Genomic DNA, 72,089 nt, shown 5'->3' with positions numbered 1-72,089 from the left:
GGGGGGGGGGGGGTGAGATGTAAATACAACAGCATTGAATCAGCAGGGGGGGGGGGGGGGGTTGAGATGTAAGTACAACAGCATTGAATCAGCAGGGGGGGGGGTTGAGATGTAAATACAACAGCATTGAATCAGCAGGGGGGGGGGGGGGGGGGGGGGTTGAGATGTAAATATAACAGCAGGATGTGGGGGGGGGGGGTGAGATGTAAATATAACAGCAGGATGTGGGGGGGGGGGGTTGAGATGTAAATATAACAGTAGAATGTGGGGGGGGGGGGTTGAGATGTAAATATAACAGCAGGAAATGCGGGGGGGGGGGGCTTGAGATGTAAATATAACAGCAGGATGTGGGGGGGGTTGAGATGTAAATATAACAGCAGGATGGGGGGGGGGGGTTGAGATGTAAATATAACAGCAGGATGTGGGGGGGGGGGGGTTGAGATGTAAATATAACAGCAGGATATGGGGGGGGGTTGAGATGTAAATATAACAGCAGGATGTGGGGGGGGGGTTGAGATGTAAATATAACAGCAGGATATGGGGGGGGTTGAGATGTAAATATAACAGCAGGGTGGGGGGGGGGTTGAGATGTAAATATAACAGCAGGATGTGGGGGGGGGGTTGAGATGTAAATATAACAGCAGGATATGGGGGGGGGGGTTGAGATGTAAATATAACAGCAGGATGTGGGGGGGGTTGAGATGTAAATATAACAGCAGAATATGGGGGGGGTTGAGATGTAAATATAACAGCAGGATGTGGGGGGGGGGTTGAGATGTAAATATAACAGCAGGATGTGGGGGGGGGGGTTGAGATGTAAATATAACAGCAGGATGTGGGGGGGGTTGAGATGTAAATATAACAGCAGAATATGGGGGGGGTTGAGATGTAAATATAACAGCAGAATATGGGGGGGGTTGAGATGTAAATATAACAGCAGGATGTGGGGGGGGGGTTGAGATGTAAATATAACAGCAGGGTGGGGGGGGGGGGGGGTTGAGATGTACAGTGCCTTGCGAAAGTATTCGTCCCCCTTGAACTTTGCAACCTTTTGACACATGTCAGGCTTTAAACATAAAGATATAAAACTGTATTTTTTTTGTGAAGAATCAACAACAAGTGGGACACAATCATGAAGTGGAACGACATTTATTGGATATTTCAAACTTTTTTAACAAATCAAAAACTGAAAAATTGGGCGTGCAAAATTATTCAGCCCCTTTACTTTCAGTGCAGCAAACTCTCTCCAGAAGTTCAGTGAGGATCTTTGGTTCCTAGACCAGTTAACCCACTGTTCCTAGACCAGTTAACCCACTGTTCCTAGACCAGTTAACCCACTGTTCCCCTGAACAAGGCAGTTAACCCACTGTTCCTAGACCAGTTAACCCACTGTTCCTAGACCAGTTAACCCACTGTTCCTAGACCAGTTAACCCACTGTTCCTAGACCAGTTAACCCACTGTTCCCCTGAACAAGGCAGTTAACCCACTGTTCCCCTGAACAAGGCAGTTAACCCACTGTTCCCCTGAACAAGGCAGTTAACCCACTGTTCCTAGACCAGTTAACCCACTGTTCCTAGACCAGTTAACCCACTGTTCCTAGACCAGTTAACCCACTGTTCCTAGACCAGTTAACCCACTGTTCCTAGACCAGTTAACCTACTGTTCCCCTGAACAAGGCAGTTAACCCACTGTTCCCCTGAACAAGGCAGTTAACCCACTGTTCCCCTGAACAAGGCAGTTAACCCACTGTTCCTAGACCAGTTAACCCACTGTTCCTAGACCAGTTAACCCACTGTTCCTAGACCAGTTAACCCACTGTTCCTAGACCAGTTAACCCACTGTTCCTAGACCAGTTAACCCACTGTTCCTAGACCAGTTAACCCACTGTTCCTAGACCAGTTAACCCACTGTTCCTAGACCAGTTAACCCACTGTTCCTAGACCAGTTAACCCACTGTTCCTAGACCAGTTAACCCACTGTTCCTAGACCAGTTAACCCACTGTTCCTAGACCAGTTAACCCACTGTTCCTAGACCAGTTAACCCACTGTTCCTAGACCAGTTAACCCACTGTTTCTAGACCAGTTAACCCACTGTTCCTAGACCAGTTAACCCACTGTTCCTCTGAACAAGGCAGTTAACCCACTGTTCCTAGACCAGTTAACCCACTGTTCCTCTGAACAAGGCAGTTAACACACTGTTCCTAGACCAGATAACCCACTGTTCCTAGACCAGTTAACCCACTGTTCCTAGACCAGTTAACCCACTGTTCCTCTGAACAAGGCAGTTAACCCACTGTTCCTAGACCAGTTAACCCACTGTTCCTAGACCAGTTAACCCACTGTTCCTAGACCAGTTAACCAACTGTTCCTAGACCAGTTAGCCCACTGTTCCTAGACCAGTTAACCCACTGTTCCTAGACCAGTTAACCCACTGTTCCTAGACCAGTTAACCCACTGTTCCTAGACCAGTTAACCCACTGTTCCTAGACCAGTTAACCCACTGTTCCTAGACCAGTTAACCCACTGTTCCTAGACCAGTTAACCCACTGTTCCTAGACCAGTTAACATACTGTTCCTAGACCAGTTAACCCACTGTTCCCCTGAACAAGGCAGTTAACCCACTGTTCCTAGACCAGTTAACCCACTGTTCCTAGACCAGTTAACCCACTGTTCCTAGACCAGTTAACCCACTGTTCCCCTGAACAAGGCAGTTAACCCACTGTTCCCCTGAACAAGGCAGTTAACCCACTGTTCCCCTGAACAAGGCAGTTAACCCACTGTTCCCCTGAACAAGGCAGTTAACCCACTGTTCCCCTGAACAAGGCAGTTAACCCACTGTTCCCCTGAACAAGGCAGTTAACCCACTGTTCTGTTAACTGACTTGCCTAGTTAAATAAAGGCTAAAACTGTCTGTTAGCGGCTATAACTCTGTGCGCCTTAGCGGCTATAACTCTGTGCGCCTTAGCGGCTATAACTCTGTGCGCCTTAGCGGCTATAACTCTGTGCGCCTTAGCGGCTATAACTCTGTGCGCCTTAGCGGCTATAACTCTGTGCGCGTTAGCGGCTATAACTCTGTGCGCGTTAGCGGCTATAACTCTGTGCGCGTTAGCGGCTATTACTCTGTGCGCTTTAGCGGCTATAACTCTGTGCGCGTTAGCGGCTATAACTCTGTGCGCGTTAGCGGCTATAACTCTGTGCGTTAGCAGCTATAACTCTGTGCGTTAGCAGCTATAACTCTGTGCGCGTTAGCAGCTATAACTCTGTGCGCGTTAGCAGCTATAACTCTGTGCGCGTTAGCAGCTATAACTCTGTGCGCGTTAGCAGCTATAACTCTGTGCGCGTTAGCAGCTATAACTCTGTGCGCGTTAGCAGCTATAACTCTGTGCGCGTTAGCAGCTATAACTCTGTGCGCGTAAGCAGCTATAACTCTGTGTGTAAGCAGCTATAACTCTGTGTGTTAGCAGCTATAACTCTGTGCGTGTTAGCAGCTATAACTCTGTGTGTGTTAGCGGCTATAACTCTGTGTGTGTTAGCAGCTATAACTCTGTGTGTGTTAGCAGCTATAACTCTGTGTGTGTTAGCAGCTATAACTCTGTGTGTGTTAGCAGCTATAACTCTGTGTGTGTTAGCAGCTATAACTCTGTGTGTGTTAGCAGCTATAACTCTGTGTGTGTTAGCAGCTATAACTCTGTGTGTTAGCAGCTATAACTCTGTGTGTGCAGCTATAACTCTGTGTGTGTTAGCAGCTATAACTCTGTGTGTTAGCAGCTATAACTCTGTGTGTGTTAGCAGCTATAACTCTGTGTGTTAGCAGCTCTAACTCTGTGTGTTAGCAGCTCTAACTCTGTGTGTGTTAGCAGCTATAACTCTGTGTGTGTTAGCAGCTATAACTCTGTGTGTGTTAGCAGCTATAACTCTGTGCGTGTCCTGAATAATGGAAGAATGCTTTGCAGAAGTAAAGAACTCTGTTCTGTGAGATGGTCAATATTCCCGTTGCCGTCAACTAAAAGCTCTCTGGGCAAGAAAACCAAGAAACAAATGCCTGATCTCCTCCTAATCAATTCTTAATGATGACTCCATTCTTCACTTTAGAGACACGATGTCAAACGGAAGCGTGTTTAGGCAAATCAGTGAACGTTTAAAGGTGCAGAGAGAGAGAGAGAGAGAGAGAGAGAGACCAGCGAGCGTTGCCCGTCGTTGTTGTAGAAATACAGAAACACTGAAATAGATCAACAAGAGAACAAATCACATGAGACTCCTTCACTTCAACCTTCAAGAGGGAGAATTACTAATCAGGCACCTTGTTCCCTACCTTAAACTGACTGTGTTATAGCTGGTCAGAACAGCACCTTGTCCCCTACCTTAAACTGACTGTGTTATAGCTGGTCAGAACAGCACCTTGTTCCCTACCTTAAACTGACTGTGTTATAGCTGGTGAGGAGAACAGCACCTTGTTCCCTACCTTAAACTGACTGTGTTATAGCTGGTCAGAACAGCACCTTGTTCCCTACCTTAAACTGACTGTGTTATAGCTGGCCAGAACAGCACCTTGTTCCCTACCTTAAACTGACTGTTATAGCTGGTCAGAACAGCACCTTGTTCCCTACCTTAAACTGACTGTTATAGCTGGTCAGAACAGCACCTTGTCCCCTACCTTAAACTGACTGTGTTATAGCTGGTAGGGAGAACAGCACCTTGTTCCCTACCTTAAACTGACTGTGTTATAGCTGGTAGGGAGAACAGCACCTTGTTCTCTACCTTAAACTGACTGTGTTATAGCTGGTCAGAGCAGCACCTTGTCCCCTACCTTAAACTGACTGTGTTATAGCTGGTCAGAACAGCACCTTGTTCCCTACCTTAAACTGACTGTGTTATACCTGGTCAGAACAGCACCTTGTTCCCTACCTTAAACTGACTGTGTTATAGCTGGTAGGGAGAACAGCACCTTGTTCCCTACCTTAAACTGACTGTGTTATAGCTGGTCAGAACAGCACCTTGTTCCCTACCTTAAACTGACTGTGTTATAGCTGGTAGGGAGAACAGCACCTTGTTCCCTACCTTAAACTGACTGTTATAGCTGGTCAGAACAGCACCTTGTTCCCTACCTTAAACTGACTGTGTTATAGCTGGTAGGGAGAACAGCACCTTGTTCCCTACCTTAAACTGACTGTGTTATAGCTGGTAGGGAGAACAGCACCTTGTTCCCTACCTTAAACTGACTGTGTTATAGCTGGTAGGGAGAACAGCACCTTGTTCCCTACCTTAAACTGACTGTGTTATAGCTGGTAGGGAGAACAGCACCTTGTTCCCTACCTTAAACTGACTGTTATAGCTGGTCAGAACAGCACCTTGTTCCCTACCTTAAACTGACTGTGTTATAGCTGGTCAGAACAGCACCTTGTTCCCTACCTTAAACTGACTGTGTTATAGCTGGTAGGGAGAACAGCACCTTGTTCCCTACCTTAAACTGACTGTGTTATAGCTGGTAGGGAGAACAGCACCTTGTTCCCTACCTTAAACTGACTGTGTTATAGCTGGTCGGGAGAACAGCACCTTGTTCCCTACCTTAAACTGACTGTGTTATAGCTGGTAGGGAGAACAGCACCTTGTTCCCTACCTTAAACTGACTGTGTTATAGCTGGTCAGAACAGCACCTTGTTCCCTACCTTAAACTGACTGTGTTATAGCTGGTCAGAACAGCACCTTGTTCCCTACCTTAAACTGACTGTTATAGCTGGTCAGAACAGCATCTTGTTCCCTACCTTAAACTGACTGTTATAGCTGGTCAGAACAGCACCTTGTTCCCTACCTTAAACTGACTGTTATAGCTGGCCAGAACACTATACAGACAGAGAGGAAACAGTAGAACACTATACAGACAGAGAGGAAACAGTAGAACACTATACAGACAGAGAGGGAACAGTAGAACACTATACAGACAGAGAGGAATCAGTAGAACACTATACAGACAGAGATATAGCAGAGAGGAAACAGTAGAACACTATACAGACAGAGATATAGCAGAGGGAGAACAGTAGAACACTATACAGACAGAGATATAGCATAGAGGGAACAGTAGAATACTATACAGACAGAGATATAGCAGAGGGAGAACAGTAGAACACTATACAGACAGAGATATAGCAGAGGGAGAACAGTAGAACACTATACAGACAGAGAGGGAACAGTAGAACACTATACAGACAGAGATATAGCTGAGAGGGAACAGTAGAACACTATACTAACAGAGGGAACAGTAGAACACAATACAGACAGAGCGGGAACAGTAGAACACTATACAGACAGAGATATAGCTGAGAGGGAACAGTAGAACACTATACTAACAGAGGGAACAGTAGAACACTATACAGACAGAGAGGGAACAGTAGAACACAATACAGACAGAGGGAACAGTAGAACACAATACAGACAGAGCGGGAACAGTAGAACACTATACAGACAGAGATATAGCAGAGGGAGAACAGTAGAACACTATACAGACAGAGATATAGCAGAGGGAGAACAGTAGAACACTATACAGACAGAGATATAGCAGAGGGAGAACAGTAGAACACTATACAGACAGAGATATAGCAGAGGGAGAACAGTAGAACACTATACAGACAGAGATATAGCAGAGGGAGAACAGTAGAACACTATACAGACAGAGATATAGCAGAGAGGGGACAGTAGAACACTATACAGACAGAGAGGAAACAGTCGAACACTATACAGACAAAGACATAGCAGAGAGGGAACAGTAGAACACTATACAGACAGAGTTATAGCAGAGGGAGAACAGTAGAACTCTATACAGACAGAGAGGAAACAGTCGAACACTATACAGACAGAGACATAGCAGAGAGGGAACAGTAGAATCCTATACAGACAGAGCAGAGAGGGAACAGTAGAACACTATACAGACAGAGTTATAGCAGAGGGAGAACAGTAGAACTCTATACAGACAGATATTCCGAAGAGGGAGAACACTAGAACACTATACAGACAGATATATAGTAGAGGGAGAACAGTAGAACACTATACAGAGAGAGAGGGAACAGTAGAACACTATACAGACAGAGAGGGAACAGTAGAACACTATACAGACAGAGAGGGAACAGTAGAACACTATACAGACAGAGAGGAATCAGTAGAACACTATACAGACAGAGATATAGCAGAGGGAGAACAGTAGAACACTATACAGACAGAGATATAGCAGAGGGAGAACAGTAGAACACTATACAGACAGAGATATAGCAGAGAGGGGACAGTAGAACACTATACAGACAGAGAGGAAACAGTAGAACACTATACAGACAGAGATATAGCAGAGGGAGAACAGTAGAACACTATACAGACAGAGATATAGCAGAGAGGGAACAGTAGAACACTATACAGACAGAGGTATAGCAGAGGACTGTAACAGATCAGCTGTAGGGATGGAGCAGGGACAGTACGACCAGCTCAGAGTCGTGATAAATCCCCCAGACGCTGCACCATACTGTGGCCCTGTGCTGCAGGACCAACAGACAGAGAGCCATTCATCTGAACACTCAGGATTAATTATTCCTGCTTAACAGGAACGTTAAAAAAGCCATTTCAATCACGGTTTATCTGAGAGAATATTCAATAATTAATTGATGAATGAACTACCTTACACAGATTCAGTGGTTTAGAACTGTGTCCAAAGCACCGGGTACAACACTGGGCACTGGGAACAACACTGGGCACTGGGAACAACACTGGGCACATCACCGGGCACATCACTGGGTAAAACACTGGGAACAACACCTGGTACAACACTGGGCACAACACTGGGCACAACACTGGGCACAACACTGGGCACATCACTGGGCACATCACTGGGTACAACACTGGGTACAACACTGGGTACAACACTGGGTACAACACTGGGTACAACACTGGGAACAACACTGGGTACAACACTGGGTACAACACCGAGCACAACACCGGGCACAACACTGGGTACAACACTGGGTACAACACTGGGTACAACACTGGTTACAACACCGAGCACAACACCGGGCACAACACCGGGCACAACACCGAGCACAACACCGGGCACAACACCGGGCACAACACCGGGCACAACACCGAGCACAACACCGAGCACAACACCGGGCACAACACTGGGTACAACACTGGGCACTGGGGTACAACACCGAGCACAACACCGGGCACAACACCGGGCACAACACTGGGTACAACACCGGGCACAACACCGGGCACAACACCGGGCACAACACCGGGCAAAACACCGGGCACAACACCGGGCAAAACACCGAGCACAACACCGGGCACAACACCGAGCACAACACCGAGCACAACACCGGGCACAACACTGGGTACAACACTGGGCACTGGGGTACAACACCGAGCACAACACCGGGCACAACACCGGGCACAACACTGGGGTACAACACCGAGCACAACACCGGGCACAACACCGGGCACAACACTGGGTACAACACTGGGCACTGGGGTACAACACCGAGCACAACACCGGGCACAACACTGGGTACAACACCGAGCACAACACCGGGCACAACACTGGGTACAACACTGGGTACAACACCGGGCACAACACTGGGTACAACACTGGCTACAACACCGAGCACAACACCGAGCACAACACCGGGCACAACACCGGGCACAACACCGGGCACAACACTGGGTACAACACTGGGTACAACACCGAGCACAACACTGGGTACAACACTGGCTACAACACCGAGCACAACACCGAGCACAACACCGGGCACAACACCGGGCAAAACACCGAGCACAACACCGGGCACAACACCGAGCACAACACCGAGCACAACACCGGGCACAACACCGGGCACAACACTGGGTACAACACTGGGTACAACACTGGGCACTGGGGTACAACACCGAGCACAACACCGGGCACAACACCGGGCACAACACTGGGTACAACACCGGGCACAACACCGGGCACAACACTGGGGTACAACACCGGGCACAACACCGGGCACAACACTGGGTACAACACCGGGTACAACACCGGGCACAACACCGGGCACAACACCGGGCACAACACTGGGGTACAACACCGAGCACAACACTGGGCACAACACCGGGCACAACACTGGGTACAACACCGGGCACAACACCGGGCACAACACTGGGTACAACACTGGGTACAACACTGGCTACAACACCGAGCACAACACCGGGCACAACACTGGGTACAACACTGGGTACAACACTGGGTACAACACCGAGCACAACACCGGGCAAAACACCGAGCACAACACCGGGCACAACACCGAGCACAACACCGGGCACAACACCGGGTACAACACTGGGTACAACACCGGGCACAACACTGGGTACAACACTGGGCACTGGGGTACAACACCGAGCACAACACCGGGCACAACACTGGGTACAACACTGGGTACAACACTGGGTACAACACCGAGCACAACACCGAGCACAACACTGGGTACAACAACACACCATCCCTTCTGATAGATATGAGGTCAAGTAGACGGGACCCTCCCTCCTCCCCTCCCTCCTCCCTTCTGATAGATATGAGGTCAAGTAGACGGGACCCTCCCTCCTCCCTCCTCCCCTCCCTTCTGATAGATATGAGGTCAGGTAGACGGGACCCTCCCTCCTCCCCTCCTCCCCTCCCTTCTGATAGATATGAGGTCAGGTAGACGGGACCCTCCCTCCTCCCCTCCTCCCCTCCCTTCTGATAGATATGAGGTCAGGTAGACCCCTCCCTTCTCCCTTCTGATAGATATGAGGTCAGGTAGACGGGACCCTCCCTCCTCCCCTCCCTTCTGATAGATATGAGGTCAGGCAGACGGGACCCTCCCTCCTCCCCTCCCTTCTGATAGATATGAGGTCAGGTAGACGGGACCCTCCCTCCTCCCCTCCTCCCCTCCCTTCTGATAGATATGAGGTCAGGTAGACGGGACCCTCCCTCCTCCCCTCCTCCCCTCCCTTCTGATAGATATGAGGTCAGGTAGACGGGACCCTCCCTCCTCCCCTCCTCCCCTCCCTTCTGATAGATATGAGGTCAGGTAGACGGGACCCTCCCTCCTCCCCTCCCTTCTGATAGATATGAGGTCAGGTAGACGGGACCCTCCCTCCTCCCCTCCTCCCCTCCCTTCTGATAGATATGAGGTCAGGCAGACGGGACCCTCCCTCCTCCCCTCCCTTCTGATAGATATGAGGTCAGGTAGACGGGACCCTCCCTCCTCCCCTCCCTCCTCCCCTCCGACCATCCCTTCTGATAGATATGAGGTCAGGTAGACGGGACCCTCCCTCCTCCCCTCCCTTCTGATAGATATGAGGTCAGGTAGACGGGACCCTCCCTCCTCCCCTCCTCCCCTCCCTTCTGATAGATATGAGGTCAGGTAGACGGGACCCTCCCTCCTCCCCTCCTCCCCTTCCTTCTGACAGATATGAGGTCAGGTAGACGGGACCCTCCCTCCTCCCCTCCCTTCTGATAGATATGAGGTCAGGTAGACGGGACCCTCCCTCCTCCCCTCCTCCCCTCCCTTCTGATAGATATGAGGTCAGGTAGACGGGACCCTCCCTCCTCCCCTCCCTTCTGATAGATATGAGGTCAGGTAGACGGGACCCTCCCTCCTCCCCTCCTCTCTGATAGATATGAGGTCAGGTAGACGGGACCCTCCCTCCTCCCCTCCCTCCTCCCCTCCGACCATCCCTTCTGATAGATATGAGGTCAGGTAGACGGGACACTCCCTCCTCCCCTCCTCCCCTCCCTTCTGATAGATATGAGGTCAGGCAGACGGGACCCTCCCTCCTCCCCTCCCTTCTGATAGATATGAGGTCAGGTAGACGGGACCCTCCCTCCTCCCCTCCTCCCCTCCCTTCTGATAGATATGAGGTCAGGTAGACGGGACCCTCCCTCCTCCCTCCTCCCCTCCCTTCTGATAGATATGAGGTCAGGTAGACGGGACCCTCCCTCCTCCCCTCCTCCCCTCCCTTCTGATAGATATGAGGTCAGGCAAGCGGGACCCTCCCTCCTCCCCTCCCTTCTGATAGATATGAGGTCACAACATCTGCATGTGGCTAATAGAATAACAACAACATCAGCATGTGACCAATAGAATAACAATAACATCAGCATGTGACCAATAGAATAACATTAACATCAGCATGTCACCAACAGAATAACAATAACATCAGCATGTGGCCAATAAAATATGATTTGATTTTGATGTGGCTGAAGCGCCCTCTAGAGGACAATAACAGATATTACAGCATGGTACAAACCATCCTGATTCCTGGTCAGGGTTAGTCCAGACACTACCAGTCAAATGGCTGGGTTAGTCCAGACACTACCAGTCTAATGGCTGGGTTAGTCCAGACACTACCAGTCTAATGTCTGGGTTAGTCCAGACACTACCAGTCTAATGGCTGGGTTAGTCTAGACACTACCAGTCTAATGGCTGGGTTAGGGTTAGTCCAGACACTACCAGTCTAATGGCTGGGTTAGCCCAGACACTACCAGTCTAATGTCTGGGTTAGTCCAGACACTACCAGTCTAATGGCTGGGTTAGTCCAGACACTACCAGTCTAATGGCTGGGTTAGTCCAGACACTACCAGTCTAATGGCTGGGTTAGTCCAGACACTACCAGTCTAATGGCTGGGTTAGTCCAGACACTACCAGTCTAATGGCTGAGTTAGTCCAGACACTACCAGTCTAATGTCTGGGTTAGTCCAGACACTACCAGTCTAATGGCTGGGTTAGTCCAGACACTACCAGTCTAATGTCTGGGTTAGTCCAGACACTACCAGTCTAATGTCTGGGTTAGTCCAGACACTACCAGTCTAATGGCTGGGTTAGTCCAGACACTACCAGTCTAATGGCTGGGTTAGGGTTAGTCCAGACACTACCAGTCTAATGGCTGGGTTAGTCCAGACACTACCAGTCTAATGGCTGGGTTAGTCCAGACACTACCAGTCTAATGTCTGGGTTAGTCCAGACACTACCAGGCTAATGGCTGGGTTAGTCCAGACACTACCAGGCTAATGGCTGGGTTAGTCTAGACACTACCAGTCTAATGGCTGGGTTAGGGTTAGTCCAGACACTACCAGTCTAATGGCTGGGTTAGTCCAGACACTACCAGTCTAATGGCTGGGTTAGTCCAGACACTACCAGTCTAATGGCTGGGTTAGTCCAGACACAACCAGTCTAATGGCTGGGTTAGTCCAGACACTACCAGTCTAATGGCTGGGTTAGGGTTAGTCCAGACACTACCAGTCTAATGGTTGGGTTAGTCCAGACACTACCAGTCTAATGGCTGGGTTAGTCCAGACACTACCAGTCTAATGGCTGGGTTAGTCCGGACACTACCAGTCTAATGGCTGGGTTAGTCCAGACACTACCAGACTAATGGCTGGGTTAGTCCAGACACTACCAGTCTAATGGCTGGGTTAGTCCAGACACTACCAGTCTAATGGCTGGGTTAGTCCAGACACTACCAGACTAATGGCTGGGTTAGTCCAGACACTACCAGTCTAATGGCTGGGTTAGTCCAGACACTACCAGACTAATGGCTGGGTTAGTCCAGACACTACCAGTCTAATGGCTGGGTTAGTCCAGACACTACCAGTCTAATGGCTGGGTTAGTCCAGACACTACCAGTCTAATGGCTGGGTTAGGGTTAGTCCAGACACTACCAGTCTAATGGTTGGGTTAGTCCGGACACTACCAGACTAATGGCTGGGTTAGTCCAGACACTACCAGTCTAATGGCTGGGTTAGGGTTAGTCCAGACACTACTATTCCCTATGAAGTGCACTACTCCAGACCAGAGCCCTCTGTAGTGGTTCACTACTCCAGACCAGAACCCTCTGTAGTAGTGCACTACTCCAGACCAGAGCCCTCTGTAGTAGTGCACTACTCCAGACCAGAGCCCTCTGTAGTAGTGCACTACTCCAGACCAGAGCCCTCTGTAGTAGTGCACTACTCCAGACCAGAGCCCTCTGTAGTGGTTCACTATATAGGGAAAAGGGTAGTTTGTAATGAGTTTCCTGGGTTGACAGAGGGGGGTGTATTTGAGGTTTAATCTTGGAGACGGAGTCTAACATAAGGCCAGTATAACAGGCTTCCCTGGTTACGCGCCTGGTTACGCGCCTGGTTACGCGCCTGGTTACGCGCCTGGTGATGGAACACACATATTGATATTACTACTACAGCCCCAGACAGACAGATTGATATTACTACTACAGCCCCAGACAGACAGATTGATATTACTACTACAGCCCCAGACAGACAGATTGATATTACTACTACAGCCCCAGACAGACAGATTGATATTACTACTACAGCCCCAGACAGACAGATTGATATTACTACTACAGCCCCAGACAGACAGATTGATATTACTACTACAGCCCCAGACAGACAGATTGATATTACTACTACAGCCCCCAGACAGACAGATTGATATTACTACTACAGCCCCAGACAGACAGATTGATATTACTACTACAGCCCCAGACAGACAGATTGATATTACTACTACAGCCCCAGACAGACAGATTGATATTACTACTACAGCCCCCAGACAGACAGATTGATATTACTACTACAGCCCCAGACAGACAGATTGATATTACTACTACAGCCCCCAGACAGACAGATTGATATTACTACTACAGCCCCAGACAGACAGACAGATTGATATTACTACTACAGCCCCCAGACAGACAGATTGATATTACTACTACAGCCCCAGACAGACAGATTGATATTACTACTACAGCCCCCAGACAGACAGATTGATATTACTACTACAGCCCCAGACAGACAGATTGATATTACTACTACAGCCCCCAGACAGACAGATTGATATTACTACTACAGCCCCCAGACAGACAGATTGATATTACTACTACAGCCCCCAGACAGACAGATTGATATTACTACTACAGCCCCCAGACAGACAGATTGATATTACTACTACAGCCCCCAGACAGACAGATTGATATTACTACTACAGCCCCAGACAGACAGATTGATATTACTACTACAGCCCCAGACAGACAGATTGATATTACTACTACAGCCCCAGACAGACAGATTGATATTACTACTACAGCCCCAGACAGACAGATTGATATTACTACTACAGCCCCAGACAGACAGATTGATATTACTACTACAGCCCCCAGACAGACAGATTGATATTACTACTACAGCCCCAGACAGCCCCAGACAGATTGATATTACTACTACAGCCCCCAGACAGACAGATTGATATTACTACTACAGCCCCCAGACAGACAGATTGATATTACTACTACAGCCCCAGACAGACAGATTGATATTACTACTACAGCCCCCAGACAGACAGATTGATATTACTACTACAGCCCCAGACAGACAGATTGATATTACTACTACAGCCCCAGACAGACAGATTGATATTACTACTACAGCCCCAGACAGACAGATTGATATTACTACTACAGCCCCAGACAGACAGATTGATATTACTACTACAGCCCCAGACAGACAGATTGATATTACTACTACAGCCCCAGACAGACAGATTGATATTACTACTACAGCCCCAGACAGACAGATTGATATTACTACTACAGCCCCCAGACAGACAGATTGATATTACTACTACAGCCCCCAGACAGACAGATTGATATTACTACTACAGCCCCCAGACAGACAGATTGATATTACTACTACAGCCCCCAGACAGACAGATTGATATTACTACTACAGCCCCCAGACAGACAGATTGATATTACTACTACAGCCCCAGACAGACAGATTGATATTACTACTACAGCCCCCAGACAGACAGATTGATATTACTACTACAGCCCCAGACAGACAGATTGATATTACTACTACAGCCCCAGACAGACAGATTGATATTACTACTACAGCCCCAGACAGACAGATTGATATTACTACTACAGCCCCAGACAGACAGATTGATATTACTACTACAGCCCCAGACAGACAGATTGATATTACTACTACAGCCCCCAGACAGACAGATTGATATTACTACTACAGCCCCAGACAGACAGATTGATATTACTACTACAGCCCCAGACAGACAGATTGATATTACTACTACAGCCCCCAGACAGACAGATTGATATTACTACTACAGCCCCAGACAGACAGATTGATATTACTACTACAGCCCCAGACAGACAGATTGATATTACTACTACAGCCCCAGACAGACAGATTGATATTACTACTACAGCCCCCAGACAGACAGATTGATATTACTACTACAGCCCCAGACAGACAGATTGATATTACTACTACAGCCCCCAGACAGACAGATTGATATTACTACTACAGCCCCCAGACAGACAGATTGATATTACTACTACAGCCCCAGACAGACAGATTGATATTACTACTACAGCCCCCAGACAGACAGATTGATATTACTACTACAGCCCCCAGACAGACAGATTGATATTACTACTACAGCCCCCAGACAGACAGATTGATATTACTACTACAGCCCCCAGACAGACAGATTGATATTACTACTACAGCCCCCAGACAGACAGATTGATATTACTACTACAGCCCCCAGACAGACAGATTGATATTACTACTACAGCCCCCAGACAGACAGATTGATATTACTACTACAGCCCCCAGACAGACAGATTGATATTACTACTACAGCCCCCAGACAGACAGATTGATATTACTACTACAGCCCCAGACAGACAGATTGATATTACTACTACAGCCCCAGACAGACAGATTGATATTACTACTACAGCCCCAGACAGACAGATTGATATTACTACTACAGCCCCAGACAGACAGATTGATATTACTACTACAGCCCCAGACAGACAGATTGATATTACTACTACAGCCCCAGACAGACAGATTGATATTACTACTACAGCCCCAGACAGACAGATTGATATTACTACTACAGCCCCAGACAGACAGATTGATATTACTACTACAGCCCCAGACAGACAGATTGATATTACTACTACAGCCCCAGACAGACAGATTGATATTACTACTACAGCCCCAGACAGACAGATTGATATTACTACTACAGCCCCCAGACAGACAGATTGATATTACTACTACAGCCCCAGACAGACAGATTGATATTACTACTACAGCCCCAGACAGACAGATTGATATTACTACTACAGCCCCAGACAGACAGATTGATATTACTACTACAGCCCCAGACAGACAGATTGATATTACTACTACAGCCCCAGACAGACAGATTGATATTACTACTACAGCCCCCAGACAGACAGATTGATATTACTACTACAGCCCCAGACAGACAGATTGATATTACTACTACAGCCCCCAGACAGACAGATTGATATTACTACTACAGCCCCCAGACAGACAGATTGATATTACTACTACAGCCCCAGACAGACAGATTGATATTACTACTACAGCCCCAGACAGACAGATTGATATTACTACTACAGCCCCAGACAGACAGATTGATATTACTACTACAGCCCCAGACAGACAGATTGATATTACTACTACAGCCCCAGACAGACAGATTGATATTACTACTACAGCCCCCAGACAGACAGATTGATATTACTACTACAGCCCCCAGACAGACAGATTGATATTACTACTACAGCCCCAGACAGACAGATTGATATTACTACTACAGCCCCCAGACAGACAGATTGATATTACTACTACAGCCCCAGACAGACAGATTGATATTACTACTACAGCCCCCAGACAGACAGATTGATATTACTACTACAGCCCCAGACAGACAGATTGATATTACTACTACAGCCCCCAGACAGACAGATTGATATTACTACTACAGCCCCCAGACAGACAGATTGATATTACTACTACAGCCCCAGACAGACAGATTGATATTAGATGCATTGAGTTTGGCAGCAGATTGGTGAATATTCAATTGAAACAGCAAGGTCAAGACACCTATTACTTTACATACGAGAGACGCTGTTGTATACAATTATAACAACCCAGCTTCTCACACACACACACACACACACACACACACACACACAAACAGTCACAGCCTGTTTGCTACTACAGTCCCAGACAGACAGATTGCTGGACAGGATCATGTATTAGAGAAAAATGTGCAAACACACTCCTGGAGAGACAGTAATGAATTAAACATTGCAGAGTGACATTCACAAATAACACTGTTGACTCTTCCGGGGATTTGAATCAAACACTGTTGACTCTGCTGGGGATTTGAATCAAACACTGTTGACTCTGCCGGGGATTTGAATCAAACACTGTTGACTCTTCTGGGGATTTGAATCAAACACGGTTGACTCTGCCGGGGATTTGAATCAAACACGGTTGACTCTGCCGGGGATTTGAATCAAACACTGTTGACTCTGCCGGGGATTTGAATCAAACACTGTTGACTCTTCTGGGGATTTGAATCAAACACTGTTGACTCTGCTGGGGATTTGAATCAAACACTGTTGACTCTGCCGGGGATTTGAATCAAACACTGTTGACTCTGCCGGGGATTTGAATCAAACACTGTTGACTCTGCCGGGGATTTGAATCAAACACTGTTGACTCTGCCGGGGATTTGAATCAAACACTGTTGACTCTGCCGGGGATTTGAATCAAACACTGTTGACTCTGCTGGGGATTTGAATCAAACACTGTTGACTCTGCTGGGGATTTGAATCAAACACTGTTGACTCTGCTGGGGATTTGAATCAAACACTGTTGACTCTGCTGGGGATTTGAATCAAACACTGTTGACTCTGCTGGGGATTTGAATCAAACACTGTTGACTCTGCTGGGGATTTGAATCAAACACTGTTGACTCTGCTGGGGATTTGAATCAAACACTGTTGACTCTGCTGGGGATTTGAATCAAACACTGTTGACTCTGCTGGGGATTTGAATCAAACACTGTTGACTCTGCTGGGGATTTGAATCAAACACTGTTGACTCTGCTGGGGATTTGAATCAAGGAACTGAAGGAAGTGAAAAGTAAAAGCGGGCCACCATCAAGATAAAAGACAGGACACACATTACACGGCCCGTCACCGTGGAAACGAGGGTGACCATGTCTCCTCGGGCCCTAGCTTTATTCTCAGAGATAAGACTCTGACACAGACACATGACCGTGAGGGGACTGTGTTGTCAGAGACAGACAATCAGAAAGAGATGCTTGATTGAGGAGGAGAGGACAGGTCCCCTAGGGGGATGGAGGAGAGGACAGGTCCCCCAGGGGATGGAGGAGGAGGAGAGGACAGGTCCCCCAGGGGGATGGAGGAGGAGGAGAGGACAGGTCCCCCAGGGGGACGGAGGAGGAGGACAGGTCCCCCAGGGGGACGGAGGAGGAGGACAGGTCCCCCAGGGGGATGGAGGAGGAGGACAGGTCCCCCAGGGGGATGGAGGAGAGGACAGGTCCCCCAGGGGGATGGAGGAGGAGGAGGAGGAGGAGGAGAGGACAGGTCCCCCAGGGGGATGGAGGAGAGGACAGGTCCCCCAGGGGGATGGAGGAGAGGACAGGTCCCCTAGGGGGATGGAGGAGAGGACAGGTCCCCCAGGGGATGGAGGAGGAGGAGAGGACAGGTCCCCCAGGGGGATGGAGGAGGAGGAGAGGACAGGTCCACCAGGGGGATGGAGGAGGAGGAGAGGACAGGTCCCCCAGGGGGACGGAGGAGGAGGACAGGTCCCCCAGGGGGATGGAGGAGGAGGACAGGTCCCCCAGTGGGATGGAGGAGGAGGAGGAGGAGGAGGAGGAGGAGAGGACAGGTCCCCCAGGGGGATGGAGGAGAGGACAGGTCCCCCAGGGGATGGAGGAGGAGGAGAGGACAGGTCCCCCAGGGGGATTAAGGAGGAGGAGAGGACAGGTCCCCCAGGGGGACGGAGGAGGAGGAGGAGGAGGAGGAGAGGACAGGTCCCCCAGGGGGATGGAGGAGAGGACAGGTCCCCTAGGGGGATGGAGGAGAGGACAGGTCCCCCAGGGGATGGAGGAGGAGGAGAGGACAGGTCCCCCAGGGGACGGAGGAGGAGGAGGACAGGTCCCCCAGGGGACGGAGGAGGAGGAGAGGTCCCCCAGGGGACGGAGGAGGAGGAGAGGTCCCCCAGGGGACGGAGGAGGAGGAGGAGGACAGGTCCCCCAGGGGGACGGAGGAGGAGGAGGAGGAGAGGACAGGTCACCCAGGGGACGGAGGAGGAGGAGAGGACAGGTCCCCCAGGGGACGGAGGAAGAGGAGGAGAGGACAGGTCCCCCAGGGGACAGAGGAGGAGGAGGAGGACAGGTCCCCCAGGGGACAGAGGAGGAGGAGGAGGAGAGGACAGGTCCTCTAGGGGGACGGAGGAGGAGGAGAGGACAGGTCCCCCAGGGGACGGAGGAGAAGGACAGGTCCCCCAGGGGACGGAGGAGGAGGAGGAGGAGAAGGACAGGTCCCCCAGGGGACGGAGGAGGAGGAGGAGGAGAGGACAGGTCCCCCAGGGGACGGAGGAGGAGGAGACAGACAAACAGAAAGAGATGCTTGATGGGAACAGTGAAGGGCTCGTAGTTTCTCCTTTTGAACTTCAGAATCCATGGTGCTGGGGGGGGGGTCATAGGGGATAGGGGGGGTCATAGGTGATAGGGGGGGTCATAGGTGATAGGGGGGGGTCATAGGTGATAGGGGGGGTCATAGGTGATAGGGGGGGTCATAGGTGATAGGGGGGGGTCATAGGTGATAGGGGGGGTCATAGGTGATAGGGGGGGTCATAGGTGATAGGGGGGGTCATAGGTGATAGGTCTGTGTGTGTGAGGGGGGGCAGTGGGGGGGGGGGGTCATAGGTGATAGGTCTGTGTGTGTGTGAGGGGGGGGCAGTGGGGGAAGGGGGGGAAGGGGGGGTCATAGGTGATAGGTCTGTGTGTGTGAGGGGGGGTCATAGGTGATAGGTCTGTGTGTGTGTGAGGGGGGGGGGCAGTGGGGGGGGGGGTCACGTACCTCTTGACAACGTCGGCTCCGTTCCAGCAGGCCAGTCCATCGGCGGAGGCCAGCTGGTTGACACACAGCTGGTCCGCCAGGCCACCGTAGAAGGTACGGTACAAACGCAGACTGTTCAGGAACTCTCTGTTGAGACAGACACACGGGGGGGACCAACGTTGGTATACTTCCACACCCCCAGTCCTCTCAAGAGCCTCATAACACTAAAATCATCATCTAAGCAAACCTTAACAACTAAATACACCCTGAGAGATCAACCTTTTGAGTGCTGTCTAGAAGTGCTGAAGAAGTGCTGAGTAGAAAATGAGGACTATGAAGTGAGTGGTTAGCAGTGGTGAACTGAGACAGTGTACTCACTTCCTCCTGGTAGCCAGGCTGTTTCCTGTTTCTCTGATGAAGGCTTTGAGAGGGATGGACGCTCCGTCCTGCTGGCCGCTGACTGACTGGGCAGGCTGTCTACTGGGACGACCACATACTTTATACACCTGGAGCACAACAAACACAGAGAACAATCAGCTGATGTACAGGTCCTAATGTTAGAGAGGTCCTAACAGGGTGCAGTGATAGGAATGTCGCCACTAGATGGACCCAGAGGACTCCCTCCTAACAGGGTGCAGTGATAGGAATGTCGCCACTAAATGGACCCAGAGGACTCCCTCCTAACAGGGTGCAGTGGCAGGATGTCTCCACTAGATGGACCCAGAGGACTCCCTCCTAACAGGGTGCAGTGATAGGAATGTCGCCACTAGATGGACCCAGAGGACTCCCTCCTAACAGGGTGCAGTGATAGGAATGTCGCCACTAAATGGACCCAGAGGACTCCCTCCTAACAGGGTGCATTGGCAGGATGTCTCCACTAGATGGACCCAGAGGACTCCCTCCTAACAGGGTGCAGTGGCAGGATGTCTCCACTAGATGGACCCAGAGGACTCCCTCCTAACAGGGTGCAGTGGCAGGATGTCTCCACTAGATGGACCCAGAGGACTCCCTCCTAACAGGGTGCAGTGGCAGGATGTCTCCACTAGATGGACCCAGAGGACTCCCTCCTAACAGGGTGCAGTGGCAGGATGTCTCCACTAGATGGACCCAGAGGACTCCATCCTAACAGGGTGCAGTGGTAGGATGTCTCCACTAGATAGACCCAGAGGACTCCCTCCTAACAGGGTGCAGTGATAGGATGTCGCCACTAGATGGACCCAGAGGACTCCCTCCTAAACGGGGTGCAGTGATAGGATGTCTCCACTAGATGGACCCAGAAGACTCCCTCCTAACAGGGTGCAGTGGCAGGATGTCTCCACTAAATGGACCCAGAGGACTCCCTCCTAACAGGGTGCAGTGGCAGGATGTCTCCACTAGATGGACCCAGAAGACTCCCTCCTAACAGGGTGCAGTGGCAGGATGTCTCCACTAGATGGACCCAGAAGACTCCCTCCTAACAGGGTGCAGTGGCAGGATGTCTCCACTAGATGGACTCAGAGGACTCTGGTCTAAAGTAAAGCACTGTAGGGAAGTGATCATCAACTAAATTCAGCAGGGGGACGATTTTGTCTTGATGCCGATGGTCATGGGTCTCACGATCAGGAGTCTGACGGTCAGGGGTCTGACGGTCAGGGGTCTGACGGTCAGGGGGCCTGAATGTAATTAGAAATAAGACGATAAGAAGCCCAAACAGATATAATATTGATTAAAACATAATCCTTTAAACCTTGCTTACATTGGTATATGATCACATATACACTGAGTACCAAACATTATTACACACTGTAGTCTATGTTGAAGTGAGCCAGTCTAGTGTGCACTACTCACTGTAGTCTATGTTGAAGTGAGCCAGTCTAGTGTGCACTACTCACTGTAGTCTATGTTGAAGTGAGCCAGTCTAGTGTACACTACTCACTGTAGTCTATGTTGAAGTGAGCCAGTCTAGTGTGCACTACTCACTGTAGTCTATGTTGAAGTGAGCCAGTCTAGTGTACACTACTCACTGTAGTCTATGTTGAAGTGAGCCAGTCTAGTGTACACTACTCACTGTAGTCTATGTTGAAGTGAGCCAGTCTAGTGTACACTACTCACTGTAGTCTATGTTGAAGTGAGCCAGTCTAGTGTACACTACTCACTGTAGTCTATGTTGAAGTGAGCCAGTCTAGTGTACACTACTCACTGTAGTCTATGTTGAAGTGAGTCAGTCTAGTGTACACTACTCACTGTAGTCTATATTGAAGTGAGCCAGTCTAGTGTACACTACTCACTGTAGTCTGTTGAAGTGAGCCAGTCTAGTGTACACTACTCACTGTAGTCTGTTGAAGTGAGCCAGTCTAGTGTACACTACTCACTGTAGTCTATGTTGAAGTGAGCCAGTCTAGTGTACACTACTCACTGTAGTCTATATTGAAGTGAGCCAGTCTAGTGTACACTACTCACTGTAGTCTATATTGAAGTGAGTCAGTCTAGTGTACACTACTCACTGTAGTCTATATTGAAGTGAGCCAGTGTAGTGTACACTACTCACTGTAGTCTGTTGAAGTGAGCCAGTCTAGTGTACACTACTCACTGTAGTCTGTTGAAGTGAGCCAGTCTAGTGTACACTACTCACTGTAGTCTACTGTTAAAGTGAGCCAGTCTAGTGTACACTACTCACTGTAGTCTACTGTTGAAGTGAGCCAGTCTAGTGTACACTACTCACTGTAGTCTACTGTTAAAGTGAGCCAGTCTAGTGTACACTACTCACTGTAGTCTACTGTTGAAGTGAGCCAGTCTAGTGTACACTACTCACTGTAGTCTATGTTGAAGTGAGCCAGTCTAGTGTAAACTACTCACTGTAGTCTACTGTTGAAGTGAGCCAGTCTAGTGTACACTATTCACTGAAGTCTACTGTTGAAGTGAGCCAGTCTAGTGTACACTACTCACTGTAGTCTATGTTGAAGTGAGTCAGTCTAGTGTACACTACTCACTGTAGTCTATGTTGAAGTGAGCCAGTCTAGTGTAAACTACTCACTGTAGTCTACTGTTGAAGTGAGCCAGTCTAGTGTACACTATTCACTGAAGTCTACTGTTGAAGTGAGCCAGTCTAGTGTACACTACTCACTGTAGTCTATGTTGAAGTGAGTCAGTCTAGTGTACACTACTCACTGTAGTCTATGTTGAAGTGAGTCAGTCTAGTGTACACTACTCACTGTAGTATATGTTGAAGTGAGCCAGTCTAGTGTACACTACTCACTGTAGTATATGTTGAAGTGAGCCAGTCTAGTGTACACTACTCACTGTAGTCTTTCCTGAGTATACCACACATTATACTGTAGTCTACCCTGAGTATACCACACATTATACTGTTTATACCCTGAGTATACCACACATTATACTGTAGTTTACCCTGAGTATACCAAACATTATACTGTAGTTTACCCTGAGTATACCACACATTATACTGTAGTCTACCCTGAGTATACCACACATTATACTATAGTTTACCCTGAGTATACCACACATTATACTGTAGTCTACCCTGAGTATACCACACATTATACTGTAGTCTACCCTGAGTATTCCACACATTATACTGTAGTCTACCCTGAGTATACCAAACATTATACTGTAGTCTACCCTGAGTATACCACACATTATACTGTAGTCTACCCTGAGTATACCATACATTATACTGTAGTCTACCCTGAGTATACCACACATTATACTGTTTATACCCTGAGTATACCACACATTATACTGTAGTTTACCCTGAGTATACCACACATTATACTGTAGTCTACCCTGAGTATACCACACATTATACTGTAGTCTACCCTGAGTATACCACACATTATACTGTAGTCTACCCTGAGTATACCACACATTATACTGTAGTCTACCCTGAGTATATCACACATTATACTGTAGTCTACCCTGAGTATACCACACATTATACTGTAGTCTACCCTGAGTATACCCCACATTATACTGTAGTCTACCCTGAGTATACCCCACATTATACTGTAGTCTACCCTGAGTATACCCCACCTTTTGCCCTCAGAACAGCCTCAATTCCATCAGGCCACGGACTCTACAAGGCGTCGAAAGCGTTCCACAGAGATAATGGTTCCTGTGCTGTGAAGGGAGTAGTACACAGCGTTGTACCAGACCTTCAGTTTCTTGGCAATTTCTCGCATGGAATTAATAGCCTTCATTTCTCAGAACAAGAATAGGGGCCCGTTTGGGACCCAGTCAAGCTCATATGTCCCAGGACTGACTGGGGATGATCTAACTCTCTCTGGTTAACAGTCTGGACAACCTCTTCTGGCTACTGGGGATGATCTAACTCTCCCTGGTTAACAGGACAGTCTCTTCTGGCCACTGGGGATGATCTAACTCTCCCTGGTTAACAGGACAGTCTCTTCTGACCACTGGGGATGATCTAACTCTCCCTGGTTAACAGTCTGGACAACCTCTTCTGGCCACTGGGGATGATCTAACTCTCCCTGGTTAACAGGATAGTCTCTTCTGACCACTGGGGATGAGCTAACTCTCCCTGGTTAACAGGACAGTCTCTTCTGGCCACTGGGGATGATCTAACTCTCCCTGCTTAACAGGACAGTCTCTTCTGGCTACTGGGGATGATCTAACTCTCTCTGGTTAACAGTCTGGACAACCTCTTCTGGCCACTGGGGATGATCTAACTCTCTCTGGTTAACAGTCTGGACAACCTCTTCTGGCTACTGGGGATGATCTAACTCTCTCTGGTTAACAGTCTGGACAACCTCTTCTGGCCACTGGGGATGATCTAACTCTCCCTGGTTAACAGTCTGGACAGTCTCTTCTGGCTACTGGGGATGATCTAACTCTCCCTGGTTAACAGGACAGTCTCTTCTGACCACTGGGGATGATCTAACTCTCTCTGGTTAACAGTCTGGACAACCTCTTCTGGCTACTGGGGATGATCTAACTCTCCCTGGTTAACATGACAGTCTCTTCTGGCCACTGGGGATGAGCTAACTCTCCCTGGTTAACAGGACAGTCTCTTCTGGCCACTGGGGATGAGCTAACTCTCCCTGGTTAACAGTCTGGACAATCTCTTCTGGCTACTGGGGATGATCTAACTCTCCCTGGTTAACAGTCTGGACAACCTCTTCTGGCTACTGGGGATGATCTAACTCTCCCTGGTTAACAGGACAGTCTCTTCTGGCTACTGGGGATGATCTAACTCTCTCTGGTTAAAAGTCTGGACAACCTCTTCTGGTCACTGGGGATGAGCTAACTCTCCCTGGTTAACAGTTCTGATCACTGGGGATGATCTAACTCTACCTGGTTAACAGGACAGTCTCTTCTGACCACTGGGGATGATCTAACTCTCCCTGGTTAACAGGACAGTCTCTTCTGGCTACTGGAGATGATCTAACTCTCCCTGGTTAACAGGACAGTCTCTTCTGGCTACTGGGGATGATCTAACTCTCTCTGGTTAACAGTCTGGACAACCTCTTCTGGCTACTGGCGCTCGCTGCCCACAATGGTCTATTCTGAGAATGTTCTGGGCACGCTGTTGTTGAGTGGTATGTACCGTGTGTGTGTGTGTGTGTGTGTGTGTGTGTGTGTGTGTGTGTGTGTGTGTGTGTGTCTGCAGTACATTCCTGGGTGACGGAGTGGTAGCAGTTGGTTCGGTCATTAAACCTCAGATCAGTATTACAACTCTGTCTCTCTTTCTGAGAAAAATGTGTTTCTTCCTTCTTCATCAGTTTATAAGGACATTATTCACTGAGTCTGGTGGCTGGTTGGTTTCATGTTATTCACTTAGTCTGGTGACTGGCTGGTTTTATAGGGACATTATTCACTGAGTCTGGTGACTGGTTGGTTTTATAGGGACATTATTCACTTAGTCTGGTGACTGGTTGGTTTCATGTTAATCACTTAGTCTGGTGACTGGCTGGTTTTATAGGGACATTATTCACTGAGTCTGGTGACTGGTTGGTTTTATAGGGACATTATTCACTTAGTCTGGTGACTGGTTGGTTTCATGTTATTCACTTAGTCTGGTGACTGGCTGGTTTTATAGGGACATTATTCACTGAGTCTGGTGACTGGTTGGTTTCATGTTATTCACTTAGTCTGGTGACTGGCTGGTTTTATAGGGACATTATTCACTTAGTCAGGTGACTGGTTGGTTTTATAGGGACATTATTCACTTAGTCAGGTGACTGGTTGGTTTTATAGGGACATTATTCACTTAGTCAGGTGACTGGTTGGTTTTATAGGGACATTATTCACTTAGTCAGGTGACTGGTTGGTTTTATAGGGACATTATTCACTTAGTCAGGTGACTGGTTGGTTTTATAGGGACATTATTCACTTAGTCAGGTGACTGGTTGGTTTTATAGGGACATTATTCACTTAGTCAGGTGACTGGTTGGTTTTATAGGGACATTATTCACTGAGTCTGGTGACTGGTTGGTTTTATAGGGACATTAATCACTTAATCTGGTGACTGGTTGGTTTTATAGGGACATTATTCACTGAGTCTGGTGACTGGTTGGTTTTATAGGGACATTATTCACTTACTCTGGTGACTGGTTGGTTTTATATGGACATTATTCACTTAGTCTGGTGACTGGTTGGTTTCATGTTAATCACTTAATCTGGTGACTGGTTGGTTTTATAGGGACATTATTCACTTACTCTGGTGACTGGTTGGTTTTATAGGGACATTATTCACTTACTCTGGTGACTGGTTGGTTTTATATGGACATTATTCACTTAGTCATGTGACTGGTTGGTTTCATGTTAATCACTTAGTCTGGTGACTGGCTGGTTTCATGTTAATCACTTAGTCTGGTGACTGGTTGGTTTTATAGGGACATTAATCACTTAGTCTGGTGACTGGTTGGTTTCATGTTAATCACTTAGTCTGGTGACTGGTTGGTTTTATAGGGACATTATTCACTTACTCTGGTGACTGGTTGGTTTTATAGGGACATTATTCACTTAGTCTGGTGACTGGTTGGTTTCATGTTAATCACTTAGTCTGGTGACTGGTTGGTTTTATAGGGACATTATTCACTTACTCTGGTGACTGGTTGGTTTCATGTTAATCACTTAGTCTGGTGACTGGTTGGTTTTATAGGGACATTATTCACTTAGTCTGGTGACTGGTTGGTTTTATAGGGACATTATTCACTTAGTCATGTGACTGGTTGGTTTCATGTTAATCACTTAGTCTGGTGACTGGTTGGTTTCATGTTATTCACTTAGTCTGGTGACTGGCTGGTTTTATAGGGACATTATTCACTGAGTCTGGTGACTGGTTGGTTTCATGTTATTCACTTAGTCTGGTGACTGGCTGGTTTTATAGGGACATTATTCACTTAGTCAGGTGACTGGTTGGTTTTATAGGGACATTATTCACTTAGTCAGGTGACTGGTTGGTTTTATAGGGACATTATTCACTTAGTCAGGTGACTGGTTGGTTTTATAGGGACATTATTCACTTAGTCAGGTGACTGGTTGGTTTTATAGGGACATTATTCACTTAGTCAGGTGACTGGTTGGTTTTATAGGGACATTATTCACTTAGTCAGGTGACTGGTTGGTTTTATAGGGACATTATTCACTTAGTCAGGTGACTGGTTGGTTTTATAGGGACATTATTCACTGAGTCTGGTGACTGGTTGGTTTTATAGGGACATTAATCACTTAATCTGGTGACTGGTTGGTTTTATAGGGACATTATTCACTGAGTCTGGTGACTGGTTGGTTTTATAGGGACATTATTCACTTACTCTGGTGACTGGTTGGTTTTATATGGACATTATTCACTTAGTCTGGTGACTGGTTGGTTTCATGTTAATCACTTAATCTGGTGACTGGTTGGTTTTATAGGGACATTATTCACTTACTCTGGTGACTGGTTGGTTTTATAGGGACATTATTCACTTACTCTGGTGACTGGTTGGTTTTATATGGACATTATTCACTTAGTCATGTGACTGGTTGGTTTCATGTTAATCACTTAGTCTGGTGACTGGCTGGTTTCATGTTAATCACTTAGTCTGGTGACTGGTTGGTTTTATAGGGACATTAATCACTTAGTCTGGTGACTGGTTGGTTTCATGTTAATCACTTAGTCTGGTGACTGGTTGGTTTTATAGGGACATTATTCACTTACTCTGGTGACTGGTTGGTTTTATAGGGACATTATTCACTTAGTCTGGTGACTGGTTGGTTTCATGTTAATCACTTAGTCTGGTGACTGGTTGGTTTTATAGGGACATTATTCACTTACTCTGGTGACTGGTTGGTTTCATGTTAATCACTTAGTCTGGTGACTGGTTGGTTTTATAGGGACATTATTCACTTAGTCTGGTGACTGGTTGGTTTCATGTTAATCACTTAGTCTGGTGACTGGTTGGTTTTATAGGGACATTATTCACTTAGTCTGGTGACTGGTTGGTTTTATAGGGACATTATTCACTTAGTCATGTGACTGGTTGGTTTCATGTTAATCACTTAGTCTGGTGACTGGTTGGTTTCATGTTAATCACTTAGTCTGATGACTGGTTGGTTTTATAGGGACATTATTCACTTAGTCTGGTGACTGGTTGGTTTCATGTTAATCACTTAGTCTGGTGACTGGTTGGTTTTATAGGGACATTATTCACTTAGTCTGGTGACTGGTTGGTTTTATAGGGACATTATTCACTTACTCTGGTGACTGGTTGGTTTTATAGGGACATTATTCACTTAGTCTGGTGACTGGTTGGTTTTATAGGGACATTATTCACTTAGTCATGTGACTGGTTGGTTTCATGTTAATCACTTAGTCTGGTGACTGGTTGGTTTCATGTTAATCACTTAGTCTGATGACTGGTTGGTTTTATAGGGACATTATTCACTTAGTCTGGTGACTGGTTGGTTTCATGTTAATCACTTAGTCTGGTGACTGGTTGGTTTTATAGGGACATTATTCACTTAGTCTGGTGACTGGTTGGTTTTATAGGGACATTAATCACTTAGTCTGGTGACTGGTTGGTTTCATGTTAATCACTGAGTCTGGTGACTGGTTGGTTTTATAGGGACATTATTCACTTAGTCTGGTGACTGGTTGGTTTCATGTTAATCACTGAGTCTGGTGACTGGTTGGTTTTATAGGGACATTATTCACTGAGTCTGGTGACTGGTTGGTTTTATGGTAATCACTTAGTCTGGTGACTGGTTGGTTTCATGTTAATCACTTAGTCTGAAGCACATTTCTAAAATGCTCTCTGAACTTAATCCTGACAATGACAATCCAACAGGGGACGACAACGCGTCACCAAACACCTCACCTGTGCCGAGAGGTGTGGCCCGTTCCTCTGAGCATGTGCGACGGCGTCGTGGACGACGGCGTGAACTCCCAGCAGCACTTGCTCCAGGTCCTGAGATCCGTGCATGCGTGCCGACAGCCCCTCTAACGACCTCACGAATTCTCTCCAATGGGGGTCCACCTCAAATCAAAATCAAAATCTTTTTACAACCTTTTTAAAAAAACAAATCACACTTTCCAAGTAAAACAAATCAAAATGAAACAAGGAGCTGAGATGAATAGAGCAGAGGGAATCTATAGAATAGATAACAAGCAGAGGGAACCTATAGAATAGATGAATAGAGCAGAGGGAATCTATAGAATAGATAACAAGCAGAGGGAATCTATAGAATAGATAACAAGCAGAGGGAATCTATAGAATAGATAACAAGCAGAGGGAATCTATAGAATAGATAACAAGCAGAGGGAACCTATAGAATAGATAACAAGCAGAGGGAACCTATAGAATAGATAACAAGCAGAGGGAATCTATAGAATAGATAACAAGCAGAGGGAATCTATAGATAACAAGCAGAGGGAACCTATAGAATAGATAACAAGGAACCTATAGAATAGATAACAAGCAGAGGGAACCTATAGAATAGATAACAAGGAACCTATAGAATAGATAACAAGCAGAGGGAACCTATAGAATAGATAACAAGCAGAGGGAACCTATAGAATAGATAACAAGCAGAGGGAACCTATAGAATAGATAACAAGCAGAGGGAACCTATAGAATAGATAACAAGCAGAGGGAATCTATAGAATAGATGAATAGATAACAAGCAGAGGGAACCTATAGAATAGATAACAAGCAGAGGGAACCTATAGAATAGATAACAAGCAGAGGGAATCTATAGAATAGATGAATAGATAACAAGCAGAGGGAACCTATAGAATAGATAACAAGCAGAGGGAACCTATAGAATAGATAACAAGCAGAGGGAACCTATAGAATAGATAACAAGCAGAGGGAATCTATAGAATAGATAACAAGCAGAGGGAATCTATAGATAACAAGCAGAGGGAACCTATAGAATAGATAACAAGCAGAGGGAACCTATAGAATAGATAACAAGCAGAGGGAACCTATAGAATAGATAACAAGCAGAGGGAACCTATAGAATAGATAACAAGCAGAGGGAACCTATAGAATAGATGAATAGATAACAAGCAGAGGGAACCTATAGAATAGATAACAAGCAGAGGGAATCTATAGAATAGATGAATAGATAACAAGCAGAGGGAATATATAGAATAGATGAATAGATAACAAGCAGAGGGAATCTATAGAATAGTGGTGGTGTTATCACGTGTAAAACAACGCCAGGGTTACCTCAGCCATGCTAGCCAGACAGCCACGCATCACGTTGAGACAGTAGCCCATACAGGGTTTAGTCAGGGTGAGTCCGTGGCAGTGGGGACAGTACTGCATCCTGAGCAGAGCTCTGCGACACTCCCTGCTAAACACCAGGTGATCCGTGGTGTTGATCACCTCTACGCCGAGGTGCAGCGCCTGTAACAGCACACGACCCCCGACCCCCGACCTCCCGATCTGATTGGCTAGGACTCCCGGAGCGGCGCCGAACGGGGACAAATCGCGGCGGGCGGAGCGGACGCACTCGGCGTAACCGGGGGTGACGCGGCTGAGGCTGGGGTTGATGAGGTGGTGGTAGACCAATGGGAAGAGAGCGTCGAAGAAGCGGCTGGTGATGTCATCAATGTTGAGTTCGGAGCCAAGGAGGAAGAGGCCGACGTCAGTGAACAACTCTCTCACCAGACCTGACGCCTCCCCAGCCATGTTACGGTACGACGCCTGGAGGACCAGGTTGGTGTGGTTCTCTGATGCCTTTATCAGAGACTCAAAGCTTTCTACAGGAGGAGAGAGATAGAAGAGAGAGAGAGAGAGAGACAGAGAGAGACAGAGAGAGACAGAGAGAGACAGAGAGAGACAGAGAGAGAGGGAGTGAGAGAGGGAGGCAGAGGGAGAGAGAGAGAGGAATGGAGGGAGAGAGAGAGAGGCAGAAGGTGGAGGGAGAGAGAAAGAGAGAGGGGAAAGGAGGGAGAGAGAGAGAGAGGGGAATGGAGGGAGAGAGGGGAATGGAGGGAGAGAGAGAGAGAGAGGGGAATGGAGGGAGAGAGAGAGAGGGGAATGGAGGGAGAGAGGAATGGAGGGAGAGAGAGAGAGAGAGGCAGAAGGTGGAGAGAGAGAGAGAGAGAGGGGAATGGAGGGAGAGAGAGAGAGAGGGGAATGGAGGGAGAGAGAGGAATGGAGGGAGAGAGAGAGAGAGAGAGAGAGAGAGAGAGAGAGAGGGGAATGGAGGGAGAGAGGGGAAAGGAGGGAGAGAGAGAGAGGGGAAAGGAGGGAGAGAGAAAGAGAGAGGGGAATGGAGGGAGAGAGAGATGGTTAATACTAGAGGACCAGGTTGGTTCTCTGATGCCTTCATCAGATTCAAAGGTTTCTACAAGAGGGGGGGGGGGGTGAAGGGACTGAAAGGGTTTCTGGGTAGTCTCTCCTTCGCCCAGGCTGGGACCTGACTGAAAGGGTTTCTGGGTAGTCTCTCCTTCCCCCAGGCTGGGACCTGACTAAAAGGGTTTCTGGGTAGTCTCTCCTTCCCCCAGGCTGGGACGAGCTAGGACCTGACCAGTGGGTAGTCTCTCCTTCCCCCAGGCTGGTACGAGCTAGGACCTGACCAGTGGGTAGTCTCTACTTCCCCCAGGCTGGGACGAGCTAGGACCTGACCGGTGGGTAGCCTCTCCTTCCCCCAGGCTGGGACGGGCTAGGACCTGACCAGTGGGTAGCCTCTCCTTCCCTCAGGGTCCAGGCTGGGACAAGCTAGGACCTGACCAGTGGGTAGTCTCTCCTTCCCCCAGGCTGGGACGAGCTAGGACCTGACCACTGGGTAGTCTCTCCTTCCCCCAGGCTGGGACGAGCTAGGACCTGACCAGTGGGTAGCCTCTCCTTCCCCCAGGCTGGGACGAGCTAGGACCTGACCAGTGGGTAGTCTCTCCTTCCCCCAGGCTGGGACGAGCTAGGACCTGACCAGTGGGTAGTCTCTCCTTCCCCCAGGCTGGGACGAGCTAGGACCTGACCAGTGGGTAGTCTCTCCTTCCCCCAGGGTCCAGGCTTGGACGAGCTAGGACCTGACCAGTGGATAGTCTCTCCTTCCCCCAGGCTGGGACGAGCTAGGACCTGACCAGTGGATAGTCTCTCCTTCCTCCAGGCTGGGACGAGCTAGGACCTGACCAGTGGGTAGTCTCTCCCTCCCCCAGGGTCCAGGCTGGGACATGACCAGTGGGTAGTCTCTCCTTCCTCCAGGCTGGGACGAGCTAGGACCTGACCAGTGGGGTAGTCTCTCCTTCCTCCAGGCTGGAACGAGCTAGGACCTGACCAGTGGGGTAGTCTCTCCTTCCTCCAGGCTGGAACGAGCTAGGACCTGACCAGTGGGTAGTCTCTCCTTCCCCCAGGGTCCAGGCTGGGACAAGCTAGGACCTGACCGGTGGGTAGCCTCTCCTTCCCCCAGGCTGGGACGAGCTAGGACCTGACCAGTGGGTAGCCTCTCCTTCCCCCAGGCTGGGACGAGCTAGGACCTTACCAGTGGGTAGTCTCTCCTTCCCCCAGGCTGGGACGAGCTAGGACCTGACCAGTGGGCAGTCTCTCCTTCCCCCAGGCTGGGACGAGCTAGGACCTGACCCGTGGGTAGCCTCTCCTTCCCCCAGGCTGGGACGAGCTAGGACCTGACCAGTGGGTAGTCTCTCCTTCCCCCAGGGTCCAGGCTGGGATGAGCTAGGACCTGACCAGTGGGTAGTCTCTCCTTCCCCCAGGCTGGGACGAGCTAGGACCTGACCAGTGGGTAGTCTCTCCTTCCTCCAGGCTGGGACGAGCTAGGACCTGACCAGTGGGTAGTCTCTCCTTCCCCCAGGCTGGGACGAGCTAGGACCTGACCAGTGGGTAGTATCTCCCTCCCCCAGGGTCCAGGCTGGGACGAGCTAGGACCTGACCAGTGGGTAGTCTCTCCTTCCCCCAGGCTGGGACGAGCTAGGACCTGACCAGTGGGTAGCCTCTCCTTCCCCCAGGCTGGGACGAGCTAGGACCTGACCAGTGGGTAGCCTCTCCTTCCCCCAGGCTGGGACGAGCTAGGACCTGACCAGTGGGTAGCCTCTCCTTCCCCCAGGCTGGGACGAGCTAGGACCTGACCAGTGGGTAGTCTCTCCTTCCCCCAGGGTCCAGGCTGGGACAAGCTAGGACCTGACCAGTGGGTAGTCTCTCCTTCCCCCAGGCTGGGACGAGCTAGGACCTGACCAGTGGGTAGTCTGACCAGTGGGTAGTCTCTCCTTCCCCCAGGCTGGGACGAGCTAGGACCTGACCAGTGGGTAGTCTCTCCTTCCCCCAGGCTGGGACGAGCTAGGACCTGACCAGTGGGTAGTCTCTCCTTCCTCCAGGCTGGGACGAGCTAGGACCTGACCAGTGGGTAGTCTCTCCTTCCCCGAGGGTCCAGGCTGGGACGAGCTAGGACCTGACCAGTGGGTAGTCTCTCCTTCCCCCAGGGTCCAGGCTGGGACGAGCTAGGACCTGACCAGTGGGTAGTCTCTCCTTCCCCCAGGCTGGGACGAGCTAGGACCTGACCAGTGGGTAGTCTCTCCTTCCTCCAGGCTGGGACGAGCTAGGACCTGACCAGTGGGTAGTCTCTCCTTCCCCCAGGCTGGGACGAGCTAGGACCTGACCAGTGGGTAGTATCTCCCTCCCCCAGGGTCCAGGCTGGGACGAGCTAGGACCTGACCAGTGGGTAGTCTCTCCTTCCCCCAGGCTGGGACGAGCTAGGACCTGACCAGTGGGTAGCCTCTCCTTCCCCCAGGCTGGGACGAGCTAGGACCTGACCAGTGGGTAGCCTCTCCTTCCCCCAGGCTGGGACGAGCTAGGACCTGACCAGTGGGTAGCCTCTCCTTCCCCCAGGCTGGGACGAGCTAGGACCTGACCAGTGGGTAGTCTCTCCTTCCCCCAGGGTCCAGGCTGGGACAAGCTAGGACCTGACCAGTGGGTAGTCTCTCCTTCCCCCAGGCTGGGACGAGCTAGGACCTGACCAGTGGGTAGTCTCTCCTTCCCCCAGGCTGGGACGAGCTAGGACCTGACCAGTGGGTAGTCTCTCCTTCCCCCAGGCTGGGACGAGCTAGGACCTGACCAGTGGGTAGTCTCGCCTTCCTCCAGGCTGGGACGAGCTAGGACCTGACCAGTGGGTAGTCTCTCCTTCCCCCAGGGTCCAGGCTGGGACGAGCTAGGACCTGACCAGTGGGTAGTCTCTCCTTCCCCCAGGCTGGGACGAGCTAGGACCTGACCAGTGGGTAGTCTCTCCTTCCCCCAGGCTGGGACGAGCTAGGACCTGACCAGTGGGTAGTCTCTCCTTCCCCGAGGGTCCAGGCTGGGACGAGCTAGGACCTGACCAGTGGGTAGTCTCTCCTTCCCCCAGGCTGGGACGAGCTAGGACCTGACCAGTGGGTAGTCTCTCCTTCCCCCAGGCTGGGACGAGCTAGGACCTGACCAGTGGGTAGTCTCTCCTTCCCCCAGGCTGGGACGAGCTAGGACCTGACCAGTGGGTAGTCTCTCCTTCTTCCAGGCTGGGACGAGCTAGGACCTGAAGAGTGGTTAGCCTCTCCTTCCCCCAGGCTGGGACGAGCTAGGACCTGACCAGTGGGTAGTCTCTCCTTCCCCCAGGCTGGGACGAGCTAGGACCTGACCAGTGGGTAGTCTCTCCCTCCCCCAGGGTCCAGGCTGGGACGAGCTAGGACCTGACCAGTGGGTAGTCTCTCCCTCCCCCAGGGTCCAGGCTGGGACGAGCTAGGACCTGACCAGTGGGTAGCCTCTCCCTCCCCCAGGGTCCAGGCTGGGACGAGCTAGGACCTGACCAGTGGGTAGTCTCTCCTTCCCCCAGGCTGGGATGAGCTAGGACCTGACCAGTGGGTAGTCTCTCCTTCCCCCAGGCTGGGACGAGCTAGGACCTGACCAGTGGGTAGTCTCTCCTTCCTCCAGGGTCCAGGCTGGGACGAGCTAGGACCTGACCAGTGGGTAGCCTCTCCTTCCCCCAGGGTCCAGGCTGGGACGAGCTAGGACCTGACCAGTAGGTAGTCTCTCCTTCCCCCAGGGTCCAGGCTGGGACGATGTAGGACCTGACCAGTTGGTAGTCTCTCCTTCCCCCAGGGTCCAGGCAGGGACGAGCTAGGACCTGACCAGTGGGTAGCCTCTCCTTCCCCCAGGGTCCAGGCTGGGACGCGCTAGGACCTGACCAGTGGGTAGCCTCTCCTTCCCCCAGGGTCCAGGCTGGGACTAGCTAGGACCTGACCAGTGGGTAGTCTCTCCTTCCCCCAGGCTGGGACGAGCTAGGACCTGACCAGTGGGTAGTCTCTCCTTCCCCCAGGGTCCAGGCTGGGACGAGCTAGGACCTGACCAGTGGGTAGTCTCTCCTTCCCCCAGGCTGGGACGAGCTAGGACCTGACCAGTGGGTAGCCTCTCCTTCCCCCAGGGTCCAGGCTGGGACCTGACCAGTAGGTAGTTTCTCCTTCCCCCAGGGTCCAGGCTGGGACGAGCTAGGACCTGACCAGTGGGTAGTCTCTCCTTCCCCAAGGCTGGGACGAGCTAGGACCTGACCAGTGGGTAGTCTCTCCTTCCCCCAGGGTAGAGGCTGGGACGAGCTAGGACCTGACCAGTGGGTAGTCTCTCCTTCCCCCAGGCTGGGACGAGCTAGGACCTGACCAGTGGGTAGCCTCTCCTTCCCCCAGGCTGGGACGAGCTAGTACCTGACCAGTGGGTAGTCTCTCCTTCCCCCAGGGTCCAGGCTGGGACGAGCTAGGACCTGACCAGTGGGTAGCCTCTCCTTCCCCCAGGGTCCAGGCTGGGACGAGCTAGGACCTGACCAGTGGGTAGTCTCTCCTTCCCCCAGGGTCCAGGCTGGGACGAGCTAGGACCTGACCAGTGGGTAGCCTCTCCTTCCCCCAGGGTCCAGGCTGGGACGAGCTAGGACCTGACCAGTGGGTAGTCTCTCCTTCCCCCAGGCTGGGACGAGCTAGGACCTGACCAGTGGGTAGTCTCTCCTTCCCCCAGGGTCCAGGCTGGGACGAGCTAGGACCTGACCAGTGGGTAGTCTCTCCTTCCCCCAGGCTGGGACGAGCTAGGACCTGACCAGTGGGTAGTCTCTCCTTCCCCCAGGCTGGGACGAGCTAGGACCTGACCAGTGGGTAGTCTCTCCTTCCCCCAGGCTGGGACGAGCTAGGACCTGACCAGTGGGTAGCCTCTCCTTCCCCCAGGGTCCAGGCTGGGACCTGACCAGTAGGTAGTCTCTCCTTCCCCCAGGGTCCAGGCTGGGACGAGCTAGGACCTGACCAGTGGGTAGCCTCTCCTTCCCCCAGGGTCCAGGCTGGGACGAGCTGGGACCTGACCAGTAGGTAGTTTCTCCTTCCCCCAGGGTCCAGGCTGGGACGAGCTAGGACCTGACCAGTGGGTAGTCTCTCCTTCCCCAAGGCTGGGACGAGCTAGGACCTGACCAGTGGGTAGTCTCTCCTTCCCCCAGGGTAGAGGCTGGGACGAGCTAGGACCTGACCAGTGGGTAGTCTCTCCTTCCCCCAGGCTGGGACGAGCTAGGACCTGACCAGTGGGTAGCCTCTCCTTCCCCCAGGCTGGGACGAGCTAGTACCTGACCAGTGGGTAGTCTCTCCTTCCCCCAGGGTCCAGGCTGGGACGAGCTAGGACCTGACCAGTGGGTAGCCTCTCCTTCCCCCAGGGTCCAGGCTGGGACGAGCTAGGACCTGACCAGTGGGTAGTCTCTCCTTCCCCCAGGCTGGGACGAGCTAGGACCTGACCAGTGGGTAGTCTCTCCTTCCCCCAGGGTCCAGGCTGGGACGAGCTAGGACCTGACCAGTGGGTAGTCTCTCCTTCCCCCAGGCTGGGACGAGCTAGGACCTGACCAGTGGGTAGTCTCTCCTTCCCCCAGGCTGGGACGAGCTAGGACCTGACCAGTGGGTAGTCTCTCCTTCCCCCAGGCTGGGACGAGCTAGGACCTGACCAGTGGGTAGCCTCTCCTTCCCCCAGGGTCCAGGCTGGGACCTGACCAGTAGGTAGTCTCTCCTTCCCCCAGGGTCCAGGCTGGGACGAGCTAGGACCTGACCAGTGGGTAGTCTCTCCTTCCCCAAGGCTGGGACGAGCTAGGACCTGACCAGTGGGTAGTCTCTCCTTCCCCCAGGGTAGAGGCTGGGACGAGCTAGGACCTGACCAGTGGGTAGTCTCTCCTTCCCCCAGGCTGGGACGAGCTAGGACCTGACCAGTGGGTAGCCTCTCCTTCCCCCAGGCTGGGACGAGCTAGTACCTGACCAGTGGGTAGTCTCTCCTTCCCCCAGGGTCCAGGCTGGGACGAGCTAGGACCTGACCAGTGGGTAGCCTCTCCTTCCCCCAGGGTCCAGGCTGGGACGAGCTAGGACCTGACCAGTGGGTAGTCTCTCCTTCCCCCAGGCTGGGACGAGCTAGGACCTGACCTGAGGTTTTCTGGGTATTTTCCGTTTGCAGCAGCAGGAAGAAAAATATGATATTCTGTAACTAATCCCCCATGTGTTCCTGCCTCTTATTGGACAATACTACATCTGTTCTGATAGGACACTTCAACAGTCTGTAGAGAGACCAAGTGTTCACTTAGCTGGTCAGAAAACAAAACCCTTGAAATAAGGCATGTTCTCTGAACATGTATTATCAAACTAACCCAGAGTCCTAACCCAGAGTCCTAACCCAGAGTCCTAACCCAGAGTCCTAACCCAGAGGCCCCTCCCCCTAAACTAAACTAACCCTAACCCAGAGACCCCCTCCCCTCCTCCTAAACTAACCCAGAGTCCCCTCCCCCTAAACTAACCCAGAGTCCCCTCCTCCTAAACTAACCCTAACCCAGTCCACTCCCCCCTCCTCAAACTAACCCTAAGCCAGAGTCCCCTCCCCCTAAACTAACCCAGAGGCCCCTCCCCCTAAACTAACCCTAACCCAAAGTCCCCTCCCACTAAACTAACCCTAACCCCGAGTCCCCTCCCCCCAAACAAACCCTAACCCAGTCCCCTCCCCCTAAACTAACCCTAACCCCAAGTTCCCTCCCACCAAACTAGCCCTAACCCCAAGTTCCCTCCCACCAAACTAACCCTAACCCAGAGTCCCCTCCCCCTAAACTATACCAGAGTCCCCTTCTCCTAAACTAACCCTAACCCAGAGTCCCCTCCCCCTAAACTAACCCAGAGTCCCCCTCCCCTAAACTAACCCAGAGTCCCCCTCCCCTAAACTGACCCAGAGTCCCCCTCCCCTAAACTAACCCAGAGTCCCCCTCCCCTAAACTGACCCAGAGTTCCCTCCCCCTAAACTAACCCAGTCCCCTCCCCCTAAACTAACCCAGAGTCCCCCTCCCCTAAACTAACCCAGAGTCCCCCTCCCCCTAAACTGACTGTAACCCAGAGCCCCCTCCCCATCAACTGACTGTAACCCAGAGTCCCCTCCCCCTAAACTGACTGTAACCCAGAGTCCCCTCCCCCTAAACTAACTGTAACCCAGAGCCCCCTCCCCATCAACTGACTGTAACCCAGAGTCCCCTTCCCATCAACTGACTGTAACCCAGAGTCCCCTCCCCCTAAATTAACCCAGAGACCCCTCCCCCTAAACTAACCCAGAGTCCCCGCCTCCTAAACTAACCCTAACCAAGAGTCCCCTCCTCCTAAACTAACCCAGTCCACTCCCCCCTTCTCAAACTAACCCAGAGTCACCTCCCCTTAAACTAACCGTAGCCCAGAGCCCCCTCCCCCTAAACTAACCCTAACCCAGAGTCCCATCCCCCTAAACTAACCCAGTCCCATCCTCCTAAACTAACCCTAACCCAAAGTCCCCTCCCCCCAAACTAGCCCTAACCCAGAGTCCCATCCTACTAAACTAACCCTAACCCAGAGTCCCCTCCCCCTAAACTGACTGTAACACAGAGTCCTCTTCCACCAAACTAACCCGAACCCAGAGAGAGACCCCTACTACTAAACTAACCCTAACCCAGAGTCCCCTCCCCCTAAACTAACCCAATACGGACTTTCAGCTCCCTCTAAAGATTTTCTATTGGGTTCAGGTCTGGAGACTGGCTAGGCCACTCCAGGACCTTGAGATGCTTCTTACGGAGCCACTCATTAGTTGCCCTGGCTGTGTGTTTCGGTTCGTTGTCATGCTGGAAGACCCAGCCACGACCCATCTTCAATGCTCTTACTGAGGGAAGGAGGTTGTTGGCCAAGATCTCGCAATACATGGCCCCATCCAGCCTCCCCTCAATACGGTGCAGTCGTCCTGTCCCCTTTGCAGAAAAGCATCCCCACCTCCATGCTTCACGGTTGGGATGGTGTTCTTGGGTTTGTACTCAACCTTCTTCCATTCCTCTGGATCATCCAGATGGTCATTGGCAAACTTCAGACGGGCCTGGACATGCGCTGGCTTGAGCAGGGGGACCTTGCGTGCGCTGCAGGATTTTAATCCATGACGGCGTAGTGTGTTACTAATGGTTTTCTTTGAGACTGTGGTCCCAGCTCTCTTCAGGTCATTGACCAGGTCCTGTCGTGTAGTTCTGGGCTGATCCCTCACCTTCCTCATGATCATTGATGCCCCACGAGATGAGATCTTGCATGGAGCCCCAGACCGAGAGTGATTGACAGTCATCTTGAACTTCTTCCATTTTCTAATAATTGCGCCAACAGTTGTTGCCTTCTCACCAAGCTGCTTGCCTATTGTCCTGTAGCCCATCCCAGCCTTGTGCAGGTCTACAATTGTATCCCTGATGTCCTTACACAGCTCTCTGGTCTTGGCCATTGTGGAGAGGTTGGAGTCTGTTTGATTGAGTGTGTGGACAGGTGTCTTTTATACAGGTAACGAGTTCAAACAGGTGCAGTTAATACAGGTAATGAGTGGAGAACAGGAGGGCTTCTTAAAGAAAACTAACAGGTCTGTGAGAGACGGAATTCTTACTGGTTGGTAGGTGATCAAATACTTATGTCATGCAATAAAATGTAAATTAATTACTTTAAAATCATACGTGATTTTCTGGATTTTAGTTTTAGATTCCGTCTCTCACAGTTGAAGTGTACCTATGATAAAAATTACAGACCTCTACATGCTTTGTAAGTAGGAAAACCTGCAAAATCAGCAGTGTATCAAATACTTGTTCTCCCCACTGTACACTGGCAGTCAGATCTCATTTAGCCTGCCCAACACTGTGGTTCAGGATGAACACATCTAAGTGGAATGAGCTAGAAGCAAGAGAGAGAGACAGAGACAGACAGAGAGAAAGAGACAGAGAGAAAGAGAGAGAGAGACAGAGAGAGAGAGAGAGATGGCCGAGAACGCGAGCGCAAGAGGGAAAGAGAGAGATGACTTAATGGGCCTTACCTAACCAGACCTACTTCAGTCAAGGGATATTGTCTTTGTCTCCTTTCCCCGTCTCTGCCTCTATCACTCTCACCCTTCCTAACCTCTCCTGGAGGTTTACAAATCGATATTTGAGGAGGCGCTATGGTGAGGCCTCTCTTCTGAACTCCAAAAAGATGAGAGCAGGAGAGAGGATGGGAGAGGGAGAGCCGGGGAGAGGAAGGGAGAGCCGGGGAGAGGAAGGGAGAGGGAGAGCCAGGGAGAGGGAGAGCCGGGGAGAGGATGGGAGAGGGAGAGCCGGGGAGAGGATGGGAGAGGGAGAGCCGGGGAGAGGAAGGGAGAGGGAGAGCCGGGGAGAGGAAGGGAGAGGGAGAGCCGGGGAGAGGAAGGGAGAGGGAGAGCCGGGGAGAGGGAGAGCCAGGGAGAGGAAGGGATAGGAGAGCCGGGGAGAGGATGGGAGAGGGAGAGCCGGGGAGAGGATGGGAGAGGGAGAGCCGGGGAGAGGATGGGAGAGGGAGAGCCGGGGAGAGGATGGGAGAGGGAGAGCCGGGGAGAGGATGGGAGAGGGAGAGCCGGGGAGAGGAAGGGAGAGGGAGAGCCAGGGAGAGGAAGGGATAGGAGAGCCAGGGAGAGGAAGGGAAAGGAGAGCCGGGGAGAGGAAGGGATAGGAGAGCCGGGGAGAGGAAGGGATAGGAGAGCCAGGGAGAGGAAGGGAGAGGAGAGCAGGGGAGAGGAAGGGATAGGAGAGCCAGGGAGATGAAGGGAGAGGAGAGCAGGGGATAGGAGAGGGCACTGTACCGCTCTGGTCAGGAAAACATGGGGGGAGAGGAGCAACAAAGTGGTCCTACACAAGCCCAGGTACTCTCAGGAAGTGGTATACACACACACGCACGGTAAGTGTGATTGCCCAACTCCACTGCCGACTGGTAGGCACTTTCAGAAGCAGCAATAACAACTCAACAACCCCTCCTCAGTTTAAGAGCCAGAGTCAAATAAAAACAGTACATAATGACCCTTTCATGACTTCTGAAAGCAGCTCTGTGTGAGGGAGGAGCTGGGAGGATAGAGAGGGAGTAGCTGGGAGGATAGAGAGGGAGTAGCTGGGAGGATAGAGAGGGAGGAGCTGGGAGGATAGAGCGGGAGGAGCTGGGAGGATAGAGAGGGAGGAGCTGGGAGGATAGAGAGGGAGGAGCTGGGAGGATAGAGAGGGAGGAGCTGGGAGGATAGAGAGGCTGTGTGAGGGAGGAGCTGGGAGGCTGGAGAGGCTGTGTGAGGGAGGAGCTGGGAGGATAGAGATGGAGGAGCTGGGAGGATAGAGAGGGAGGATAGAGAGGGAGGAGCTGGGAGGATAGAGAGGGAGGAGCTGGGAGGATAGAGAGGGAGGAGCTGGGAGGATAGAGAGGCTGTGTGAGGGAGGAGCTGGGAGGCTGGAGAGGCTGTGTGAGGGAGGAGCTGGGAGGATAGAGAGGGAGGAGCTGGGAGGATAGAGAGTGAGGAGCTGGGAGGATAGAGAGGCTGTGTGAGGGAGGAGCTGGGAGGATAGAGAGGCTGTGTGAGGGAGGAGCTGGGAGGCTGGAGAGGCTGTGTGAGGGAGGAGCTGGGAGGATAGAGAGGCTGTGTGAGGGAGGAGCTGGGAGGATAGAGAGGCTGTGTGAGGGAGGAGCTGGGAGGATAGAGAGGCTGTGTGAGGGAGGAGCTGGGAGGATAGAGAGGCTGTGTGAGGGAGGAGCTGGGAGGCTGGAGAGGCTGTGTGAGGGAGGAGCTGGGAGCTGGAGAGGCTGTGTGAGGGAGGAGCTGGGAGAATAGAGAGGCTGTGAGAGGGAGGAGCTGGGATGATAGAGAGGCTGTGTGAGGGAGGAGCTGGGAGGCTGGAGAGGCTGTGTGAGGGAGGAGCTGGGAGGATAGAGAGGCTGTGTGAGGGAGGAGCTGGGAGGATAGAGAGGCTGTGTGAGGGAGGAGCTGGGAGGCTGGAGAGGCTGTGTGAGGGAGGAGCTGGGAGGATAGAGAGGCTGTGTGAGGGAGGAGCTGGGAGGATAGAGAGGCTGTGTGAGGGAGGAGCTGGGAGGATAGAGATGCTGTGTGAGGGAGGAGCTGGGAGGATAGAGGCTGTGTGAGGGAGGAGCTGGGAGGCTGGAGAGGCTGTGTGAGGGAGGAGCTGGGAGGAAAAAGAGGCTGTGTGAGGGAGGAGCTGGGAGGAAAAAGAGGCTGTGTGAGGGAGGAGCTGGGGGATAGCAAAGCTTCTACATTCAACTCTGAATCAGAGCTTTATTCAGGGAGACGTGGTTTCTACATTCAACACTGTTCAACTCTGACTCAGAGCTTTATTCAGGGAGACATGGTTTCTAATTTCAACACTGTCTCAGAGCTTTATTCAGGGAGACGTGGTTTCTACATTCAACACTGTTCAACTCTGTCTCAGAGCTTTATTCAGGGAGACGTGGTTTCTACATTCAACACTGTCTCAGAGCTTTATTCAGGGAGATGTGGTTTCTACATTCAACACTGTATCAGAGCTTTATTCAGGGAGATGTGGTTTCTACATTCAACACTGTTCAACTCTGTCTCAGAGCTTTATTCAGGGAGACGTGGTTTCTACATTCAACTCTGTCTCAGAGCTTTATTCAGGGAGACGTGGTTTCTACATTCAACACCGTTCAACTCTGTCTCAGAGCTTTATTCAGGGAGACGTGGTTTCTACATTCAACTCTGTCTCAGAGCTTTATTCAGGGAGACGTGGTTTCTACATTCAACACTGTCTCAGAGCTTTATTCAGGGAGATGTGGTTTCTACATTCAACACTGTATCAGAGCTTTATTCAGGGAGACGTGGTTTCTAAATTCAACACTGTCTCAAAGCTTTATTCAGGGAGACGTGGCTTCTACATTCAACACTGTCTCAGAGCTTTATTCAGGGAGACATGGTTTCTACATTCAACACTGTTCAACTCTGGCTCAGAGCTTTATTCAGGGAGACGTGGTTTCTACATTCAACTCTGTTCAACACTGTCTCAGAGCTTTATTCAGGGAGACATGGTTTCTACATTCAACACTGTTCAACTCTGGCTCAGAGCTTTATTCAGGGAGACGTGGTTTCTACATTCAACTCTGTTCAACACTGTCTCAGAGCTTTATTCAGGGAGACATGGTTTCTACATTCAACACTGTTCAACTCTGGCTCAGAGCTTTATTCAGGGAGACGTGGTTTCTACATTCAACTCTGTTCAACTCTGGCTCAGAGCTTTATTCAGGGAGACGTGGTTTCTACATTCAACTCTGTTCAACTCTGGCTCAGAGCTTTATTCAGGGAGACGTAGTTTCTACATTCAACTCTGTTCAACTCTGGCTCAGATCCCATTTCGGATGTAGACCTTTTGTATGTAAATAGTAAGCGGGGGAGAAAATGTAGACTATGTTAAAGGAGTAGTCTACACGAAGGCTGTGAACGACTGGTTCAGTCTACACGAAGGCTGTGAACGACTGGTTCAGTCTACACGAAGGCTGTGAACGACTGGTTCAGTCTACACGAAGGCTGTGAACGACTGGTTCAGTCTACACGAAGGCTGTGAACGACTGGTTCAGTCTACGCGAAGGCTGTGAACGACTGGTTCAGTCTACGCGAAGGCTGTGAACGACTGGTTCAGTCTACGCGAAGGCTGTGAACGACTGGTTCAGTCTACGCGAAGGCTGTGAACGACTGGTTCAGTCTACGCGAAGGCTGTGAACGACTGGTTCAGTCTACGCGAAGGCTGTGAACGACTGGTTCAGTCTACGCGAAGGCTGTGAACGACTGGTTCAGTCTACGCGAAGGCTGTGAACGACTGGTTCAGTCTACGCGAAGGCTGTGAACGACTGGTTCAGTCTACGCGAAGGCTGTGAACGACTGGTTCAGTCTACGCGAAGGCTGTGAACGACTGGTTCAGTCTACGCGAAGGCTGTGAACGACTGGTTCAGTCTACGCGAAGGCTGTGAACGACTGGTTCAGTCTACGCGAAGGCTGTGAACGACTGGTTCAGTCTACGCGAAGGCTGTGAACGACTGGTTCAGTCTACGCGAAGGCTGTGAACGACTGGTTCAGTCTACGCGAAGGCTGTGAACGACTGGTTCAGTCTACGCGAAGGCTGTGAACGACTGGTTCAGTCTACGCGAAGGCTGTGAACGACTGGTTCAGTCTACGCGAAGGCTGTGAACGACTGGTTCAGTCTACGCGAAGGCTGTGAACGACTGGTTCAGTCTACGCGAAGGCTGTGAACGACTGGTTCAGTCTACGCGAAGGCTGTGAACGACTGGTTCAGTCTACGCGAAGGCTGTGAACGACTGGTTCAGTCTACGCGAAGGCTGTGAACGACTGGTTCAGTCTACGCGAAGGCTGTGAACGACTGGTTCAGTCTACGAAGGCTGTGAACGACTGGTTCAGTCTACGCGAAGGCTGTGAACGACTGGTTCAGTCTACACGAAGGCTGTGAACGACTGGTTCAGTCTACACGAAGGCTGTGAACGACTGGTTCAGTCTACACGAAGGCTGTGAACGACTGGTTCAGTCTACACGAAGGCTGTGAACGACTGGTTCAGTCTACACGAAGGCTGTGAACGACTGGTTCAGTCTACACGAAGGCTGTGAACGACTGGTTCAGTCTACACGAAGGCTGTGAACGACTGGTTCAGTCTACACGAAGGCTGTGAACGACTGGTTCAGTCTACACGAAGGCTGTGAACGACTGGTTCAGTCTACACGAAGGCTGTGAACGACTGGTTCAGTCTGCACGAAGGCTGTGAACGACTGGTTCAGTCTGCACGAAGGCTGTGAACGACTGGTTCAGTCTGCACGAAGGCTGTGAACGACTGGTTCAGTCTACACGAAGGCTGTGAACGACTGGTTCAGTCTATATGAAGACTGAACAACTGGTTTAGTCTATAATAAGCTTGTGAACGACTGGTTTAGTCTATGAAGGACAAACTGTGACAAATATAACATGGTTTCTGGAAGACAGAGCCAGTCCTGGTCTCAGCACTCTGCAGGGACAGACAACTCATGAGGAGAGTGTCAGGGATGGTGAATTAATCATTTATCCCCCCCGAGCTACGGAGAGTCCTTTAGGAGGTTCTCATTCTAATCCCCATGAGGAGAGGGTCAGGGATGGTGCTACAGAGAGTCCTTTAGGAGGTTCTCATTCTAATCCCCATGAGGAGAGGGTCAGGGATGGTGCTACAGAGAGTCCTTTAGGAGGTTCTCATTCTAATCCCCATGAGGAGAGGGTCAGGGATGGTGCTACAGAGAGTCCTTTGGGAGGGACTCATTCTAATCCCCATGAGGAGAGGGTCAGGGATGGTGCTACAGAGAGTCCCTTTAGGGGGTTCTCATTCTAATCCCCATGAGGAGAGGGTCAGGGATGGTGCTACAGAGAGTCCTTTAGGAGGTTCTCATTCTAATCCCCATGAGGAGAGGGTCAGGGATGGTGCTACAGAGAGTCCTTTAGGAGGTTCTCATTCTAATCCCCATGAGGAGAGGGTCAGGGATGGTGCTACAGAGAGTCCTTTGGGAGGGACTCATTCTAATCCCCATGAGGAGAGGGTCAGGGATGGTGAATTAATCCTTTATCCCCCCCCGAGCTACGGAGAGTCCTTAAATTAAGGAGTGTCTCATTCTAATCCCCATGAGGAGGGACTCGGGGACGAGGGCCGTACCATTACAACTCTCAACACCGATACAGGGACAGGCCTGAGGAAGGGACGGGCCTGAGGAAGGGACGGGCCTGAGGAAGAGGAGATTTACAAGTCAACTCTCAACACCGATACAGGGATAGGCCTGAGGAAGAAGAGGTATATTGTTACTCCTGCTACCCTGGTAACCATCACCGCCCTGCACTCTAATTTAACACCATTCATTACGACCACAGACAGACAGTCACAGGAAGAACAGTCAAGTTAAAAGGGCAGAGGAGGAAACTAATGGTCTCATTTGTTATGTACGAGAGAGAGAGGGGGAGAGAGAGACAGGGGGAGAGAGAGAGAGAGAGGGGGAGAGAGAGAGAGAGACAGGGGGAGAGAGAGAGAGAGACAGGGGGAGAGAGAGAGAGAGACAGGGGGAGAGAGAGACAGCGAGAGAGAGAGAGAGAGAGACAGGGGGAGAGAGAGAGGGGGAGAGAGGGGGAGAGAGAGACAGAGAGAGAGAGAGAGAGAGAGACAGAGAGAGAGAGAGTACAGAGAGAGAGAGACAGGGGGAGAGAGAGACAGGGGGAGAGAGAGACAGGGGGAGAGAGAGAGAGAGAGAGAGAGAGACAGCGGGAGAGAGAGACAGGGGGAGAGAGAGACAGAGAGAGAGAGACAGCGAGAGAGAGAGAGACAGCGAGAGAGAGAGAGGGGGAGAGAGAGAGAGGGGGAGAGAGAGAGAGGGGGAGAGAGAGAGAGGGGGAGAGAGAGAGAGGGGGAGAGAGAGAGAGGGGGAGAGAGAGAGAGGGGGAGAGAGAGAGAGGGGGAGAGAGAGAGAGGGGGAGAGAGAGAGAGGGGGAGAGAGACAGAGACAGAGAGAGAGCGAGAGAGACGGCGAGAGAGAGACGGCGAGAGAGAGACGGCGAGAGAGAGACGGCGAGAGAGAGACGGCGAGAGAGAGACGGCGAGAGAGAGACGGCGAGAGAGAGACGGCGAGAGAGAGACGGCGAGAGAGAGAGGCGAGAGAGAGACGGAGAGAGAGACAGAGAGAGAGAGAGAGAGACAGGAGGGAGAGAGAGAGACAGAGAGAGGAGAGAGAGAGGGGGAGAGAGAGAGGGGGAGAGAGAGAGGGGAGAGAGAGAGAGAGAGACAGGGGGAGAGAGAGACAGGGGGAGAGAGAGACAGGGGGAGAGAGAGACAGGGGGAGAGAGAGAGAGGGGAGAGAGAGAGAGAGAGACAGGGGGAGAGAGAGACAGGGGGAGAGAGAGACAGGGGGAGAGAGAGACAGGGGGAGAGAGAGACAGGGGGAGAGAGAGACAGGGGGAGAGAGAGACAGGGGGAGAGAGAGACAGGGGGAGAGAGAGACAGAGAGAGAGACAGGGGGAGAGAGAGACAGGGGGAGAGAGAGACAGGGAGAGAGAGAGACAGGGGGAGAGAGAGACAGAGGAGAGAGACAGGGGGAGAGAGAGACAGGGGGAGAGAGAGACAGGGGGAGAGAGAGACAGGGGGAGAGAGAGACAGGGGGAGAGAGAGACAGGGGGAGAGAGAGACAGGGGGAGAGAGAGACAGGGGGAGAGAGAGACAGGGGGAGAGAGAGACAGGGGGAGAGAGAGACAGGGGGAGAGAGAGAGAGAGAGAGACAGGGGGAGAGAGAGACAGGGGGAGAGAGAGAGAGAGAGAGACAGGGGGAGAGAGAGACAGGGGGAGAGAGAGAGAGAGAGAGAGACAGGGGGAGAGAGAGAGAGAGAGAGAGAGAGAGAGAGAGAGAGAGAGAGAGAGAGAGAGAGAGAGAGAGAGAGAGAGAGAGACGGGGGAGAGAGAGAGAGAGACAGAGTACGAGAGAGAGGGGGAGAGAGAGAGAGAGAGTACGAGAGAGAGACAGGGGGAGAGAGACAGGGGAGAAAGAAACAGACTCCCACATCCTCCATTCTGTTCAGCGAGACTAGAGAGAGAGACAGAGAGACAGAGAGACAGAGGGGAGAAAGAAACAGACTCCCACATCCTCCATTCTGTTCGGCGAGACTAGATGCATCAACAAATAAAACTGACTGGAAAACATTACTCAGAGCGTTATTTACACATAAAGGCTTTAACAAAACCCCAAATGTCAAAGGCCTTGATTGTCAATGTATGGATAAAAAAAACTGATTCATAAAAGGCCCTTCTCTCTGTCTCACACACACCACACACACCTGGTCTTCATGAAACATCCTCTCCTACTACAGAATCAGTCTCCCCTGAGAGGCTGGTTGTGTTTCATCTCCAGGTCGTAAAGTCCCTCCATGTCTCCGGGACAATACCCAGGCTGCCCTGGGACAATGCCAGGCCGGTGCCTGCTGACTGGGGCACTAGAGGAGCTCTATTCTTCTCTCCCAGGTTTGTCCTGGGTCCATGGCAACCGACCTGTGCTATCCCAGGTTTGTCCTGGGTCCATGGCAACCGACCTGTGCTGTCCCAGGGTCCCGCTGGGCTGGCGACGGAACACTGACAAGGGGCTGCTATTAAATCAGGGGGTGGACGATGAGACATGAAGTATACAGGGAACAGAGACAGGAGAACAGACTGGACCAATTACCTTAAAGGAGGTGGCTATGTCTCTGCCTCCCTGCCCACCCTTTCTATGGTAGAACAGACTGGACCAATTAATTTAAAGGAGGTGACTATATCTCTGCCTCTCTCTCTGCCTCCCTGCCCACCCTGTCTATGGTAGAACACACAGCAGCCAACATCTGACCCCGTGTCTCAGACAGTAACTGACCCGGTGTCTCCGTGTCTCAGACAGTAACTGACCTGGTGTCTCCGTGTCTCAGACAGTAACTGACCTGGTGTCTCAGACTGTAACTGCATGTCATATTGCACCCAGCTGACAGACCACAGCAGTCAACAACTGAACAAGAGCTTACAGGCCGCCCCAGGGCCCAGAGCCCGCCCCAAAGGCCGCCCCAGGGCCCGCCCCAAAGGCCGCCCCAGGGCCCGCCCCAAAGGCCGCCCCAGGGCCCGCCCCAAAGGCCGCCCCAGGGCCCGCCCCAAAGGCCGCCCCAGGGCCCGCCCCAAAGGCCGCCCCAGGGCCCGCCCCAAAGGCCGCCCCAGGGCCCGCCCCAAAGGCCGCCCCAGGGCCCGCCCCAAAGGCCTTATTTCACCACCTTATTTCAGTCTCATCTGAAAGTGGTAAATTCTTGGTTATCTTCACGAACCCTGCCTAACAAGTTGAATCAGTAATGCAAAATTGGGTTTAATTATTTATTTATTAACGAATTACATATACACAGAATCAATCATACCTTGATTACAAATTATGTCATAAAGGAAAACGTCCCTAGTGGACGGAACAGATATGACAGCTGGTTACACAAAGAAAAGGGAGATTGGGTTTGAGTGAAAGAGCGGGAAGACTGAGGAACAAAGGGAGACGCGATGTCTCTATCGTAAATACAGTATCTTATGCATTCTAAATAACCGCCCATTTGGAAAAGGAAAATGCAATGAATATTTACTCTGAGCTGCGCTTCAATAGGTTGGTGGTAGATGGAAGGCCGTGTTGCCCAACAGAGTCCTTTGAAGAGTGTCTCTGGTGGTGAACGGGAAACGTTGTAGTGTCATCGTTAGGTGGTAGACGGGATACTCTGTCTGCCCTTTCCTAGCCCAGGTTTTTAGCTGCCGTTGCTATCTCAACGGCTAGGATGTCTCACTTCTTTAGTGAATAAGAGTTCAAAGTTCATACCATTCACAAGCAAAGCTCACGCTCAGGTTGGCTTAGTTCTGTAGTTGACATGTTAGTCCTTTTTAAAACGTATGGACCGTCGTCCTCACGTCCTCGGAACAGGAGGTTACATTGTCGTCATGGCTTTATATAGGAAGGGAGAGGAGGGCGTGTTTCATTGGTTATAACCAATGTCTCTTCACGTGGGCGGGCCACTGAGTCGGGCCTAATGCACTCATGAAAACCCAATTCTCACATTTTAGAAGCTAAAATCACATTTCATTCCATCACATAATTTAATATTTAAACATTTAAATGTAACTATAATGTATAGACTTTCCACTGTACCGTTTATGTCATCCTATCATTGATGAGAATGACTCAGATGACAACCGAACTGACATCATATTCATTAAGTACCACCGCATATGTTCAATTGGTCGGATTACCAGAATATAGTTCATTTCCCCCCACCTTCTGATGTTCTCAGAATCTCTGTTAACCAAGGGATTTTCAATAGTCACATCAGTAGGGTAGAGAGGATAAAGGGGGGGGAAGAGGTATTTATGACTGTCATAAAACTACCCCCAGGCCAACGGCAGGACAGTAGTCACCCTTTGCCTTGACAGCTCTGCACACTCTTGGCATAATACATTAAGAAAAACCCTTGGATGAATAGGTGTGACTGGTATTGTGTATATATCCCTAGATACTGAACCACAGAGGGACTGAACCAGTCACTGAACCAGTGAACCAGACTAGTCACTGAACCAGACTAGTCACTGAACCAGACTAGTCACTGAACCAGACTAGTCACTGAACCAGACTAGTCACTGAACCAGACTAGTCACTAGATCAGAGGGGGAGGACAGACCAGGCTCTGTTTGCTGTAGGCCCCAGCAGACAAAGTCCCTCACTCAACACATTGAGCGCCTGCTTTGCTGCACTCCTCCCACCCCAGTCTCCCTGTCTCCCTCCCTCCACTCACCTTGGAAGGCTGCTACGTTCCTGGAGATGAGGAACTTGAGGCTGGCGGAGGAGGTCTGGAGGAGGTTCTGAACATCCCGCCGGGCCGCCACCTGATACCTCTCCTCCATCTTCTTAGAACAGCATGTCAGGTTCCTGGACTGGCACACCTGGAGGTCCGAACCTGGAGTGGAATAAATGACTGTTACTCCGTTGTTTTGCCTCATTACATGAACAGGTCTTCCAAGAGAGAGAGAGAGTTCTGGAACATTAGGTCTTCCATTGTGATCATAGAGAGAGAGAGGGTTCTGGAACATTAGGTCTTCCATTGTGATCATATAGAGAGAGAGAGGGTTCTGGAACATTAGGTCTTCCATTGTGATCATAGAGAGAGAGGGTTCTGGAACATTAGGTCTTCCATTGTGATCATAGAGAGAGAGAGGGTTCTGGAACATTAGGTCTTCCATTGTGATCATATAGAGAGAGAGAGGGTTCTGGAACATTAGGTCTTCCATTGTGATCATAGAGAGAGAGAGGGTTCTGGAACATTAGGTCTTCCATTGTGATCATATAGAGAGAGAGAGGGTTCTGGAACATTAGGTCTTCCATTGTGATCATAGAGAGAGAGAGAGGGTTCTGGAACATTAGGTCTTCCATTGTGATCATAGAGAGAGAGAGAGAGGTTCTGGAACATTAGGTCTTCCATTATGATCATATAGAGAGAGAGAGGGTTCTGGAACATTAGGTCTTCCATTGTGATCATATAGAGAGAGAGAGGGTTCTGGAACATTAGGTCTTCCATTGTGATCATATAGAGAGAGAGAGGGTTCTGGAACATTAGGTCTTCCATTGTGGTCAGAGAGAGAGAGGGTTCTGGAACAGAGGTCTTCCATTGAGAGAGAGAGAGAGAGAGAGAGAAGAGAGAGAAGAGAGAGAAGAGAGAAAGAGAGAAAGAGAGAAAGAGAGAGAAGAGAGAGAGAGAGAGAGAGAGAGAGAGAGAGAGACATGAGAGAGAGAGAGAGAGAGAGAGAGAGAGAGAGAGAGAGAGAGAGAGAGAGAGAGAGAGAGAGAGAGAGAGGGTTCTGGAACATTAGGTCTTCCATTGTGATCATAGAGAGAGAGAGGGTTCTGGAACATTAGGTCTTCCATTGTGATCGTAGAGAGAGAGGGTTCTGGAACATTAGGTCTTCCATTGTGATCGTAGAGAGAGAGGGTTCTGGAACATTAGGTCTTCCATTGTGATCATAGAGAGAGAGAGGGTTCTGGAACATTAGGTCTTCCATTGTGATCATAGAGAGAGAGAGGGTTCTGGAACATTAGGTCTTCCATTGTGATCATAGAGAGAGAGAGGGTTCTGGAACATTGTTTACATCCATTCTGAATGGATGAGTATGGCTTTGGCATACTCAATGCATACGCATTGCTCAGCCAGACAGTACTATGCTTTAATATGAGAGATGCTGTTTCATCCTCAGGTCTTTCTACTGCTGACATACATAGGAGAGGAGCTAGAGATGAATGTCATTCACTAATTATTTCCCCCTCCTTAACCCACTGGGCCGATTACTGCCAGACAGCCACCACGTGGCAGTAAAACCTGCCAGACAGCCGCCACGTGGCAGTAAAACCTGCCAGACAGCTGTCAACATGAAGCCACATCACTAGGGCCCTATGTCACATGACTTGGATTTGAACCTGTATTTAAACCGTTTTCAACAAACGGTCCACTTCATGTCACATGGTCCAGTAACATCCTCAGACAAGTGCTTTCATTTTTTGGTGTAATTCTCATTTTTGGAAAAGGCTTAGAATTTAAAAAAGGTTAAAATCTTGGTCATGTGACATGATCGTCCAAGACACAGAGCCCTACAGACATCACATAAGAGATATGTCACATGAATAAATTGATCTCCGTCAAGACAGACAGCATCACTTAGCGGTCAGTAGCACCACTGTCTGAGGCTCGTAGTGGTCTCTTCTATCGAGCCTCCTGGACGATACAGGACTACATCCTCACCACTGTCTGAGGCTCGTAGTGGTCTCTTCTATCGAGCCTTCTGGACGATACAGGACTACATCCTCACCACTGTCCAACCACACGTGTGCTCGTAGTGGGCTCTTCTATCGAGCCTCCTGGATGATACAGGACCACGTCCACACAGATGGTCTACGTGTTGAAACAAGCTCAGGGGCAGAAGGCAGATTTGTGTGAAAGCAAATCAGGAGTCTTGCCGTTATCACCTCGACAAGTGATGTCCACACATTTGCCCCTACGTGTGGCAAAGCAACCGACTCGCATTGAACACACACACACACACACACACACACACACACACACACACACACCACACACACACACACACACCCCACACACACACACAGGGGACAATCAAAACAACTTTTTGTTTTTACTCTAAAAAAAAGGGTTTTCAGACAGACGTGCTGAAACAGTCTCTTTGGCAGCTCTTCCCTCCATTCTATCAGACAACCTGTACTGTGTGTTGTTAGAGCGGGTTAGTCACTCAGAGGAGGAGATGGCACACGTTAACACATTCCTTCTCATCTAGATAAGACTACATGATCCTCAGAGGCCTGATTTTATCTTTCCACTTAAAGAGACCACAGAAACTGGACTCGGTCCAACGCGCTGAAAGGCTCTGCTTGGATCTATAGTCTATATACACGTGTAGTTTAAGGTGAGAGGCTCTGCTTGGATCTATAGTCTATATACACGTGTAGATTAAGGTGATCCAACCAGAGCCTATATACACGTGTAGATAAGGTGAAAGGCTCTGCTTGGATCTATAGTCTGTAGAAGGTGAGAGGCTCTGGTTGGATCTATAGTCTATATACACGTGTAGTTTAAGGTGAAAGACTCTGCTTGGATCTATAGTCTATATACACGTGTAGTTTAAGGTGAGAGGCGGTGTAGTTTAACGTGTAGTTTAAGGTGAGGACGTGTAGTTTAAGGTGAAAGGCTCTGGTTGGATCTATAGTCTATATACACGTGTAGTTTAAGGTGAAAGGCTCTGGTTGGATCTATAGTCTATATACACGTGTAGTTTAAGGTGAAAGGCTCTGGTTGGATCTATAGTCTATATACACGTGTAGATAAGGTGAAAGGCTCTGGTTGGATCTCTAGTCTATATATACACGTGTAGTTTAAGGTGAAAGGCTCTGGTTGGATCTATAGTCTATATACACGTGTGGATAAGGTGAAAGGATCTATAGTCTATATATATATGTAGTTTAAGGTGAGAGGCTCTGGTTGGATCTATAGTCTATATACACGTGTAGATAAGGTGAAAGGATCTATAGTCTATATACACGTGTAGTTTAAGGTGAGAGGCTCTGGTTGGATCTATAGTCTATATACACGTGTAGATAAGGTGAAAGGATCTATAGTCTATATATATGTAGTTTAAGGTGAGAGGCTCTGGTTGGATCTCTAGTCTATATACACGTGTAGATAAGGTGAAAGGCTCTGCTTGGATCTATAGTCTATATACACACGTGTAGTTTAAGGTGAGTTCCAGATGAGTCAGGCCATTTCCACGAGTCAATACGAGTCAATAGGGTCTCATATTACAAATGGTTTTGAAACACAGCATCTCCTTTCATTGGTGATAAGACTGATTCGCCCCCGAGGTCTGTTCCATGGACTAAAAATCCCTTTTCACATCACCAATATTGTTTAGAGCAGGGGTCACCAACGGGTGAGCTACCCGTAGCTAGCAGCCCACCTATGAGCAGCTAGCCAAGCTATTCTGAAAGGTTTTACCATACACCAGGGTTTAGGGGTTAGGGTTAAGGGGTTAGGGGTTAGCTACCAGCTACCAGCAGCCCACCTATGAGCAGCTAGCCAAGCTATTCTGAAAGGTTTTACCATACACCAGGGGTCTCCAGCAGGCTAGAGTTAGGGGTTAAGGTTAGGGTTAGGGGTTAGGGTTAAGGGGGTTAGGTTTAGCTACCAGCCCACCTATGAGCAGCTAGCCAAGCTATTCTGAAAGGTTTTACCATACACCAGGGGTCTCCAGCAGGCTAGGGTTAGGGGTTAAGGTTAGGGGTTAGGGTTAAGGGTTAGGGGGGTTAGGGGTTAGGGTTAAGGGTTAGGGTTAAGGTTAGGGGTTAGCTACCAGCCCACCTATGAGTAGCTCACAATACTATTCTGAAAGTACATGTTCACGTGTTCCCCCACAAACTGTCATTAACAAATCTCACCAGAATCAGACATCAAACATCCCAGCTACTATCCAACCAACACAACATAATCCCACCCCTGGTCAGCCACTATTGGTTAAAAAGACAAACCTAACACAACATCATCCCACCCCTGGTCAGCCACTATTGGTTTAAAAAGACAAACACAACATCATCCCACCCCTGGTCAGCCACTATTGGTTTAAAAAGACAAACCTAACATCATCCCACCCCTGGTCAGCCACTATTGGTTTAAAAAGACAAACCTAACATCATCCCACCCCTGGTCAGCCACTATTGGTTTAAAAAGACAAACCTAACATCATCCCACCCCTGGTCAGCCACTACTGGTTAAAAAGACAAACCAAAAATACTTTCCCCAAAACCTTCCCAATTGAATGTTAACTGTAAAGTAGTTTTACCTGGCAGAAGTATGAGGAAGTAGCTGAGTAGATGAGCAATTAAAGGGCCAGATGTGCAATTAAAGGGGAATTACACTTAAAACTCTAAATGTTTTAGTTTCTTCCAGACCTAAAACAAATGGTCTTGTGTGATTTCAGAATTGACTCAGAACATCCCATTTTGTTGTTCCTCTGTTGAACAATCAAACAGAACTTGGGAAAATCTATAACAGAATTTTACTGATTTTAAAAGGGCCACCCTTAGAGTTGTTTATGAACCATTATTTTACCAGAAAACATAGTGTACTACTTCCTCTAGGACACTAAGGACCAGGGAAGAGTTGACAACATAGTGTCCAACTTCCTCTAGTACACTAAGGACCAGGGAAGAGTTGACAACATAGAGAGGAAGTAGGGCACTATGTTGTCAACTCTTCCCTGGTCCTTAGAGAGGAAGTAGGACACTGTTGTCAACTCTTCCCCTGGGCCCCACCCTCTTCAACATATATAACACGTGTCTTCCCACAAGGCCGTGGGGTGAGACAGGGATGCAGCTTAAGCCCCACCCTCTTCAACAAATATATCAACGAATTAGCGAGGGCACTAGAACAGTCTGCAGCACCCGGCCTCACCCTACTAGAATCTGAAGTCAAATGTCTACTGTTTGCTGATGATCTGGTGCTTCTGTCCCCAACCAAGGAGGGCCTACAGCAGCACCTAGATCTTCTGCACAGATTCTGCCAGACCTGGGCCCCGACAGACCTGGGCCCCGACAGACCTGGGCCCCGACAGACCTGGGCCCCGACAGACCTGGGCCCCGACAGACCTGGGCCCCGACAGACCTGGGCCCCGACAGACCTGGGCCCCGACAGACCTGGGCCCCGACAGACCTGGGCCCCGACAGACCTGGGCCCCGACAGTAAATCTAAATAAGACCAAACATAATGTTTAAAGAAAAGTCCAGTTGCCAAGACAACAAATACAAACTCAAGATAGACATCGTTGCCCACACAAAGAATGACACCTACTTCAGCCTAAACATCAGCGCCACAGGTAACTTCCACAAAGCTGTGAATGATCTGAGACAAGGCAAGAAGGGCCTTCTATGCCATCAAAAGGAAGACTCTCAAATAGGATCTGGCTAAACACTCTTCAAATCAGTTATCGAACCCATTACCCTCGGTGATTGAGGTCTGGGGTCCACCCACCAACAACAAATTCACAAAATGGGACAAACACCAAATTGAGACTCTGCATGCAGAATTCTGCAAAAATATACTTTGTGTACAACACAAAACCCCAAACAATGCAGAGCAGAATTAGGACTATACCTACTAGTCAACAAAATCCAGAAACGAGACGTTCAATTCTACAACTACCTAAAAGGAAGCGATGCCCACACATTCCACCACAAAGCCCTCACCTACAGAGAGATGAATCTGGAGAAGAGTCCCCTAAGCAAGCTGGTCCTGGGACTCATTTAGACTAGAGGTCGACCGATTATGATTTTTCAACGCCGATACCCATTATTGGAGGACCAAAAAAAGCCGATACCAATTAATTGGCCGATTTTAAATGTTTTATGTGTAATAATGACAATTACAACAATACAGAATGAACACTTATTTTAACTTATTATAATACATCAATAAAATCAATTTAGCCTCAAGTAAATAATGAAACATGCTCAATTTGGTTTAAATAATGCAAAAACAAAGTGTTGGAGAAGAAAGTAAAAGTGCAATATGTGCCATGTAAGAAAGCTAATGTTTAAGTTCCTTGCTCAGAACATGAGAACATATGAAAGCTGGTGGTTCCTTTTAACATGAGTCTTCAATATTCCCAGGTAAGAAGTTTTAGGTTGCAGTTATTATAGGACTATTTCTCTCTATACCATTTCTATTTCATATTCTGTTGACTATTAGATGTTCTTATAGGCACTATAGGCTCCTCCCTGGGCTCGAACCAGGAACACATCGACAACAGCCACCCTCTAAGCAGCATTACCCATGCAGAGCAAGGGAAACAACCACAGGGGAACAACCACTCCAAGTCTCAGAACGAGTGACATTTGAAACGCTATTAGCTAGCGCTAACGAGCTAGCCATTTCACTTCGGTTACACCAGCCTCATCTCGGGAGTTGATAGGCTTGAAGTCATAAACAGCTCAATGCTTGACGCACAACAAAGAGCTGCTGGCAAAACGCAAAAGTGCTGTTTGAATGAATGTTTACGCGCCTGCTGCTGCCTACCACCGCTCAGTCAGACTGCTCTATCAAAGCATAGACTTAATTATAACATAATAACACACAGAAATGCGTGTGAGTGTGCGTGTGAGCCTTATGTCATTAATATGGTCGAATCTGGAAACGTTTATTCTTTCAGTGAAATACAGAACCGTTCCGTATTTTATCGAACGGGTGGCATCCATAAGTCTAAATGTTGCTGTTACACAACCTTCAATAATTATGTCATAATTATGTAAAATTCTGGCAAATTAGTTTGCAACAAGCCAGGCGGCCCAAACTGCTACATATACCATGACTCTACGTGCAATGAACGCAAGAGAAGGGACACAATTTCACCTGGTTAATATTGCCTGCTAACCTGGATTTATTTTAGCTAAATATGCAGGTTTAAGTATATACTTCTGTGTATTGATTTTAAGAAAGGCATTTATAGTCGTCCAACGATTGTGCTTTTCTTGGAAATGCGCTTTTGTTAAATCAATTGAACCCCATTTGGCGAAGTTGGCTGTCTTTGTTAGGAAGATAGTCGTCATACAGTTCGCAACGAGCCAGGCGGCCCAAACTGCTGTACCTACCCTGGCTCTGTTGCAAGAGAAGTGGCACCATTTCCCTCATTAAAAGAAATTCACATTAGCAGGCAATATTAACTAAATATGCAGGTTTAAAAATATATACTTGTGTATTGATTTTAAAGAAAGGCATTGATGTTTATTGTTAGGTACACGTTGGACCAACGACGGCCCTTTTTCGCGAATGCGCACCGATTACATGCAACGCAGGACACGCTAGATAAACTAGTAATATCATCAACCATGTGTAGTTAACTAGTGATGATTGATTGATTGCTTTTTATAAGATAAGTTTAATGCTAGCTAGCAACTTATCTTGGCTTCTTACTGCATTCGCGTAACAGCCATCTCCTCGTGGAGTGCAATGTAATCAGGTGGTTAGAGCGTTGGACTAGTTAACCGAAAGGTTGCAAGATCGAATCCCAGAGTTGACAAGGTTGTTCTGCCCCTGAAGGAGGCAGTTAACCCACCGTTCCTAGGCCGTCATTGAAAATAAGAATGTATTCTTAACTGACTTGCCTAATTAAATAAAGATTAAATAAAGGTGTAAAATAATAAATACATTTTTAAAAATGTAAAAATAAATAAAAAAATACCCAAAAAATACAGATATTCGAATGTTACAAAACTTTAAAATCGGCCTTAATTAAATCAGCCATGTCGCAAAGTAATTACAATTTAGCAGATTAACACTGGAATGATAGATGTCAAGATGAGGATGTGCAGGTAGAGATATTGGTGTGCAAAAGAGCAGAAAAGTAAATAAAATAAAAACAGTATGGGGATGAGGTAGGTAGATTGGGTGGGCTATATACAGATGGACTATGTACAGCTGCAGCGATTGGTTAGCTGCTCAGATAACTGATGTTAAAAGTTAGTGAGGGAAATGTAAGTCTCCAGCGATTTTTGTAATTCGTTCCAGTCACAGGCAGCAGAGAACTGGAAGGAAAGGCGGCCAATTGGCTAAACTAAAACTCTTTAACATCATCCTCAGCTCTGGCATCTTCGCCAATATCTGGAACCAAGGACTGATCACCTCAATCCACAAAAGCGGAGACAAATTTGACCCCGATAACTACCGTGGGATATTAGTCAACAGCAACCTTGGGAAGATCCTCTGTATTATCATTAACAGCAGTCTCGTACATTTCCTCAGTGAAAACAATGAGGTGGGTAGATTGGATGGGCTCCTGTCGACTGTATGACCACATTACAGACACATATTACCCACAGACCCACAAAGACTATGAAAAGAAATCTAAACATCGCTATATACTCCTATATCTGTTAGGTGAAATACCGCAGTGTGCCATCACAGCAGCTAGATGTGTGGCCTGTTGCCACAAGGGGCAATCAGTGGGGAACAAACACTGTGAATACAACCCATATATATCGGTTTAGTTTCCCTTTCATACTTCAACTACTTGCAAATTTTTTTACAACACTCTCATTAGACAATAACATGTCTATTCTTTTAAAAATGTTTGTGAGTGCCATGTTAACTAATGTTTCCCTTGTTAATTCCCCATTTTGTTTGTCTACTCTGTTTGATGTGGCTGTGTAAACATGTGTTTCCCCATGCCAATAAAGCTCTTTGAATTGAAATGGAGAGAGGCAGAGAGGTGGAGGAAGAGAGGAGGAGGAGAGAGGCAGAGAGGAGGAGGAGGAGAGAGAGGCAGAGAGGAGGAGGAGAGAGAGGCAGAGAGAGAGAGAGAGGCAGAGAGAGAGAGAGAGGCAGAGAGAGAGAGAGAGGCAGAGAGAGAGAGAGACAGAAAGAGCGAGGTAGAGAGAGAGAGAGAGAGGCAGAGAGAGAGAGAGAGGCAGAGAGAGAGAGGCAGAGAGGAGAGGCAGTCAGAGTAGCAGCCAGCCCACAGCTCAGCTTTATTTACTAAGTGGTCCATTGTCTCTCAGCACCAGACCCATAGACAACACTAAAATAAGAGGAGGAGGAGAGAGGCAGAGAGCCATAGACAACACTAAAATAAGAGGAGGAGAGAGGCAGAGACCCATAGACAACACTAAAATAAGAGGAGGAGACCCATAGACAACACTAAAATAAGAGGAGGAGGAGAGAGGCAGAGACAACACTAAAATAAGAGGAGACCCATAGACAACGCTAAAATAAGAGGAGGAGGAGAGAGGAGGAGACCCATAGACAACACTAAAATAAGAGGAGGAGGAGGAGACCCATAGACAACACTAAAATAAGAGGAGGAGGAGACCCATAGACAACACTAAAATAAGAGGAGGAGGAGACCCATAGACAACACTAAAATAAGAAGAGGAGGAGACCCATAGACAACACTAAAATAAGAAGAGGAGGAGACCCATAGACAACACTAAAATAAGAAGAGGAGGAGACCCATAGACAACACTAAAATAAGAGGAGGAGGAGACCCATAGACAACACTAAAATAAGAGGAGGAGGAGACCCATAGACAACACTAAAATAAGAGGAGGAGGAGACCCATAGACAACACTAAAATAAGAGGAGGAGGAGACCCATAGACAACACTAAAATAAGAGGAGGAGACCCATAGACAACACTAAAATAAGAGGAGGAGGAGACCCATAGACAACACTAAAATAAGAGGAGGAGGAGACCCATAGACAACACTAAAATAAGAGGAGGAGGAGACCCATAGACAACACTAAAATAAGAGGAGGAGGAGACCCATAGACAACACTAAAATAAGAGGAGGAGGAGACCCATAGACAACACTAAAATAAGAGGAGGAGGAGACCCATAGACAACACTAAAATAAGAGGAGGAGGAGAGAGGCAGAGACCCATAGACAACACTAAAATAAGAGGAGGAGGAGACCCATAGACAACACTAAAATAAGAGGAGGAGGGGGAAGAGAGAGGCAGAGACCCATAGACAACACTAAAATAAGAGGAGGAGGGGGAAGAGAGAGGCAGAGACCCATAGACAACACTAAAATAAGCTTAGCATTTTTCCACAGACGTCGGATGGTCGAGACGTCGGATGGTCGAGACGTCGGATGGTCGAGACGTCAAACTCAGAGCTGGTGATCCAGTAGAACAGAACCACAGCAGAACAGAACCACGTTCAGTCAGTGAGCTGGTGATCCAGTAGAACAGAACCACAGTAGAACAGAACCATGTTCAGTCAGTGAGCTGGTGATCCAGTAGAACAGAACCACAGTAGAATAGAACCATGTTCAGTCAGTGAGCTGGTGATCCAGTAGAACAGAACCACAGTAGAACAGAACCACGTTCAGTCAGTGAGCTGGTGATCCAGTAGAACAGAACCAGAGCTGGTGATTCAGTAGAACAGAACCGCATTCAGTCAGTGAGCTGGTGATCCAGTAGAACAGAACCACAGTAGAACAGAACCACGTTCAGTCAGTGAGCTGGTGATCCAGTAGAACAGAACCACAGTAGAACAGAACCACGTTCAGTCAGTGAGCTGGTGATCCAGTAGAACAGAACCACGTTCAGTCAGTGAGCTGGTGATCCAGTAGAACAGAACCACAGTAGAACAGAACCACGTTCAGTCAGTGAGCTGGTGATCCAGTAGAACAGAACCACGTTCAGTCAGTGAGCTGGTGATCCAGTAGAACAGAACCACGTTCAGTCAGTGAGCTGGTGATCCAGTTGAACAGAACCACGTTCAGTCAGTGAGCTGGCAATCCAGTAGTACAGAACCACAGCAGAACAGAACCACGTTCAGTCAGTGAGCTGGTGATCCAGTAGAACAGAACCACGTTCAGTCAGTGAGCTGGTGATCCAGTAGAACAGAACCACAGTAGAACAGAACCACGTTCAGTCAGTGAGCTGGTGATCCAGTAGAACAGAACCACAGTAGAACAGAACCACGTTCACTCAGTGAGCTGGTGATCCAGTAGAACAGAACCAGAGCTGGTGATCCAGTAGAACAGATCCAGAGCTGGTGATCCAGTAGAACAGAACCAGAGCTGGTGATCCAGTAGAACAGAACCAGAGCTGGTGATCCAGTAGAACAGAACCAGAGCTGGTGATCCAGTAGAACAGAACCACGTTCACTCAGTGAGCTGGTGATCCAGTAGTACAGAACCAGAGCTGGTGATCCAGTAGAACAGAACCAGAGCTGGTGATCCAGTAGAACAGAACCACGTTCACTCAGTGAGCTGGTGATCCAGTAGAACAGAACCAGAGCTGGTGATCCAGTAGAACAGAACCACGTTCACTCAGTGAGCTGGTGATCCAGTAGAACAGAACCAGAGCTGGTGATCCAGTAGAACAGAACCACGTTCACTCAGTGAGCTGGTGATCCAGTAGAACAGAACCACGTTCACTCAGTGAGCTGGTGATCCAGTAGAACAGAACCAGAGCTGGTGATCCAGTAGAACAGAACCACGTTCACTCAGTGAGCTGGTGATCCAGTAGAACAGAACCAGAGGTGGTGATCCAGTAGAACAGAACCAGAGCTGGTGATCCAGTAGAACAGAACCACGTTCACTCAGTGAGCTGGTGATCCAGTAGAACAGAACCAGAGCTGGTGATCCAGTAGAACAGAACGACGTTCACTCAGTGAGCTGGTGATCCAGTAGAACAGAACCAGAGCTGGCGATCCAGTAGAACAGAACCAGAGCTGGTGATCCAGTAGAACAGAACCAGAGCTGGTGATCCAGTAGAACAGAACCACGTTCACTCAGTGAGCTGGTGATCCAGTAGAACAGAACCAGAGCTGGTGATCCAGTAGAACAGAACCACGTTCACTCAGTGAGCTGGTGATCCAGTAGAACAGAACCAGAGCTGGTGATCCAGTAGAACAGAACCACGTTCACTCAGTGAGCTGGTGATCCAGTAGAACAGAACCAGAGCTGGTGATCCAGTAGAACAGAACCACGTTCACTCAGTGAGCTGGTGATCCAGTAGAACAGAACCACGTTCACTCAGTGAGCTGGTGATCCAGTAGAACAGAACCAGAGCTGGTGATCCAGTAGAACAGATCCAGAGCTGGTGATCCAGTAGAACAGAACCACGTTCACTCAGTGAGCTGGTGATCCAGTAGAACAGAACCAGAGCTGGTGATCCAGTAGAACAGAACCACGTTCACTCAGTGAGCTGGTGATCCAGTAGAACAGAACCAGAGCTGGTGATCCAGTAGAACAGAGCCACGTTCACTCAGTGAGCTGGTGATCCAGTAGAACAGAACCAGAGCTGGTGATCCAGTAGAACAGAACCACGTTCACTCAGTGAGCTGGTGATCCAGTAGAACAGAACCAGAGCTGGTGATCCAGTAGAACAGAACCACGTTCACTCAGTGAGCTGGTGATCCAGTAGAACAGAACCAGAGCTGGTGATCCAGTAGAACAGAACCACGTTCACTCAGTGAGCTGGTGATCCAGTAGAACAGAACCAGAGCTGATGATCCAGTTGAACAGAACCACGTTCAGTCAGTGAGCTGGTGATCCAGTAGAACAGAACCACGTTCACTCAGTGAGCTGGTGATCCAGTAGAACAGAACCAGAGCTGATGATCCAGTAGAACAGAACCAGAGCTGATGATCCAGTAGAACAAAACCAGAGCTGGTGATCCAGTAGAACAGAACCAGAGCTGGTGATCCAGTAGAACAGAACCACGTTCACTCAGTGAGCTGGTGATCCAGTAGAACAGAACCAGAGCTGATGATCCAGTAGAACAGAACCAGAGCTGATGATCCAGTAGAACAGAACCAGAGCTGGTGATCCAGTAGAACAGAACCAGAGATGGTGATCCAGTAGAACAGAACCACGTTCACTCAGTGAGCTGGTGATCCAGTAGAACAGAACCAGAGCTGGTGATCCAGTAGAACAGAACCACGTTCACTCAGTGAGCTGGTGATCCAGTAGAACAGAACCAGAGCTGATGATCCAGTAGAACAGAACCAGAGCTGATGATCCAGTAGAACAGAACCAGAGCTGGTGATCCAGTAGAACAGAACCAGAGCTGGTGATCCAGTAGAACAGAACCAGAGCTGGTGATCCAGTAGAACAGAACCAGAGCTGGTGATCCAGTAGAACAGAACCAGAGCTGGCGTTCCAGTAGAACAGAACCGCGTTCAGAAACACCTATAAAACAGCAGTTCAACCGGCATGTGTAGGATAATGATGGCGTCCTGGATAGTGATGCTAAGAAAACAAACCATGCTACACTACTATATCTGGGAGAAGAATCAAGAGAGATATTTTTATCTTCATAATTCCAGAATTAGTCACAGAACACCGGAGGCAGTGTTTCCCCTAGTTAGATATTCAAGGTGGAGTGCGGAGGCCACCAAAACAACACCCGTGGCCTCTGGCTATGGAAGCACAACCAAGATTGTCAGACACCAAAACAATCCATCTAAAATAATCCAATTCAGACACATACATCTTTAAAAACAAGTGAGAACCCTCTGTATGTATTGAGTTGAACTAAGTGATGAATCTGTCCTGTTGACTTAACTTTAAAACTAAATAAGGTGTTTATCCCTGAAGGAGCAGCACACAGCTACAGAACAGTACTGTTGTTCTGTACACAGAACCTCTAGATGTCATGTGATCTTTAGAACCTCCAAAAACAACAACAACAGCCCTTTATCCTGGAACCCAACCAAAACATGGCTGTGTCTGACATGGCCCACTAGACACTAAACAACAACAACAACAGCCCTTTATCCTGGAACACAACCAAAACATGGCTGTGTCTGACATGGCCCACTAGACACTAAACAACAACAACAACAACAGCCCTTTATCCTGGAACACAACCAAAACATGGCTGTGTCTGACATGGCCCACTAGACACTAAACAACAACAACAACAGCCCTTTATCCTGGAACACAACTAAAACATGGCTGTGTCTGACATGGCCCACTAGACACTAAACAACAACAACAACAACAGCCCTTTATCCTGGAACCCAACCAAAACATGGCTGTGTCTGACATGGCCCACTAGACACTAAACAACAACAACAACAGCCCTTTATCCTGGAACACAACCAAAACATGGCTGTGTCTGACATGGCCCACTAGACACGAAACAACAACAACAACAGCCCTTTATCCTGGAACACAACCAAAACATGGCTGTGTCTGACATGGCCCACCTAGACACTAAACAACAACAACAACAGCCCTTTATCCTGGAACACAACCAAAACATGGCTGTGTCTGACATGGCCCACTAGACACTAAACAACAACAACAACAACAGCCCTTTATCCTGGAACCCAACCAAAACATGGCTGTGTCTGACATGGCCCACTAGACACTAAACAACAACAACAACAGCCCTTTATCCTGGAACACAACCAAAACATGGCTGTGTCTGACATGGCCCACTAGACACTAAACAACAACAACAACAGCCCTTTATCCTGGAACACAACCAAATCATGGCTGTGTCTGACATGGCCCACCTAGACACTAAACAACAACAACAACAGCCCTTTATCCTGGAACACAACCAAAACATGGCTGTGTCTGACATGGCCCACTAGACACTAAACAACAACAACAACAGCCCTTTATCCTGGAACACAACCAAATCATGGCTGTGTCTGACATGGCCCACTAGACACTAAACAACAACAGCCCTTTATCCTGGAACACAACCAAAACATGGCTGTGTCTGACATGGCCCACTAGACACTAAACAACAACAAGCGCCCTTTATCCTGGAACACAACCAAAACATGGCTGTGTCTGACATGGCCCACTAGACACTAAACAACAACAACAACAACAACAGCCCTTTATCCTGGAACACAACCAAATCATGGCTGTGTCTGACATGGCCCACTAGACACTAAACAACAACAACAACAACAACAACAACAACAACAGCCCTTTATCCTGGAACACAACCAAAACATGGCTGTGTCTGACATGGCCCACTAGACACTGGTCAAAGAGCGGTGGCCGGACAGAGGGAAAATAAGGATGCCATTTCAGACGCAGTATAACCACAAACCAGAGCTGGACAAAGTGCCTCAGTGTGCTCTGCTCCGTGAGTCCAGTGTTGGGCAGGCAGCTGTGTCAACACAGATTAATATTATCTTTCGGCTAATGGCTTCTGTAAATGTTCTCCAGTCAAGTGCATTGTCCAAAACATGACGAATGATGTGTAGAAAACGGTATGGGATCTGATGGTCCATCAGAGACCCAGAATACTGGAGGCCCTGTAGATAGAATACGGAGGCCCTGTAGATAGAATACGGAGGCCCTGTAGATAGAATACGGAGGCCCTGTAGATAGAATACGGAGGCCCTGTAGATAGAATACGGAGGCCCTGTAGATAGAATACGGAGGCCCTGTAGATAGAATACGGAGGCCCTGTAGATAGAATACGGAGGCCCTGTAGATAGAATACGGAGGCCCTGTAGATAGAATACGGAGGCCCTGTAGATAGAATACGGAGGCCCTGTAGATAGAATACGGAGGCCCTGTAGATAGAATACGGAGGCCCTGTAGATAGAATACGGAGGCCCTGTAGATAGAATACGGAGGCCCTGTAGATAGAATACGGAGGCCCTGTAGATAGAATACGGAGGCCCTGTAGATAGAATACGGAGGCCCTGTAGATAGAATACGGAGGCCCTGTAGATAGAATACGGAGGCCCTGTAGATAGAATACGGAGGCCCTGTAGATAGAATACGGAGGCCCTGTAGATAGAATACGGAGGCCCTGTAGATAGAATACGGAGGCCCTGTAGATAGAATACGGAGGCCCTGTAGATAGAATACGGAGGCCCTGTAGATAGAATACGGAGGCCCTGTAGATAGAATACGGAGGCCCTGTAGATAGAATACGGAGGCCCTGTAGATAGAATACGGAGGCCCTGTAGATAGAATACGGAGGCCCTGTAGATAGAATACGGAGGCCCTGTAGATAGAATACGGAGGCCCTGTAGATAGAATACGGAGGCCCTGTAGATAGAATACGGAGGCCCTGTAGATAGAATACGGAGGCCCTGTAGATAGAATACGGAGGCCCTGTAGATAGAATACGGAGGCCCTGTAGATAGAATACGGAGGCCCTGTAGATAGAATACGGAGGCCCTGTAGATAGAATACGGAGGCCCTGTAGATAGAATACGGAGGCCCTGTAGATAGAATACCGGAGGCCCTGTAGATAGAATACCGGAGGCCCTGTAGATAGAATACCGGAGGCCCTGTAGATAGAATACCGGAGGCCCTGTAGATAGAATACCGGAGGCCCTGTAGATAGAATACGGAGGCCCTGTAGATAGAATACGGAGGCCCTGTAGATAGAATACGGAGGCCCTGTAGATAGAATACGGAGGCCCTGTAGATAGAATACGGAGGCCCTGTAGATAGAATACGGAGGCCCTGTAGATAGAATACGGAGGCCCTGTAGATAGAATACGGAGGCCCTGTAGATAGAATACGGAGGCCCTGTAGATAGAATAGACAGTCTAAAAGCAGTATGATTCCCTTGGTAAACCTCATCTTGATAACCACCTGTACCTTTCACATTACTCTGACAAATCAGCCTAAACAGGCAAAAAGAATCGCAGATATAGCAGCCCAGGCCCACAGGGTTTATTTAAGCACTAAGGCCCAAGGGGTCTGTGGTATATGGCCAATATACCACGGCTAAGGGCTGTTCTTATGTACAACGCAGTGCCTGGACGTAGCCCTTAGCCGTGGTATATTGGTCATATACCACATACCCCAGAGGTGCCTTATTACAATTATAAACTAGTTACCAACGTAATTAGAGACGTGTAACAAAAATATTTTGTAATACCCGTGGTACTTCAGCCAATCGGCGTTCAGGTCTCGAACCACCCGGTTAAAACCAAGGGGATGGAGAACATGTAGTCATGGAAACCAATACAGTTAGGAAAATGTAATATACTAAATAATCCGGATCCATACATCTACAGAATATCTACAGAATACAGGCTACGGCAGTTTGCCATAGATCTACAGAATACAGGCTACGGCAGTTTGCCATAGATCTACAGAATACAGGCTACGGCAGGCTATGGCAGTTTCCCATACATCTACAGAATACAGGCTAAGGCAGTGTGCCATACATCTACAGAATACAGGCTACAGCAGTTTGCCATACATCTACAGAATACAGGCTACGGCAGTGTGCCATACATCTACAGAATACAGGCTACGGCAGTGTGCCATACATCTACAGAATACAGGCTACGGCAGTGTGCCATACATCTACAGAATACAGGCTACGGCAGTGTGCCATACATCTACAGAATACAGGCTACGGCAGTGTGCCATACATCTACAGAATACAGGCTACGGCAGTGTGCCATACATCTACAGAATACAGGCTACGGCAGTGTGCCATACATCTACAGAATACAGGCTACGGCAGTGTGCCATACATCTACAGAATACAGGCTACGGCAGTGTGCCATACATCTACAGAATATAGGCTACGGCAGTGTGCCATACATCTATAGAATATCTACAGAATACAGGCTACGGCAGTTTGCCATAGATCTACAGAATACAGGCTACGGCAGGCTATGGCAGTTTCCCATACATCTACAGAATACAGGCTACGGCAGTTTGCCATGGTTCAACAACCCCAGTCATGTATGATTGCATTACTTTGGTAACCCTGATATTGAAATGGTGAAGATCCATTTATAATGTATACAACTACCGTAGGCCTACCTTCTCTCGGTCTCTCCGGTAGGGATTTCACTGGTCCAATCTGCCGCAGCTGAAAAACTTTGCGCACTTCATCACAGCTCGTTAGACTTCCCGAAATCAGCCCGACACAAGCAGCAACAAACAAACACAGCATCTTTTGTAGCTCCATTTTCAAAGCCAGGTTGATGTTACTCAAAAACCCCTATCTAATATTAAAGTTATGAACATTCCTAACAGACCGCCATTCCTTCGATCACAACATCCACATTTCCAAGGTTCAAGGATCTGCGACGGTACTTTTCAATGATGGAAAAAAATTGCCTTTAAAATGTTCTAAAAACAATCAAATCCTGAATGAAGTTACAACAGGAGTCGTTGAAAGTGTCATGGGACTGTAGCAGAACTCAACCGCAGCATGTTGAGCAACTTGGCGTGACTGGAGCCGTCAAGGGAATGAGAGGAATGGGCGGAATCATACCTGAGGAGACAAAACCACTGGAGAACTCTACAACCAACAGTGGGGTGCAGCGCCATCTCGTGGACAAACCTCGGAGCGGCGGCCTAAAACATCTCCAAAACAACTAGTATTATAGTCTACTACAGCATGGCTATGCGTTACAATGCAACAGACCGTTCCGTACAAAGTTATGGATGAGAACGTTTCTATCGAGTTCCATCGGCTGACTAAACGCCTTTTTGGCCATAGGTATGAGCTTTATGGTGTCCAAATTACGCACAGGTGATTCTGTAAATTACGCACAGGTGATTCTGTAAATTACGCACAGGTGATTCTGTAAATTACGCACAGGTGATTCTGTAAATTACGCACAGGTGATTCCCGCTAAGAGGCAGTGATGCTGAACTCGAAAGACATCTACTGGGCGAAGGGAACCTTAGTTTTTGATCAACACTTGATATAAAAATACATACTTTACAAAACAGAATGTATATAAATTACTATTTTATTTAACCAGGTAATTATTTTATTTTACCTTTATTTAACCAGGTAAGACCCATTGAGGTTAAAAAAATACTATTTTGCAAGGGAGACCTGGTAAGGCAAAATGGGAAAATAGCAGCGTGTACATACAATATTACAGTAAAATACTCTTAGAAACAGGCGAGGACACCAGCTCCCCTTTTAATGTCTATCACAAACAGTTTTGTCGATCAGTCTTAGAAACAGGCGAGGACACCAACTCCCCTTTTAATGTCTATCACACAGTGTTGTCGATCAGAGTCTTAGAAACAGGCGAGGACACCAGCTCCCCTTTTAATGTCTATCACAAACAGTGTTGTCGATCTGAGTCTTAGAAACAGGCGAGGACACCAACTCCCCTTTTAATGTCTATCACAAACAGTGTTGTCGATCAGTCTTAGAAACAGGCGAGGACACCAACTCCCCTTTTAATGTCTATCACACACAGTGTTGTCGATCAGAGTCTTAGAAACAGGCGAGGACACCAACTCCCCTTTTAATGTCTATCACAGTGTTGTCGATCAGAGTCTTAGAAACAGGCGAGGACACCAACTCCCCTTTTAATGTCTATCACAAACAGTGTTGTCGATCAGAGTCTTAGAAACAGGCGAGGCCACCAACTCCCCTTTTAATGTCTATCACACACAGTGTTGTCGATCAGAGTCTTAGAAACAGGCGAGGACACCAACTCCCCTTTTAATGTCTATCACAGTGTTGTCGATCAGAGTCTTAGAAACAGGCGAGGCCACCAACTCCCCTTTTAATGTCTATCACAGTGTTGTCGATCAGTCTTAGAAACAGGCGAGGACACCAACTCCCCTTTTAATGTCTATCACAGTGTTGTCGATCAGTCTTAGAAACAGGCGAGGACACCAACTCCCCTTTTAATGTCTATCACAGTGTTGTCGATCAGAGTCTTAGAAACAGGCGAGGACACCAACTCCCCTTTTAATGTCTATCACACACAGTGTTGTCGATCAGTCTTAGAAACAGGCGAGGACACCAACTCCCCTTTTAATGTCTATCACAGTGTTGTCGATCAGAGTCTTAGAAACAGGCGAGGACACCAACTCCCCTTTTAATGTCTATCACACACAGTGTTGTCGATCAGAGTCTTAGAAACAGGCGAGGACACCAACTCCCCAAACCTTTGTCTTTTGAAGCATGTTGTTTCATGATGAAGGGCATTATGGGAAAAATAATGTTTCCCCATCTCAGTTCTGGCCTTGAGGAACAGACAGGGACAGCAGCGACTGTGAACGAAGACTAATGAGTGACTGATCAGGTCAGTAAAGAACAGACAGGGACAGCAGCGACTGATCAGGTCAGTAAAGGACAGACAGTGACAGCAGAGACTGTGAACGAAGACTGTAATGAGTGACTGATCAGGTCAGTAAAGAACAGACAGGGACAGCAGAGACTGATCAGGTCAGTAAGGAACAGACAGGGACAGCAGAGACTGATCAGGTCAGTAAGGAACAGACAGGGACAGCAGTGACTGATCAGGTCAGTAAAGAACAGACAGGGACAGCAGAGACTGATCAGGTCAGTAAAGAACAGACAGGGACAGCAGTGACTGATCAAGTCAGTAAAGAACAGACAGGGACAGCAGAGACTGATCAGGTCAGTAAAGAACAGACAGGGACAGCAGTGACTGATCAGGTCAGTAAAGAACAGACAGGGACAGCAGAGACTGATCAGGTCAGTAAAGAACAGACAGGGACAGCAGTGACTGATCAGGTCAGTAAAGAACAGACAGGGACAGCAGAGACTGATCAGGTCAGTAAAGAACAGACAGGGACAGCAGAGACTGATCAGGTCAGTAAAGAACAGAGACCCGGGGAGCTGTCCTGTCAATGCTTTGTACATAAAAGTGTGGCAGCGATTTAGCCTCCTGGTGGAGAGAAAAGTCCACTGCACCATAACATACAGATCACAGTGATCTGAGAGTTATGGAAATCAAACTTGGTCACATGTGCAGAATACAAGTGTAAAAAATAAAATAAAAC

The 72,089-nt window shown here is 49.2% G+C and overlaps 2 protein-coding genes across 2 annotated transcripts; one reads left to right on the top strand and one right to left on the bottom strand.

Moving 5' to 3' along the window:
* Positions 1 to 18,754: 18,754 nt before the first annotated feature.
* LOC139401778 (basic salivary proline-rich protein 3-like) lies at positions 18,755 to 19,594 on the top strand. Its single transcript, XM_071145746.1, has one exon. The coding sequence runs from the start codon at positions 18,755 to 18,757 to the stop codon at positions 19,592 to 19,594; it is 840 nt and encodes a 279-aa protein (XP_071001847.1).
* A 197-nt stretch (positions 19,595 to 19,791) lies between these two features.
* On the bottom strand, positions 19,792 to 69,537 carry LOC139401777 (glypican-5-like). The gene is made up of 7 exons (XM_071145745.1): positions 69,123 to 69,537; positions 51,077 to 51,238; positions 30,676 to 31,211; positions 29,320 to 29,478; positions 20,378 to 20,505; positions 20,021 to 20,146; positions 19,792 to 19,825 (listed from the first exon to the last, which is right to left on the bottom strand). The coding sequence occupies exons 1-7, from the start codon at positions 69,268 to 69,270 to the stop codon at positions 19,792 to 19,794; spliced, it is 1,293 nt and encodes a 430-aa protein (XP_071001846.1). The 5' UTR covers positions 69,271 to 69,537.
* Between the last annotated feature and the right edge of the window lie 2,552 nt (positions 69,538 to 72,089).

This window comes from Oncorhynchus clarkii, unplaced genomic scaffold (genome assembly GCF_045791955.1).
Source record: "Oncorhynchus clarkii lewisi isolate Uvic-CL-2024 unplaced genomic scaffold, UVic_Ocla_1.0 unplaced_contig_4828_pilon_pilon, whole genome shotgun sequence".
NCBI lineage: Eukaryota > Metazoa > Chordata > Actinopteri > Salmoniformes > Salmonidae > Oncorhynchus > Oncorhynchus clarkii.
This window is presented reverse-complemented; position numbering and strand designations above follow the sequence as displayed.

Excerpts from the sequence above, each read along its gene's own strand:
- LOC139401777 (XM_071145745.1), bottom strand. The coding sequence starts at position 69,270 with ATGGAGCTACAAAAGATGCTGTGTTTGTTTGTTGCTGCTTGTGTCGGG. Across the intron at positions 20,506-29,319 it reads GGCCACACCTCTCGGCACAG|GTGTATAAAGTATGTGGTCG; the intron begins GTGAGGTGTTTG and ends GTTGTGCTCCAG. Across the intron at positions 20,147-20,377 it reads AGCCTGGCTACCAGGAGGAA|AGAGTTCCTGAACAGTCTGC; the intron begins GTGAGTACACTG and ends CTGTCTCAACAG.
- LOC139401778 (XM_071145746.1), top strand. The coding sequence starts at position 18,755 with ATGGAGGAGGAGGACAGGTCCCCCAGTGGGATGGAGGAGGAGGAGGAG.